Source organism: Schistocerca piceifrons, chromosome X (genome assembly GCF_021461385.2).
Source record: "Schistocerca piceifrons isolate TAMUIC-IGC-003096 chromosome X, iqSchPice1.1, whole genome shotgun sequence".
Taxonomy (NCBI): domain Eukaryota; kingdom Metazoa; phylum Arthropoda; class Insecta; order Orthoptera; family Acrididae; genus Schistocerca; species Schistocerca piceifrons.
The window spans coordinates 837,547,559-837,619,647 of record NC_060149.1 but is presented as its reverse complement, the minus strand read 5'-3'; positions in this window follow the sequence as shown (position 1 = coordinate 837,619,647).

The following is a 72,089-nucleotide window of genomic DNA, read 5'->3' as shown; positions in this document are numbered from 1 at the left end:
GCAAAAATACGTAACAAACTGTTGAGGATGCGATTATGTAGTTCCCATGAAGCTTCTGCTATTAGAATATCGTCCACATATAAGGTGATGTGACGTTTTAAGAACTCAGGTAATATCGAATTTAGCCCGCGAATGAATGCTGCTGAAGAAATGTTCAAACCAAAGGGAAGTTTCCGAAACTGATAACAAACGCCGAAACAAAGGAAAGCTGTGTATTTTATACATTCTGGATGAAGTTCGATCTGATAAAAGCTGGATCTGAGATCAATGGAAGACAACACTTTTACACCATTAAAATTTTGAAGAAGTTCTTCTAACGTTTGCGGCCTGTCTGTTTCAGGAATAATGATCGTATTGATTTGTCTCGAATCTAAGACAAGCCTGATCGATCCATTTTTCTTCTCAACAACATGTAATGGATTGTTGTATGAGCTTACTGCAGGCTCAATAATGCCCTCATTAAGCATAGATTGTATTTCTGTTCTAACACGGTCCCTATAATGCGCCGGAATTACGTATGGTCTAACACAAAATTTAGTATGCTCACGAACACGAAACTGGTATTGAAATCCCTTGATTGTTCCTGTTTTGTGAGTAAAAACTGTGGAATGTGCTTGTAAAATCTCAAAAAGGTCTTGCCTATCATTGTCATTACAATTCTCAATTGTTTGAATTTTATTCTGAATTAACTTATTAGTGTCAAATGCGCCGTCGATATCATCCCTGTCAGTACTTGCAGAGTGATTGTTAGTGTCTAGTTCCGTAGAAAAGTCCGAACTGTTGTCTAACAGAAGGTAAAGCCGATTAATTTCCTCGTCATGGTTTGAGAGCCAATCTTCAAATTTCAAAGCTATTGACTTACCTTCTTTCTCTAAACTTATTTCAGCATCGTGAAAGTTTAAGATTGCTTTGTATTCATTCAAAAAGTCTACTCCCAATATAATTTCCGTCGACAATAATGGAACAATAAGGAAGTTCGTAGAGAAGCTGTGGCTTTGACAAAAGAATTCTAGGTTGGTTTGTTGGCGTACATCTACACTTTTTCCAAAGATTGCACCTTGTAATTTAATCTTACGTAACGGAAGTGTGGGGCAATCGTTCGATTTGTTGCATTTGCTAAAGGCTGTTTCACTGATTACTGAAATGGGACTGCCAGAGTCAAGTACTGCCGTAAATTTTACGTCATTTACTGTAATGCAAATCACAGGATATGCAACGTTGTTATGTTTTACGTCGTGTTCTTGGAGTAAGATGTCCCTAATATCTTCCATTTTTACGTAATTACTAGCTACGGCAGCTGCGTCGTTAGTGTCATAAGAACGTTTTGTGGCTGCCAGCGGTGTGAGTCATTGCCTATTGTCTCTTTGTTGGCGCGCGTCGTTATTGGGGTTTGGAGACCTAACTTCTACAAATTCACCGTGACGAGAGGGCCCTGCTCTGTTTGAATCCCGCCAGTTCTGATGCAATTCAGGTCTGTCGTTACGATCATATCGCCTGTCGTCATGTCGGTAGATTCCATAGTTTCTTTCTTGTCGGTCACATGGTGGAGAATTTCTCCCTGAATCGTAACTGCGCGCTGGTCCGTTGCGTCTAAAGTTATTCTGTCTCCCTTGATAGTATTTATTTTGGTTCCCATATTGTCTGTTTCTCTTATTGTCTCTGTGATAGTCATTACCACGGAGAGGTGATCTTTCCCTGTAGTTATTACTACTCTGCCAACGGTTGTCATACGGGTGGTGTCTGTTTTGGTCACGATTTGTGTTGTGAGAATAGCCTTGTCGTGTAAAGTTATTACTTCTTTCATCGTGGAATTGTGACAGATGTGACCTGTAATTATTGTGCTCCTGTTTCCGCGTTCCCCGATTGTCAGTGTCAATTTCCAATTCTTGTAACAGACCCTGAAATGCTTCAATGTCATCTTTGCAACGTCCTGCCAAAATAATATGTCGTAAATGTTCAGGCAGTTTGATTAAGCAAATGCGGATGAGTTCTGAGGGGCTGTATGGGTTTGAAAGATACTGATTCTTATGCAACATGTCTTCAAAATATTTCATAAGACTGGAAAATTCAGATTGTTCGAAACGTTTCATCATTATGATGCTTTGTTTTACTCGGTCTTGTGTGGCCTGAGACCAATATGCTGAGAGGAAGGCATGGTAAAACTCTCCTTCACTGTGGCAATCGTGAATGACCGATCGCATTCTTACAGCTGGTTCATTCTCTAAGTAGCCACACATAAATTCTAATCTGTGTTCCAACGACCAGTTGGGAGGAAAACAATGAGAGAATTGATGGAGCCATGCTTGTGGATGAATGTCGTTGGCAGAATTCTTAAACGTTTTGAATTTACGTGTAGTAATGAACAGCTTATAGTCAAAATCATCGTGTCGGCGAGTAGCATCTCGGTCATAGTTACGTCGTTTCGGCGGTTCCATCTCAAAATTCGGCGTACCTTGCCAACTTCTTTCACAATTTCCGAAGTGCCCTGTGTTGTTATTTTGTGTCTGTTCCGTATTTCTATGTCCCTCTTCCCGTATTGGGGCGCGAGTGTCCTCTGAAATACGTAATTCTTGTACTACTTGTGCCAACTGATCTTGCACTTCCCGGATTTCTCTTTTGTACTGTGTATTGATTTGATTTTGATTTTGTTTGAATTTTCTAATTTGTTCATACTCTTCTGTGTCAGTGAAGGCTACAGGTGTTGTGTCATTCAGATCATCATCTACCTTTGTAGATAAGTTAGTGAACTGATCTGAAAGTTCGGCTACTTTATCCGATAGTGAAATCATTTCCTCTGTATGTTTTTCTGAACCAAGTTTCAGAGTGTCCATTTGTGTTGCAATCGTCTCTACTGTGACCTTTAAGTTTTCCTGAGTTTTTGCAAGTTGCGTAACCGAATCGGTAGATGCAACTGAGTCAATTTTAGCTTGCAAGGTGTTGTGATTTTCATGAAAAATAGTTTGCAGTTCTTTTATGGCTGCTTCATGATTCTGTAATGCATTTTCATGCCGCGAAAAAATAGGTTGGAAATGCTCACAAATTTGTGATTTTACGTCATTACAGACTTTTTGACATTTCGATTCAATGTTATGTAACTCACTAGTTAAATCTTCACGTGTTTGTTCAAGTGTGGTGTCTAACTTTTGAAGATTTTGTTCCATTGTGTCTAACTTTTTGAGATTTTGTTCCACTGTGTCTAACTTTTTTAGATTTTGTTCCACTGTGTCTAACTGTTGCTGTGTTTGTCTCTGATTTTGTTCCATTTGTTGCATTAATTGCAATAATAATGTATTAGTGTCTGGAATCTGTTTCTCTACGCTTTTCGGCAGTGCATTTGCACCGACAACATTCACATTTTGACAAGCAGAAAATGTGTCTTGACTTATTTGAGAAAACGGTGATGACCCAAAACCTGAGTCTGCAGTATTTGCAATATTGTGTTCTGTGATTCCCGATTCCTGAGGCGAGCTGTTGCCGACCAATCGATCGATAACGCTTCCCTGTTCACTACCTGTATCACTGTCTACACCATTGTTTGCTGCCCGCTCCATTTCCCTATGCGCAATTACCAAATTACTACTTTGAACATCAGTTAATTCATTACTCTGCGGCGCTAACACACTGCCTTCGTCTTCACTGTCATTTCTCAGTTTACTTTGGAGCCTAGTATTACGTTTTTCACACGCCATTATTGTCACAGTATTTCACACGACAACACAGAAAAACACAATTTGAAGAGCAAAATAAAATAACGTAGCAATGGAAATAATGTCTAGTTAATTGCAGCTGCGAAATACTTGGTGCAAATCTATATGCATGCCGCAACTGTTTTACTCTACAACAATGAAAAACTACAACTACAAAGGAAATTATCTCTATGATTACGCGCTATCAATAAACAGTAGCTACACCAATTACACAAACTACAAGAAAAATCAGAAGATTCCAGTGAGGTATCCTCGGCTAAGGGTCGACATATGAAACGTCCCCTTTGAACAATTTATACACGACTGTCCTTAACCTGACACACAATATTTAGTTAGCGCAACGCAATCTGACTTTCAAAATTCCCTACTAAAGAATGGCCCTGACAAACATTAAACTATACCTTTCACAAATCACTTACCTCACAAAAATCTTCGCTGCTCAAGCTACTGCAATACAGCGAGCGCCACTACTGCCAGCTAAATAAAAGATTCAAACTACTGAAGGCACTAACTACTGATAGGGGTAGTTAGCAAATGAAAGATATTAATAGAGAACAAACAATGTATTTACCTTAATATCATCACAAGCCATAATATATATATCAGTTCATGACAAATTACAAACCTCCGCCATCTCTCTCCCCACATCCACCACTGCTGGCGGCTCACCTCCAACTGCGCAACGCTACGCGCTGTTCACAGCCAGCTGCCCAACACTACAATGGCAGACAACAATGCAAACTAGCCACAGACTGCACACAGCACAGCCAGTGATTTTCATATTGAGCGCTACGTAACGTTGCCAATAAGAAAACATAAACAGCCTACTTACATAGAGAAAACATAAACAGCCTGAGAAAACATAAACAGCCTACTTACACAGTAATCTCCTCCTCCTCCTACTACCTTTCTTGAATATTGGTGTAACCTGTGCAACTTTCCAGTCTTGGGTACGGATCTTTCATCGAAGAGTGGTTGTACATCATTGTTAAGTACGGAGCTACTGCATCAGCTTACTCTGAAACGAACCTAACTAGTACACAGTCTTGACCGGCAGAGCTGCTATTATTAAGTGATTTAAGTTGCTTCCTACACCGGGGATATCTATTTCCATGTTATTCATGTTCGTAGCTGTTCTTGATTCTAATTCTGGAATATTTACTTCGTCTTCTTTGGTGAACGAATTTCGAAGGGCTGCATTTAGTAACTCTGCCTTCGCAGCACTCTTGTCGATAGTATTTCCATTGCTATAGCGCAGAGAAGGCATTGACTGTGTCTTACCGCTAGCATACTTTACATTCGACCAGAATCTCTTTGAATTTTCTGCAAGGTTTCCAGATAAAGTTTCGTTGTGGAAAGTGTGATAATCATCTCGCATTGATGCCGGCGCTAAATTTCGAGCTTCTGTAAAAGATCACTAATCTTGGCGATTTTCCGTTCGTTTAAACTGGCATGCTTTTTTCGTTGTTTCTGCAACAGTGTTCTGACCCGTTTAGTGTACCAGGCGGGATCAGCGCCTTCGTTTATTAATTTTTTTTTGTATGGATCTTTCACTTGTTGTCGATATTATTTCTTTGAATTCAAGCCACATCTGGTGTACACTTACTTTGTTAATTTGGTAGGAGAGGAGATTGTCTCTCAGGAAGGCGTGAAGTGAATTTTTATCCGCTTTTTTGAATAGGTGTATTTTTCGTTTATTTTTGAAGGGTTTTGGTACAATGTTCAGTCTCGCTACGACAGCCCTGCGTTCACTAATCCCTGTATCCGTTTTGATTCTCGTTATTAGTTCAGGATTATGTGTTGCTAAGAGGTCAAGTGCATTTTCACAACCGTTTACTATTCGCGTGGGCTCATCAACTAACTGCTCGAAACAATTTTCAGAGAATTTGTTCAGCACAATTTCGGATGGTGTTTTATGCGTATCTCCAGATTTAAACATGTATTTTCGCCAAAATATCGAGGGTAAATTCAAGTCACCACCAACTATAATTCCACGAGTCGGGTACGTGGTTGAAATTAAACGCAAGTGTTCTTTGAACCTTTCAGCAATTTTAATATCTGAGTTGGAAGGTCCGTAAAATTATGCCAAATATTACTTTATTCCGGTTGCCGAGAATGACCTCTGCCCATACTAACTCACACGAACTATCTGCTTCACTTCCGATAAAAGAGAAACTACTTCTAACAGCAACAAACACGCCACCGCCAACTGTCTTTAGCCTATTATTTCGAAATACAGTTAGGGTCTTCGCAAAAATTGCGGCTGAACTTATCTCCGGCTTTAGCCAGCTTTCAGTGTATATAAAGATTTGTGCATCAATACTTTCTATTAGCGCTTGGAGCTCTGGTACATTCGCAAAACAGCTACGACAATTTACAACTGTCATAGCGATGGTTCCTGCATCTACGTTCTTCTTATGTTCGACCTGCGCCATTTGAGACTGAAGTCCTTTTTGTATTTCCCCGAGATTATCTAACCTAAAAATTGAGAGGCAACCACATGCCTTGCTCATACTGTGGCATCAAGCAGTCAGGCCTGCAAGATGAGTGGTCTGCCAAGCGAGTGGATTCATTCTTATTTATCGAGTAATATGAACTCTCGTACTCTCAATTAAGTTACAAATTATCCTCCTGTATGAATAATACGCAACGGAAACGCACATCTGACTATCAGTAATTTACAGAACTCTGAATGTTCACTACGCACTGGCAATACCACATTTTCTTTTCGTCTTTTATTTAACGGCTTTTATCAACACGTGGCCACCGCACTGAATATGAATGGCGCTTACATTATAAATTCGGGACATCATGACAGCATACAATTCGAAGGAAAAGTCCACCAATCTTTTTCTTTTCACTATCTTATTTATTCCGATAAATTCTATAACCTAAACACACAAATTCTATAACCTACAACAATAACACATGAGAAATTCCGCCCAGTGGGCATGGCTTTACATTGGTGATTCTCTACCTTATGGTCTCGTAATTATTTAACGCTACAGTGCACTTTCTGGATAGGATGGTGGATCTTTTATTATATCTCACACTTCGACTCTCACAATCATCATCACGAAACTTTCCTCCAGATCGAGCGGTACAGAAGGAACAAGCATAACCCACTAATCTTTTGAAACTACCTTGCTACTCTCCCATGTAAACCACACATACCCAAATTACATGACATACACCACACTACAACATGCAATACAATACAATAAATAGTCACAACACTATCACTTTCAGCTTTCCCACTTCAATTAGCATTTATCCCAGTTTCACACGACACTGCCCCACTTCGTAATTCTACTTTCCTACTATGAACTCTGGAGATATAAGCACGTCTTCCTGTGCAATGCAAGCCATGTGGCGTTGCTGGATAGACGGCTGACTCACCTTGCTTCTCTCTCAGAGTATTATAGTTTGAATCAAGCGTCACACGGAAACATATCTCGCAAAGTAATATTAAGAACATATTCATCACACACACGAGTCCTCAACTGATACCATGGACGAGTACTTCTCTTTATCCTTTGTCTCATGCACAAATTGAGACTCACACAGTACTCACCACGTGGAAGTACTCGTCTCTAATTTCAAGTCCTGCACATGCCATTTCTTAAATATTTCAACTTATAGTACACACGCTAGTAATTCAGCTTAACTTAAGCACACGGAAGTATTTCAACTTATTGCTACACGTGGTTTCATTCTGACCGTTGGTCACTTCCGAAGATTACTACGATCCCATTAATATTACCTGCCTGACATTTAATTCTCCCCACAAAAGTTCCTGAAATAGAGAAACTATTATTTCAAACTACTCTTAAATATTCCACATGCATACCATGTCTCCACTCTTTTGTCTCTACGGAGCACAACTAAGACAGGTCTTAACAGCACAAGATCCAGCGGCAGAGTGCTGAAACGTGGCTGTTCTTCAGGTCCTCTCGCACCTCTGCTGAAGTGGGGGAGCACCTTGCTACCGTATTGGTCAGCCACATTTCAGGCGCTCAAAGCTCAGGTAAATTTCATCTCTTTGGTCCCACCAATGGTGGCCAAAGGATCGTCTCAAAGATGATCATATATTCACATTCACTATCTGCGGTTAGCAGACGACCATACATTCATTCATTTCACAGATCTCACCAAACTGGATGTAGGGATTTACTTTGTGGGAGTGCACATGTGATCAATTAAATAAATAAATTGTCATTCTTTCCCACACTGGTATCCGGCTTCACTGTATTAATTGAAATTGAGTTATTTTAGAAAAAAAGTGTCATTCTGACAAAAATAATGAAGTATGTTGTACCTATTTTCAATGTCGGGCGGTACTGTGCCCTTTCAAAATTATTGCCAGTATCCATTGTGAGGTTGGTACAGGTAGAAACCGCTTACGCCCTCTGAGCCCTTCCGGGTGGCTGTGTAAACCCCGGCGATGGTGCAAGTTAGTGTTTACTCTTTCCTAGGACGACGGTGAATAGGGATGCTCTGAGCAGTATCTCTAGTTGCTAAGTTGAAACGTGTAAGAGTTAGCTTTGCTTGAGTTTCCGGTAGTCACTCTGGTGTCTCGCATTTATAGTCATACCGCACTAATTTTTCCAGTCAGGGAACAGTATTGATTTCATTAGTATTCAATTTATTCGATGAGATCTTTTGTGCAACTGCAACTTGGCATGGACGAGGGGTGTCGCCACGTGATATACACAGTTTCAGTTAATTTGAGTTTCATTCTCACGGGCTTAGTGGCCCGTACTCTGCCGCACAACGTGCGTTTCTTTGTAAACCGTGAGACTCCCATTCGACGTATACACCTCTCGTGTTCGAATTGAAGCCTTAGTTTCATCGCGGAGTAGATGTGCTCTTGTTTGATAAATTTATTACAAAATTACTGAGTTGTACGGAAATTCAGAAGTGGGCTTTGTTCTCTGAAACTGAACGTTGAAGCCAGTCGCGCTCTGACCCAGAGAGCTTACATGTGGAGCAGCGAAATTGTCTTCTAAATTCTATCTTTCATTGTGTGGGTGATCAGTGTGAACGTGGTGTGTGTGATCTTGACAAATCGTAACCAGTACTTTAGCAGACTTTCCCCACACGTGTCGGTGCAGTTGTTGCGTTGTATAATGTACCATTTGTCGAGATTCACTCGCCAGCATTCCAAATAACTGTGTTTTAACGTCTGTGTGTGTATTACTTTTAATGAGGAAATAAATGTTAATTATTGTTAAATTCGTTGCTATTATATCTCACAGCACCATTCCGCTCCCTAGTCAGGATTCTTAAAATCATTCAGTTCGTACCTCCCTTTACTAATGTTTCAAGGAAATTTAGCATGATTACGGTATAGCAAATATATGGATTGGTATTTTATTAAATCGTAAGAGGATCTGTGAGGTGGCACCTTTTTATCAGTTTAATTAATTAATATTTAAATAAATTTGCCTCACTAACCAGAAACTTTTTGTTTGGTACTTGTTCGAGGCACGCGAACTTAGGTTCCACTTGCATACTCATTCTTGGGATTTGGGAAATCAGAAAGGAGATTTATTGCGAAGCACCTCTCACTTGTAAAAGACGGCAAGTATCTTTTAATACATAGGTAGTATTGGAGTGTGGCTTCAAACTCATGTAGTCCCACTGCTGGCACAATATTTTTGTGATAATCGAGTAATTACTATTTCATAAGTATCCTCCATACTGTATTCTTCGAAGTGTGCATTTCACGATCACATTAATGTGTGTTTATTATGAATATTCTCCCACACGATACAACATCATCTCCTCAGTTTATACTGTGTAAACCATTATTTGCGGTCTATGGTTTGTGCTAACCAATTTCTCGTGTCTTTCTATTTATGGCGATGTATTTCTTCCGATTAGGACTGCGACTGCGACGAAACTTTCCCTATGTATTCTTTCGGATTTCCGTTCACTACATCTTACTGCAGAACACATGAAATGCATGTGTGCCAGTTCTTGTAAACGAGTAACGTTCCATCTTTCACGACAGGTAATGAACCGTAAACAGGGGTAAAATTCAGTGGCCCCTTATCTAAAAATAGTCCTTCTAGGATCCTCTAGCGTTATTACAAGAAAAACCCTAGTGGTCTGAACACGCTCTTGTTTCAGCAATGCAAAGTAAAGGAACGTTTGAAATCCTTTCCTATGTTCTAAGCTGACACTGAAACTGAGACCGTAACTTCTATTTACGTCTGCACTATTACCCTACAACTCACTCTTCATTATTGAAGCTATTTTAAATCTGTCTTTGCAACTGTAAAAAGATTTTCGTCACTAAGCACGATTTGTTTTACTGACATTAAATATCAGCACTGATCTGTAATGAAAGATACCTAGTATCTGGCTTGTTATCTAGATCTAAATACAGTTAGTTGCAAACTTTATGGATTTTATGTCCAATTTTTTATGATATTAGGAAATTCCCTCTGTTTGCACGTCTTTGAGGTATTCCCTTGTTTGACACTGCTGTTTTCCTCCTAATTCCACATTGCTTTACAAAACTATACATTTCTTTATATGAAAAACAACACAGTGTAGCACGACTACCGTTTCTTTGTATTCTTCTGGTTAAACATGTCTCTGTGTATTTTGTGTGAGTAGTGCTGCCAACTTAACAGCTGGTTTCGATTTTCCCTTCATCTAAAAATACCCTCTTCCTCTGCGATCCCTCTGCGATATGTGTATAATGGCGTTTAATTATATTAATATGTATTTGCAAAAACTGTGACAAAATCTACAAAATCTACATCAGGATGAATGGCAGGACATTTCATATAGACAGGCGACAAAGTCATGGGATAGCGATATGCACATGTACAGATGGCGGTAGTAACGCGTACAGAAGATCTAAAAGGGCAGTGCATCGTCTGAGTTGTCATATGTACTCAGGTGATGCATGTGAAAGGTTTCCGAGGTGATAATTGCCGCACGACTGAAATTAAAAGACTTTGTTCTAGGATTGGTAGATGGAGCTCTAGCCACGTGGACCGTTCCACTTCGGAGATCGTTACGGAGTTACATATTCGGAGATCCATAGTGTCGAGCATGTGCCGAGAATACCACATTTCAGGCCTTACCTCTCACTACGGTTCGCGCGGGGTAGTCGCGAGGTCTTAGGCGCTTTGTCACGGATCACGCGGCTTCCCCCGTCGGAGGTTCGAGTCCTCCCTCGGGCATGGGTGTGTGTGTTGTCCTTAGTGTAATTTAGTTTAAGTTAGGTTAAGTAGTGTGTAAGCCTAGGGATCGATGACCTTAGCACTTTGGTCCCATAAAACTTACCACAAATTTCCATTTCTCACCACGGACAACGCAGTGGTCGACAACCTTAACTTAACGACCGAGAGCAGCCGCATTTGCATAGAATCGTCAGTGTTAACAGACAACCAATACTGAGTGAAATACTGGGACAGTGCGACGAAATCTGAGGTTAATGGGCTATGGCAGCAGACGACCGACGCGCATGCCTTTGCTAGCAGCACGACATCGCCTCTCCTGGGCTCGTAACCATATCGGTTCGACCCTAGACGACTGGAAAACAGTGGTCTGGTCAGATAAGTCCCGATTTCAGTTGGTCAGAACTGATGGTAGGGTTGGAGTGTGGTGCAGATCCCTCGAAGCCACGGACCCAAGCAGTCAACAAGGAACTGTGCAAGATGGTAGTGGCTCGATAATGTTGTGGGCTGTGTTTACATGGAGTTCACTGGATTCTCTAGGTGAAATGAACCGATCATATACAGGAAGTTGCTATGTTAGGCCACTTGGAGATCATTTACAGCCATTCATGGACTCCATGTTCCCAAATAATAATGGGTGACAGTGCGGCGTGTCAAAACATTCTGGACAATTCGAGTGAATGATCTGGACACCCAGATCGCCCGACATCAATCCATCGAACAGTTATGGGGCATAATCGAGATGTCAGTCCGCGCACAAAATCCTGCACCGGCAACACGCAATTATGGACGGTTGTAGAGGCAGCGAAGCTAAATATTTCTGCAGGGGCCCTCCAACGACTTGTTGAGTACTTGCCACGTCGAGCTGCTGCATTACAGCGGGTGAATGGAGGTCCGACACGATATTAGGAGGTCTCCCAGGATTTTTGTCACCTCAGTGTTAAGGGCACATTAGGGCATGGAAATACCGTGCAAGACACTAAACAATTGCAGACATCCTTAAACAGGAGTAGGCCTACCATACACTAAGCACAACAGAAACAAATATGAACATCATAAAAATCAGTAAAAACTGACATCTTCTCCCATTTCAAGAAAACCATATCACAAAGCACTCACACACAATAAAATGCTACTTAATAATAGTTGAAAAATCATGTAATTAAAGAAAAAAAAACTACTTTTCCTTTACCATCCACTACATTCATTTTATCTCTCCTCCCCCCCTCACTGCATTTCACCACTTGTTCCTGCATTTCATTACGCACTCACTCTCCTTTCCCTTACTATGTAGCCTCTGCTCACCCACGCTTGCCCCCTCTGTCCTCCCCACCCACCCCCTTCCTCCTGTCATCCACTCACCTAATCTCCCTTTAGATCTGTAATCCATCACTACTCTTTTATTGCACTTACACATTAAATAAATATATAGTAACATAATTAAACGACATAATAGACATGTGAGAGAGGAATCGCAAAAAAAGAGAACGTTTATATTTCAACGGATTACTAGAACTAGCGGCTACGTTGGCAACACTATTCATACAAAACACACAGACGTGTTCAACCAGAAGAAACCAAACAAACAGCGGTGTAACACAGTGTTGTTTTTCATTCTGAAGAAATGTATGGTTACGCAAAGCGTTGGGGGTTAGGTGGAAAAAAGCCGTGCCAAACTAGGGAATACCTCAAAAACGTGCAAGCAAAAGGCGTTTCCTGATATGGTCGAAAATCAGGAATTAATTTAACATCTTTTGTAACGAATTATATTTTGATCTATTAAAGAAGCGAAATTGTAAATAAATTTCATTACAGTTTACTGCCGATGGTATATTTCACTGAAACGAAACACGTTTGGTAACATAGATAAATATTTTACTGTATTTCTAAAGACAGATTTAAATGCCTTTACTAATCATAAAGCAACTATGAATAATGTGGCCACGCACATGAAGAATTCACATTTAATTCTTTGGAACAAGATTCATAGAACCGCTTTCACCCTACACTGAAGAGCCTAAGACACTGGTACACCTAACTAATATCGTGTAGGGCCCCCGCGAGCACGAAAAAGTGCCGTAACACGATGTGGCATGGACTCGAATAAAGTCTGAAGTAGTGCTGTAAGGAACAGACACCAAGTATGCTGCACGGCTGTCCATAAATCCGTAAGAGTACGAGAGGGTGCAGATCTCTTCTGAACAGCACGTTGCAAGGTATCCCAGATATGCTGGAGAGTTTGGCGGACAGTGGAAGTGTTTAAACTCAGAAGAGTGTTCCTAGATCCACTCTGTAGCAAAGGGTGTCGCATTATCCTGCTGCAATTGCCCAAGTCCGTCGGAATGAACAATGAACATGAATGGATGCAGGTGATCAGGCAGGATACTTACGTACGTTTTCAGGGGTCCCATGTCACTCCAACTGCACACGCCTCACACCATTACAGAGCCTCCACGAGCTTAAACAGTCCACTGCTGACATGCAGGGTCCATGCTTTCATGAGGTTGCCTCCACACCCGTACACGTCCATCCGCTAGATACAATCTGAAACGAGGCAGGCAACATGTTTCCAATCATCAACAGCCTAACGTCAGTGTTGACGAGCCCAGGCGAGGCGTAAAGCTTTGTGTCGTGCAGTCATCAAGGGTACATGAGTGGAACTTCGGCTCCGAAAGCCCACATCGATGATGTTTCGTTGAATGGTTCGCACGCTTACACTTGTTGATGTCTCACCATCAAAATCTGCAGCAATTTGCGGTAAGGTTGCACTTCTGTCACGTTGAAAGATTCTCTTCAATCGTCGTTGGTCCCGTTCTTGCAAGATATTTTTCCTGCCGCAGTGATGTCGGAGATTGAAGTTTTACCGGATTCCTAATATTCACGGTACACTCTTGAAATGGTCGTACATGCTGTATCCCATGGCTTATGCGCCAATATAACACCACGTTCAAACTCACTGAAACTTTCATAATCTGCCACTGTAGCACCAGTAATCGATCTACCAACTTCAAAATGGTTCAAATGGCTCTGAGCACTATGGGACTGAACTTCTAAGGTCATCAGTCCCCTAGAACTTAGAACTACTTAAACCTAACTAACCTAAGGACAGCACACACATCCATGCCCGAGGCAGGATTCGAACCTGCGACCGTAGCAGTCGCGCGGTTCCAGACTGTAGCGCCTTTAACCGCTTGGCCACTCCGGCCGGCTCTAACAACTTCACCAGACACTTGTTGTCTTATATAGGTGTTGCCAACCGCAGCGCCGTATTCTGCATCTTTACATATCTCAGTATTTGAATATACGTGCTTATACCAGTTTCTTTAGGGCGTCAGTGTATTTCTCGACCGTTTTGCTCTCGAACATCGCGTGGGAAAAATAAGCACCTAAGTCCTTCTATGAGAACACTGCTCTCTGTTATTTCATTTCGACGGAAATTTCGCACTATGTAAGTGTCGGTCAGTAAACTATTTTGCCACTCGGAGGTGAAAATCGGTGATAGAATTTTCGTGTCAATATCTCGATACCACGAAAAACAAGTACCACCCCCAACTTACATGTCAATGGTTCAAATGGCTCTGAGCACTATGGGACTTGACATCTGAGGTCATCAGTCCCCTAGAACTTAGAACTACTTAAACCTAACTAACCTAAGGACATCACACACATCCATGCCCGAGGCAGGATTCGAACCCGCGACCGCTCACATGTCATATCCTTGCCATTCTCTCCCATATTTCTGTAAAAGACAGCGATAATACAACGAGATATTTTGACTACAATGTGAAAAGACACCATCTTGAGTTTTAAGTTAATCTTCGCACTTCCGACAAGCTGGGCTTTGCTGCGGTTATATTTTTGTAGAACTGAGGATGACGTGTGTCAACGATCGAAACCGGCTACCCTAATTAAGCTTAAGTTAAGTAAGCACTGTCTTTCTTCATTGTAGCTCCAAGTGGTCACTGTTCCCTGACGCATAATGTCTTCAGTTATGTGATATTTTGATAGTTAAATGGTGAAGTGACATGTATGTCTGCTAGCTGATTACCTTACTGGCGGATCAGAAAAGTGTCTTTGTTTTCTACTGACGACATCGGCAGTTGTAATGTAAATAAGAGCAGTCAGGTTGACTGCTGGTTCCGGGAGAAGAAGCACCGTAATGTAGTGATGTGACGGATAAAAGCCAGGGCTCACAGCCTTACAGGCTGTCTTGATGAATCAGTTGACGAGTCACGTTTGAGCCTGAGCTTCCCACGGCAGACAGGAGTAATGGTGGGGGTGGAGAGTAGGACTTCACTCAAGTACTGGAATAGACTCAGTAGGTCGAGAAGATGCACCATCCTGCGTAATGCCTTGATCTTCGATGAAAGAATCCAGTTATTTGTCAGCTCTGCAACATGTTCCAGCAGTATTGCACTAATTTCGTAGTAAAATTACATACGTAAATGAAGAGAAGGGGCTGGATATCCCAACAGTAAATATTCTCGGCTAGTGTTTTACTGAGTACTACCAAAAGCAAAATGCACATGACTGCAAAAGTCTTAACTTTTGGTGCCTGATTCTTTGTAGACTATATCGAGGCAAAAGCACTCAGCTTGCTGCGCTGTTCCAGCAGAATGTTGTGACACTTTTGCTACGTAATCGAGTGAGTTGGCTCAGTGGCTAGCATTCATTGGGAGTTGGGTCAAAATCCCCGTTTGCCCATCCTGATTTAGATTTTTCACGGTTTCACTACATCATTTGAGTGTGATGTCAGGGTGTTCCTTAAGCAAGTCAAATTGGAACTCACTTTAAATCTATCAAGACCTCGACGGAGATGGGAAATTAAATTTTAGTGACCCTTTCTCTTTTTAATCTGTGTAAGTAATACATTTATTAAACTATATTAATAAATATTCCGCAGCAGTTTTCTGAATCTGAATATTACTATGAAAAAGTCGTTACTTGGTTAAGATCTACATATTTAGAAACAAAAAGACTCTGGGCATGAGATAGCTATGAAGATCAACTCCAAGCAAAATAAAAATTCATGGGGATTTGTTTACTAGTACTGTTGGGAGACAAAAATAGATCAGTGATTTGCAGAAGGCTACTTTACGCTTCAGAAAGAAGTTGTCTGGCAACGAAGCACTCGCAGTCGCAGAAGCAGTGTGCATTACGTCTGAATTTCTGACAGACGTACACAAGATATACGGCAGACGATAAACATATAAACAAAGTAAAAGACGAACAGCTAACTGTAAGTGTAATGAAATTCGAGCACCAGACCTTACGATCTGCACGTGCGGGCACGAAAATGGATGCACACTGTGACACATACCAAGCTCAGATACGGTGGTAATTAATTTACTGCAGAGTTAAGTTAGGAGGTAGGTCTGTTAAATGCACGAATGGAAATCTGTTTAGCTCCCTGCTACTGATTAAATGAATATAGTCGGAATACAGTAAGCACAACTGCGCAGTCACTGCTGTTTTCCACTGTTGCCATAAGGTCTGTGTCGCAAGCGGAAGGAGTAGCATGTAGGCCGCTTACACACACAACGAATGACTGAATTTTCTCATTTTGAGAAGACTGAAGGAGCGACCTGTTTTACTTTCTAAAAACATTCAACAGCCAAGATCGCGTAAATATTTATTTATTTAAAACAACCAGTTTCGAAAGACTTTTCTGTCAACCTCCTGTCTTAAAAAATCTTTTAGTTACAAAACGTGTTCATTTTAGGTTGGAACAGTCCTACCTTCTACGCCGTTAAAAGTGGATTTTCAATGTTAAAAATATGTCCAACTTATGTAAACAGATGTGCTACTGTGTACTGTGTTCTTGTGATGTAACAAGCATCTATGAGCGGTAGATATAGGTACCTGGCCATGCACCAGGTGCTGTACATTTTTAAATATTTTACTTATGACAAACCTTTTTTAAATGCGCTGATCTTTGCCCACATGACAACTTGGCGTGACGTCCAATAAAAATGGACACATTTCTTAATAAAAAGATTTTTTAAGACCCGAAAATGACAGCAAATGATTTGTTCAAAAATGGTTCCAATGGCTCTGAGCACTATGGGACTTAACTTCTGAGGTCATCAGTTCCCTAGAACTTAGAACTACTTAAACCTAACTAACCTAAGGACACCACACACATCCATGCCCGAGGCAGGATTCGAATCTGCGACCGTAGCGGTCCCGCGGTTCCTGACTGAAGCGCCTAGAACCGCTCAGCCACTCTGGCCGGCTTAAATGAGTTGTTTCAAATTTTAAAAAATATATCTATGCGATATTGGCTGTTGCACGTTTTTAACACACAAAGAAATAGAGAGGAAGAGAAGTGCGTAAGAGAAGCAACATATGTTTATTGGTACAGCCCATGAATTTCTCTACAACTTCAAAAAATAATTTTCTTTTCGCCAATGTGTAAAAACTGTTGCACGATACATCCTTTGCTCCCATTATTCTTCATACATGTTTTATTACTCTATTCTAAGATGCTGGATGCATGTATTAGTGGCACGAACACTCTTGTAAGAGTTTCCTAAGATAATTTTGTCCTCGCGACTTACCTAACTATGTCTGCGGTTCTTTAAGAACAGAAAGAAAACATGGGTGTCCGTTCCAGTAACGCGTGTCAAGCATTAAATTAGAAAGGAAGGGAGTGCAGACAGATACAGTCTCTTTGGATTCCTCATCGTCCCTGTTTCACAGCTGCACTCATCACAGTCGTCACATTCTTAAGGCCACCAGCTAAATAACGAAGTACAATTAGACGCGCTATGGGTGACGTCAGCGGAAACGACCCGAAACCGTGTCTCACTAATAACCATCTTTTGCAGAGTGGATTGCTGCGAGACGTGCAGGAAGAGGGTCGTTGAGGTTCTCGGAGGTACCGACAAGGATATGGAACCAAGCCGACTCTAATGACTTGGCCAGCTGCTCTAGGATTCTATGTTAAGGATCTATGACGTGAACAAACCGATCGAGCTGGTCCCACAGTTTCTCCATCGAGTTTTAATCCGGGGAGTTTGGTGGCCAGGGGAGTACGCTGAAATCATTCTGATGCTCTTGCAACAACGCACGAACACTGCAAGCTGTGTGACACGTTGCACTGTGTTGCTGCGATCGTACCGAGGAAAAACAGACTGCATGTAGGAGAGGACATGGTCCCCAACGATATGTGCATCCTTCTGTTGATCCAGTGTGCCTTCCAGAATGACGACACAATCCAGAGGATGCCATGAAAACATTCCCCAAACCCTAACACTCCCTTCTGGTTGCATGGTGTTTACTTTCAGACAATTCACGCCGTACACACCAACGGCCATCTGTCCGATGGCGCATAAAACGAGATTCATCTGAAAAAGCGACCTGTCCAGTTGCAGCATTGGCGTGCAAAATCCAGCCCTCGTCGCCGATGAACAACAGTCAGCATAGGTGTACGAAACAGGCGCCTGCTGAGGAGGCTCATATGCAGCAACACTCGCTGAATTGTCGTTAGGAGACACTGTTGGTAGCTCCTTAGTTCATTTGGGCGATCAGTTGTTCAACAGTTGTACGTTTATTCTCTTCCGCAGCTGTCGTTCATTGCTGTCATCTGTGGCCTGTGGTGGACCACAGTTACCTCGGTACCGGTTCTGGAAAGCGTCATTTTGCTATCCGTGGTACACATTAACCACCGCAGCATACGGCATGAGAGCAAACGTAGCCGTTTCGAGAATGCTTCCATCCTGGGCCAGAAAGCCAACAATCATGCACTTCTGAATGTCAGATACACTATGAGATCAAAAGTGTCCGGAAATAGCCAAAAACATACGTCTTTCATATTAGGTGCATTGTGCTGACATCCACTAACACGTACTCCATATCAGCGACCTCAGTAGTCATTAGACATCGTCAGAGTGCAGAATGGGGCGCCCCGCGGAACTCAGGGACTTCGAACGTGGTCAGATGATCGGGTGTTACTTGTGTCGTATGTCTGTACGCGAGATTTTCACACTCCTAAACATCCCTAGATCCACTGTTTCCGATGTGATAGTGAAGTGGAAAGGCGAAGGGACACGTACAGCACAATAGCGTACAGGCCGATCTCGTCTGTTGGCTGACAGAGACTGCCGACGGTTGAAGAGCGTCTTAACGTGTAATAGGCAGACATCTATACAGACCATCACACAGGAATTCCAGACTGCATCAGGATCCATTGCAAGTACTATGACAGTTAGGCGGTAGGTGAGAAAACTTGGCTATCATGGTCGAGCGGCTGCTCACAAGCCACATATCACGCCGGTAAATGCCAAACGCCGCCTCGCTTGGTGTAAGAAGCGTAAACATTGGAAGATTGAACAGCGGAAAAACGTTGTGTGGAATGACGAATCACGGTACACAATGCGGCGATTCCGTGGCAGGGTGTGGGTATGGCGAATGCCCGGTGATCGTCATCTCCCAGCGTGTGTAGTGCCAACAGTAAAATTCGGAGGCGGTGGTGTTATGGTGTGGTCGTGTTTTTCATAGAGGGGGCTTGCACCTCTTGTTGTTTTACGTGGCACTGTCACAGCACAGGCCTACATTGATGTTTTAAGCACCTTCTTGTTTCCCACTGTTGAACAGCAGTTCGGGGATGGCGATTGCATCTTTCAACGCGATCGAGCACATGTTCATATTGCATGGCCTGTGGCGGAGTGGTTACACCGTAGTAACACTAGTCTGCACGGAGTCCTGACCTGAATCCTATAGAACACCTTTGGGATGTTTTGGATCGCCGACATCGTGCCAGGCCTCACCGACCGACATCGATACCTCTCCTCAGTTCAGCCCTCCGTGAAGAATGGACTGCCATTCGCAAGAAACCTTCCAGCACCTGATTGAACGTATGCCTGCGAGACTGCAAGCTGTCATCAAAGCTAAGAGTGGGCCAACACCGTTTTGAATTCCAACATTACCGATGGAGGGCACCACGAACTTGTAAGTCATTTTCAGCCAGGTGTCCGGATACTTTTGATCACATAGTGTAAGTCGATCTGTTTCCGCATTGCGACAACAACTGCATTGTTTTCCATGTCCCCCCAACACGCTTGATATACCATCCACTGCACGTTAGGGACTGATGACCTTAGCAGTTAAGTCCCATAAGATTTCACACAGAACAAATCCACTGCTAGTGTTGCCACCTGTCCTCTGTAAGTCGTTATTGCACGTCGACTTCGAATATTGGCGATGGCCACATCAATGCGTGGTGTCCGCAGCGTGAGACTATTCCGTCACGAAAGTGTTAATGCTAACCGATACTTTCAGAAACTGTTAAATTCCTCATGGGTCAGATCACAGAAGATGAACGACTGTATGAATATTATCAGCGAGACGGAGCAACAGCACACAACCGCCTTGACGACTATGTAACACGTGTATGACTTGTCCGCTGAGGAGAGGCCAACAACGGAGTCATAGCAGTTTCCTAGCCACCTCGATCGTCTCGTCTCTCTCCCTCTGATTTTTACCTGTGAGGCAAATTGTTGATATTCCTCAGGGAGAGCTGCTACGCAACTCTCACTGTTTGATAAATCGAGCACAGCCCTGCGTCGAGGTCAACGTTGGCCATTTCCATTATCGTCTGCGATTTTCATTAACAAGGGTCAACCCGGCGTTATTTTTATTGTAAATATTTTCCAAGCTACTTTTATTTTGCCTCTCTGTACAATCACTGGGGAAATCGTATTTTTGAAAGATAAAATATGATTATTTAATCTCTTCTTCGACTTATAAACGGTATAATATTGTGTCACTGTTAACATTATGTTACACCACTTAAGAAACAGGACACACAATGGGCTGTTCGAGGAATTTATACAAGGTCACCTTATCACCTATATAGAGAGAAATAATTACAACGGCACACCCGCAGCTTTCGATCGTGGGCTCACTGCAGTTCTTGCTCTATGCTAATAGTCTATCATTTTATTTGAATTAGGTGATATAATTACTCTTTTCGCAAATAATAGGAGAAAATAATAAATAGTGTTTTTGTGAAAGTTATTAACAGGTTTAAAAAATAGGCTACCTGTAAAGAATGGAGAAGAAGCTTTTATCTTATATAACACCTCATCCCCAGTCAATGAACTGTGTCAGTAAGAAATTAAAAAAACAAAGTAGAAAGTTCCGAGTCCTTGGATGGGGATGTTAATGAAAACATAAACTAGAAAAACTATGCAGTAGACCAGCTCGAACGGTAATGTTCATTTACTTTTTTCATAAGTATAACTGACAACTTTACCGATGTACGAGTAGAAATCGGTAAGTTCACATATTTTTTGTATATTTCCATTCAATGATGTAATTGGGATAATATATTGGGGTTACTCACTACTTCAGCAAAACCTGTTCGTTGATCAGGTGAGAGTAATTAGAACTTTGAGTAGCGTTTTCACATATACACCGTCCTGGAATCAGTTAAAACAGTCTGGATTATTATCCACAGCCACATAGGACATTTATTCACTTACTAAATTTGTTGCCGATAATCTATTTGAGCTTGTCAGTAGTAGATACATTCAAAAAGTACAATACTAGATGAAAAGTAATCTACACTACCTTCCGTTGAACCAAACTCCGGCGCGGAAAGCAAGGAAATTCACACCTAAAAAACTCTTTAACAATCTACATATGGAGATCGGTTATCCGGCAGGCATCAATACTATTATCAAATACAGATTAAAATGATTCACCGTAATGTTTCCTACTTTACTGCAAGAAGTCTCGAAATGAAGTAAGTAGTGATTTCCAAGTCTCGAAATGAAGTAAGTAGTGATTACGATCCTGTAAATGATAAACATGTATCCACATAAACACAATTTTTTCAAGAAGTGTGTGCAAGTTTTGTTCAACTGATATTCCCTGAATCACAAATGGTATCGTGGATATTGTACACGAAGTACATTACTATCTGTCTACCTCAGTGACTAAATGAATATTCTTTTACGCTGACGAGCTACTTTAATGAATTTTTCCTGACTGTAGTATTAAAGCTTAGACAAAGGATATTTCATTTTTTAATTTTATATGCCAGTAGCATCAGTCATGGTCCTCTGAAGCTTTCTCACTCTTCGTCGTCATAGTGCTGTTAGTCTTAGATGTCCAAGGACGAAATGAGTGTCGGCCGCGGTGGCCGAGCAGTTCTAGGCACTTCAGTCCGGAACCGCGCGAGTGCTACGGTCGCAAGTTCGAATCCTGCCTCGGGCATGGATGTGTGTGATGTTCTTAGGTTAGTTAGGTTTAAGTAGTTCTAACTCCTAGGGGACTGATGTTCACATATGTTAAGTCCCATAGTGCTCAGAGCCATTTTTGAACGAAATGAGTCGTCATATAGAGAACTAGATACTGTTTTTAAACATGGCTGTCTGGTCTTTCATGCATGAAGAAAAGAAAGCTGTCAGTGCTATGGCAGAATCGTAAAACATAGAAATAAATGATCTACTAACTCAAATGACCGATAGGCGTACATACCGGTACATCAAGAGTTGAAACACGACTACTGGATTTCATGTCCGCCTGTTATGTGAAGAACTGTTCGTTTTTAAATTTTGTCTGTAAACATGACTACTTCAAGAGCTTCAAACTGAAATGATGAGTGATTGAAACATATTTTAATACCGAAGTAAATATTACCCTGCAGTGTGATCGAGAAACTAAAATGACATCACACGTAAAAGAAAAGGGAGGAAAAAATCCTACATCAGTGACACGCCAGCCGGCCGCGGTGGTCTTGCGGTTCTAGGCGCTGCAGTCAGGAACCGCGGGACTGCTACGGTCGCAGGTTCGAATCCTGCCTCGGACATGGATGTGTGTGATGTCCTTAGGTTAGTTAGGTTTAAGTAGTTCTAAGTTCTAGGGGACTGATGACCTAAGATGTTAAGTCCCATAGTGCTCAGAGCCATTTGAACCATTTTGACACGCCGTCGTTGACAGCACACTAATGGCATCTTGATTAGGATTTCGACTAATCACTGGCAGACTGTAGTAGTTCACGGGGTGAAATACGAATCCCTCACTCTGTGGCTAGTTATCTCAAGTATTTGCAGTTATCCTATAAATGAATGTGTGTTGTTGTATCAATTAGTTTGGAGGCACAATGTAACTCCCCAACTGGGTTTCAGTTCAAGTAACGAGAGGTGCAGGAAGCTAGTATTTAGTGTCAGTAGTGAACACACGGAAATTGCTCACATATAAAGACGTGTACGTATCGCAGTGGCTTATGGATGATACAGATTCGACGATCAGCTCCACTGACCTTCAAATAGGCAATTATAAAGGAATAGATCTGAAATTCCTTCGACTTTAAGTGACAGCTGAAGAAAATGTATCATAGTCATTCAATTTATCACAACGCTGCCGCTATCCTTCTCGAATTCTTCCAATAGTGACTGCAAGTTGTTTTTTTCGTAATTAAATGTGTCAGATCAAACTGCGAAACAGTAAACGGCACTTGTGTAAGACGGCAAACGATTTACCAGTAAGCAAAGCTCTGTTTCCTGTAGCTACAATAAAAAGTGAGACCTTACCATTTACACACCTCCGTCAAAAAAGGGCTTTCGGTTCTAGAGCCTCCCATGAAACCACGAAACAAGGCCCAGGTCGTTGTTGTAGACACACATCTTGTTTCATTCTCCCTATAAACTTCTCTACTCTCGTATGTCGTTCGGCTCTCGGACCACTTCATAGCCGATATTGTGCAGGCCGCTCTTAATGCCCACGAGACATAATTGTTAGATCTGATGACATATGCAAGCAGCCTCTGAAAATGGTTACAAGCACTTTCCATTCGCCTTGTCCATCACAGTTCCACTACAAGTCAGTCGTGGACTCCAGAAGCAGGACGATGTGGTAGGTGAACAAGGATTTCCAAGCATTTGCCTACGATGTATACACGAGCGAGGTCTGGTTACCAGAGTTTGACCGGTCTCTAAAGATTGTTACCTTTAAAATAGACTGCAAGCTACGTAAACAGAAGTGCAAAGGAGCTCTAAATCAAGTTTATAATACTGTTCTTTGGCAAGGGACTGCTGATAGTGTTGAAAATGGAACGATGTAAACAAGCTCTTATTAATAGCAGGCTGCATACCGATTAAATTCCCCCACTGCGCGCACATGCAACACGCTTTCCCCGCACATCAACGATCAACGCATCTGCAAAACACTTTCTCGTAACAGTATTCAAAATTTGCGACGTCTGGAACGCAATCGCTTTTTTTACGACGATTGGGGTTTAATTTACTGCTGTGAGTTACTACTGAGTTTGTCGGTAAAAAATTTTGTCTCAGCGTACCCTTTTCAATTTTCCTTCATCAAATTTTCACATTCGTGAATTGTATACTTGAATGCTGTATTCTCGATGATAGACAATTTATCCTGGACTGAAGAATGTCCTGCTTGCTAATGGTGGCACTAAGTAATTTCTTCTTGCGTCGATCCTCAATCAAATTCCAATACATGTGAAAACTGCAAATGCGAACGATTCCGCTGATATTTTATAAAGCCGTGCACACATTGTTTTAATCTTTCGTAGCAGCCTGTAAGCCTTCACGTTGCATATAATATGTCACATTATAGCTCCAATCTGATACTGATCGCTAACGTACTAACAGTATTTTAGTATAGTACCAGCAAACGTTTTGTAAGAAACCTCTTTCGTAGAGAAACTACAGCGTTCTGTTCTACCAAAGAAAGCAGCTCCCCAATCTCTTTACAAAACACTAAACTTATGTGAAGGTTGTGTTTTGCATTCTGGTGCTTTGTCACTTCCAAATATGTGCAAAGTTTAACACTCCAGTTGTGATACATTAATCATGCTGTAAAAGGTTACTACAGTTTTAGGTTTTCTTTATTGTAGATCTTTAAAACTCTTTACCTAGTGAATGGAGTGAGGAAACGTAAGATTACAAACAGAGAGGGCTTTTATGCGCCCACCCACACTATCTAATGACTTTTATGTCTGTTATCATTTCTTTCGCGTATGAAAATGATTTGTGTATGTGAGACATATGAGGGTGCAATTGCACGTTAAACAACATATTATCCCGCAAAGAGGGAGGCGAGAGGAAGGGAAATACATACCACCTCCAATACAATCCTAGCAACGAAACCACAGAGGAGTAAAAATCAACTTTCGGGTTGACAACAGCTTGCCTTAAGTACGGAGAAAGTTCCCAAATACTTCAGTAGGTTGACATCTCGCCAAAATCTGACGGGATATTTGTGGTTTTTTACGGCTAACACTCCAGCGACAACTGCTACATTTGTAATTACCGAATCCTCTCCGGGGGACGCTACCTTGTCGTAGCACTGACCGTGCAGATGGAGAGCCTTGCGTGATCGCGTGATACTGAGGTCAATACCGGGCATTTAATGGCAGGGTCTCCCATCCCGGACAGCTCTTAGCAGATAAACCAGACGAAGCGCGTCCCACAACTCCCCAGCCCTCCCACACCCATTCCCATAGCCCTTCCCCAATTCCGCAGGTATCGAACGCAAGATGTGATGCGATTCTTGCCAATGAGTGTGAGGTACATGGGAAGATTTGTCATGAACTGAGCCACAGGGATACCGGGCTACCTCCCTGAGTAATCAGCCTAGCATCACGTGAGGTTCCATAGTGTCGACCTGAAATATCCCCAATTCTCGTTGGACCAAAATGGAAAACACGAGAAACAAAATAAAAACCTTGGGAACTGATGAGACCTCAACCACCCAAGCATCGGGCTTGGAACCGCTGGAAGCAGTATCTGCAACTGAATCGGGTGGTAGACCAGTCCAAGAAATGGAAATCGTGGCTCCTTGTCTCGAGCTCAGTGGAGAAAACTTCTCAGAAATCAAACAGAAAATAAAGGCAAAGAATGGTTTCATAAATATAAATGGAGATAATTAAAAGAAGAACTCGAACCTACGAACTAAAAAAAAGGGAGGGGTGCTCTTTCAGAGTGAAGAGGCTATTCAGATCTCTTCCATCTCCAAGAGAGGAAACAAGATAACAATGGAGGAGCCTACTACTCCCACTTCTCAGGATAATCGGGTCCAGAAAAAGCCAAGGAAAGAGATAGGGAAACAGACGTGCAGGGCTGCAGCACCAGATTTTTAGGATTTCGGTTATTCAACAGAGATATCCACAGTTCAACATCATTCGCTGCAGGAGGACATAGAGCTAGTTCAGATAGCTCTTTTTGAGAAGATTGGTGACGGGAGTGCAAGTCAAGAACCTAGATTCAGTAGGGCCTGTCTGGACAAAGGTGTTCTAATCCTTGTGAGGAGATGCGAACAGTGGATTGGCTTAAGGAGATGGTGACCAAGATATCTCCGTGGAAGGAAGCAAAGCTGCTGATCAAGAGAGCAGCTGAACTCTTCAGGATCGCGAAGATACCAATTTCGGTACCGAATCTTCTGAAGGAAGCTATTCCAAAGACACTGTTCGAGAAAGCACAGGCACAGAACCAGACAGTGCCGACAGAGGATAATCAACTGGAGGGTTGTATCCGACAGCCAAACACTTTTGGTGTAAGTCAAAGAATAATTCCTGACACCAGTGCGAGAATGGATCCCGAAACTGTACGTAAGGTTCTCGAAGGTCACCGCCAGTACTAAAAGACAGCGGGAGAGAACATGGCGGCAATCTGGTCGCTGCAATGGTTGCAGATAAAACTGCATCAAAGCAAGGGCGCAACTGCCACCGTGAGTCGTCTTCTGGGAAGACTTAGAGGTGGATGTGCCCCTGATCCAGGAACCCTTATCGTATAAAGGGGGCCTATAAGGCGTCAGAGTAACTGGAGATACGTTGATTTACGATAGACATTGAAAAATCTCCAGCACATGAATTTATGTCACGAAGGTTCAAATGGCTCTAAGCACTATGGGACTTAACATCTAAGGTCATCAGTCCCCTAGACTTAGAACTACTTGAACCTAACTAACCTAAGGACATCACACACATCAATGCCCGAAGCAGGATTCGAACCTGCGATCGTAGCGGTCTCGCGGTTCCAGACTGAAGCGCCTAGAACCGCTCGGCCACATCGGCCGGCTGTCACGAGGGAAATTTCATTTATGCCGATGGCTAACTTTTGTTCCTGGGACTTAGTGACTATCAGGATGAAACAGGGTAAGGAAGGAAGCGCGAGGGAAATTATATTTGCCTCAGCTTACCTTCCTTATGAGAATAGTACTCCTTCTTTCCAGGAAATGAGGCGACTGGTAGACAACTGCTCACATCTGAATGAACAACTGTTGATTGTGATTGGAATGGCCACAGCGTGATGTGGGGAAGCAGTGAAACCAATAGTGGGGGTATGTTCCTACTCGGATATCTACTCAAGAATAACTTGGAAATGTTGACTAAGGAGAGGGATCCTACCTTCTCCACATTAAGGGGTAGTTATGTCTAACAACCGCATTTGGAGATGAAACCATTCTTATCTGATGATACGTACATTAATTTTGAGGTTCAGCTCAGCGCATGTGCATGAGTTCGATGGCACCTCCTCAAATGAACCTATTAGGTTCGTTCGAGATACGGTTGCTGCCGTTGGCAACACGCGAATGCGTTCGACGCAGAATTCTTCCAGTTTCTGTGGTTGATAACTAGATGAAAGCCGTCGAGTGGCGGCCAATGGACAGTTGCAACTAGTTTCGACCGATCAGATGAATTTCTTCTGACTGATTCCAAAGCGTTCAACAACGCTGCTCGAAAGAGATCAGCGCGCTCATGTGCAAAGCGTTTTGTGTTCAGCCTCGTAGCATTCTCGTTGATGAGATAGGTACTAGGTTGGAGCTAGCCTTTTAGAGGGACGGTAGGTTCTGACGATCGAAACCATCGGGAATCTGCGCTTGCGCAGTAGAGAGAGTTTGAAAACGGTTTCACTCAGTTGTGATACCTTTACTCGAATGACCGTAATCTGTGTTATCCAGCAGCCAGACTAGGGCATTACAGTCCCATGCGTAATCTGCCGTTAACACCACACAACAAACGGCTGCGTCTGGTGTGGTGACATAACCGGGAAGCATGGAGTGCTGATGAATAACGTGGCATTATGTTCAGCGATGAATAGCGGTTCTGCATTGCTCCGGATGTTCCTCTACATGATTACTCTGCAATTCACACTTAAGTTCCTGGCAGAAGGTTCATCGAAGCACTCAAAAAAGGCCCTTTGTCTCAGTGACTGACTCTCGAACTCCCTTACCATATCCCTCCCTCCCCTATTTCGCTATAATACAAAATGAGCTGCCTTTCTTTGAACTTTTTCGATGTCCTCCGTCAGTCTTATTTGGCAAGCATCTCACACCGCACAACAATACTCCAAAGCGGACAGACAAGCGTGGTGTAGGCAAACTGTTTTGTAGATCTGTTGCATCTTCAAAGTGTTCTGCCAATACAACGTAGTTTTTGGTTTGTGATCATTCCATCTTAAGTTATTCGTAATTGTAATTCACCCCTATGTAGTTGAATTGACGGCCTTTAGATTTGCGTGATTTATCGTGTAACCGAACTTTAAAGGAAAGTGGAGAAAATGGATATCGAAATGTAGCAGCAATATCTATATGATTTTTGCTAAATCAAGGACAATTCCGGTGTGGCCGTGCGGTTCTAGGAGCTTCAGTCTGGAACCGCGTGACCGCTACGGTCGCAGGTTCGAATCCTGCCTCGGGCATGGATGTGTGTGATGTCCTTAGGTTAGTTAGGTTTAAGTAGTTCTAAGTTCTAGGGGGCTGATGACCACAGATGTTAAGTCCCATAATGCTCAGAGCCATTTGGACCAAGGATGATTCAAGAAGGAGGTCTAGCTATGCATTTCAGAAAAACAGAATATCTGGACGTTCTGTAGAATACTACAGATCTTAAAACTTTACTGTCTGAGGATATAAGCAATATAATTTCCTTTGAAGTTTTGTGTCGGAAGACGAAAACAATAGTACACTCTTCAAAAGAAACGGTCAATACGAGGAAAATATATACAAATTGTCATGAAGGAGAGTGTTGGCGATTTAAAGGTAGCGAGAAACAATGGAAATGAACGTTTTCCACAGCGTATCAAGTATGAAAATCACAAAAATATTAAGAATGAAGAAATAAGGAGTAGTACAAGTATGAAAGAAAATATACTCGAAAATCAGAATAAAGGGAGCTACAGTGGTACGGCCGTTTAGTGATAATGGACGATGATTACTGGCCAAGTAAAGTTCAGATGTATGTTCCAAGACAAGAGAAGTACCACAGATATGTTGGAAAAGAGGATCAGCTCTTTCCATACCGGTCTAAGCTTTGGCGATATATGCATATATTGAAAATTTCACAATCAATTACTATATATTTTCTGTTCTCCTTGTGACATTACGTCTGTTTACTTTATAGCAGTAGCGCTGTTTATATTGAGATTGACTGAAATTCCTCTCCAGTTCACTCTCTGTCGTCTATAGACCATTCGATGCACAGTCAAGAACCTCAGTATTATTAGAACGATTTATGTTCACAGAGTGTAGATGCATTTAGATTCACTCTGTTAGAGGCACTGTATTTTAGCCTGTATTTATCATCAATTTTATGGGAGCGTAAGTTCAAATGGCTCTAAGCACTATGGGACTTAACATCTGAGGTCATCAGTTCCCTAGATTTAGAACTACTTAAACCTAACTAACCTAAGGATATCACACACATCCATGCCCGAGGCAGGACTCGAACCTGCGACCGTAGCAGCAGCGCGGTTCCGGACTGAGGCGCCTAGAACCTCTCGGCCACAGCGGCCGGTGGGAGCTTAAGTGGTGTTAAGCAAAAGAAACTACATATTCCAACTACTGCATGCGTCGTGATGCCAGAAAGTAACATAAATGTCCGAAAGTTTATAAATGTTATACTGATTTGAAAACTTACATGTGGAGAGTTAATGACGCACACCCGCGATAGCAGGTCACGTAGTCCTGGTTTAACTGGTAAAACACAGTGCAAATAAGAAACAATCTGTATTGAATGGAGGAACACAAGCAGCCGCGGACAACACGCAAGGGCCATTCCCACGGCTTACACAAGCGGTGACGCCGTCGGCAGAAAGAGACAACTGTAATCCGCTTAAGAGCGGCCGCAGGTAGCGTTCAGCTATGGCCTTCCCCGGTCGCTTCCCGTTTGTCTGAAGTTTGAAGTATCTGTCTCGAGAGACCCTAAGCCGAACCCTTTCTGTTGGCTTCGGAGTGAAATATTACGTACAGCGAAACCGGATTGCGTGTCTCTAACGTAAACTCAGCGCCCTGGAATACATGGAGGGACATCGTTCATCGTATCACCAGGAATTGAAAACTAGTTGATAGATCATATCAACAGAACTTTAACACGTTTTCTTTTTTACTCCAAAGATTAGCTTCGAAGAGGGTGAGATAGAGAAACGAATCTGTCCGTTTCGGTAAATGTAGTCTCTCATTCTACTCTGGTACTTTAATGGTATCTCAGGAAATCTGAATTACAGTAGTCTTATTACAAGACTATCGAATTACTGTTGATGAGAATCGCCAGTGGCTCACTAGTCCGTTGTAGGCAAGTCTGACAGAACGCTGATACCAGGTTCGCAGGAAAGAGAGCGAATCACACACTTCGAATGTCTCATTTTATCACTTACGCTGATGCTCAACATAAATACGAAGTGAGTAATCCGAAAAGTTTGTCATTTGTTCATAATGCTAAACGGCAGAGCCCTCTAATTGATTCTTGGAAGGAGACCGCTCACACGAGCAAATCTGTTCTCTTACTATGTGAAGCTGATGTCTGATGGAAATCTCAATAATTAAAAAAAAAAGAATTGTCCCCGTTTTGGATTTTGGTTAAAATTTCTGAGGTGCACACTCGACGTCTGTCACAGGATGCAGTTCATTTACTACGGAATCAGTATCATTCAGTGTAGAGAACAACAGAGTGCATGTGTTACAGATATCCACGAAATTCTAAATAAATGAAAATTATAAATACATAGAATATAAACATAAACCAAAATAGCAGTAACAAAGCCCTTTACTGAAATGATCAGTGTAAATTGCTCTAGACAAGTACTACGTAAAATTCATAATTCCATCAAATTTAGAAAGGAAAATCTCTGGCAGATATAAAATTGTGTGCCACTATTAGGTTATATCGACAAGAATGCAAGCCTAAATCGGGCTTGGCACTACTAAAGCGACAGTCAGAAAGTATGTACAGTGATACCACAATATTGAATAAGAGTTCGATTTTTTAAACAATTTTATGACTTTCAGTATTAGACTCGAGACTATTTTCGAGTTCTCGTTGATAAATACGGAAAAATTTTGCGATGCGCTCGGAGCTCTCCACAAAGATATTACCTATTGAGTTTGGACCTAGTGGGGTACGAGTCTGATCTCATGTAAACACATTCAACACCACAGTTTCAACAAAAGGAGCTTATGATCAAAACAGTAGTGAAATAATGAAATAGTTGTTCAATGAACTTCACAGTATATTTGATCTCTATACATGCATTGTAATCTGAATACAGCAACCAGAGGTAAGTATGGCACAAAAGTTTACTCACATTTAAGTCACAAGTTTCAGAATTTTAAAATCCGTCGTCAGATGGTTTTCACAAACTTTCATGGTAGGACCTCGTTTTATGAAGGTTGACAGATTGGTGCTATGGTGCATGTTGCTGAGAAACACATTCGTCCAGTATTTCTATTACACATTTATAAAATTTATGTGTTTTGCTCATGCGCTATGTAATTGTTGTACAGTTCACTAATAACTGATTTATTGAGCGTCATTCTGTTTTCACGGCACAACTCACTAAGTTCAGCATTCATAAAAGGTGGCCCAGCTTCTCATGGGCATTGAAAACAACGGCATGTGGAGATTCCATGGAAGATCTTAAGGAAATATAGCCCACCCACGATAGTGGTAGAGTACAAAACCGTCCTTTTCACCAAACAGTATTGGAGCATAAATAGTGAAGATCCAAAGAAGTGCACCGTGTTTCGTCGCAGGTTGAGTTAATAAGCGGGAAGTGTCACGGATACTCATAAAACGCCAGTGGCAGCCGCCGTAAGACAGGCGTTATCGATCTCCATGTGGTTTACTATTGAAATTCCGAGACCGTACCTTATTAGAAGAGTCAAACAATATATTGTTACCTGCTGTACGTATCTCAAAGAAAGACCATGAAGGTAAAAATTGGAGATTCGGGCTCACACGGACCGCCTTAAATATTAGTTGGCGCTTTAGGATGTGGCCTAACAAATCGTGCCTTCTTTTCGTCAAGTTACGCTGTTTCTTATCTGTACTGCTTATCGTTCACATTTCTCTCCATACAACGGTACACACCACAAGAAACTCTTCCAAAATAGACTTTTTAACACTTATTTGACACTATGAGATTTCTCTTTTTGAGAAGTGATTTTTTTCCTACTGACATTACGTATTTTATTTCGTCTCTACTTTGACAATCGTTAGCTAGTTTGATGCCCAAACAGCACAATTCATCTATTAGGTTCCTATTCCATAATCTAGTTCCCTCATAAACACCTAATTTAGTTCGACTGCGTTCAGGTATCTTTGTTTTAATTTTGTTGATGTTCATCTCATAACCTATTTTCAGAACACTATCCATTTCGTTCAGCTGCTTTATAAAGTCTTTTGATACTTCTAAGTGAACTGCAGTGTCATTAGCAAATCTCAAAGCTATTATTTCTTCTTCCTGAACTTTAACTAACTCTCCACATTTTACCTTCATCTCCTTTACTGCTTGCTCAGTGTACGGATGCAATAATCCTGTCACACTTCTTTCTCAGATTTCATGTCCCTCAACTCTTACTGTAGTCTGGTTTCTGTACCAGTTGTAGACCACCTTTCACTCGCTGTATTTTATTCCTGCCACCTTCAGTATTTCAGACGTTGCATTTCAGACGACAGTGTCAAAAGCTTTAGTTATAACTACAAATGCTATAAAAGAAGGTTTTCTTTTCTACAACCTATCTTCTACAATGGGCTCTTCGTAACTACTGCAGCGGACATCAATTTGAACTTGGGTACTGTATTCGAGCCGTGGTGTCCCTCACCAATTTATCACCTGCCCTCGCGACTCTTCTCACTTCCCTACACTACCAAATGGACGTCTCGTTCATGCCTCAGGATATGTCCTACCAATCGATCTCTTTTTTCAGTCGAGTCGTAGAATAACTTTCTTTTTCCCGCAGTTCGATTCAACAACTCTCATCAGTTATTCGATCTGTCCATCCAATGTTAAACATTCTTTTGTAACACCATATTTCTAAAGCTTATATTCTCTTCTTGCCTGAACTCTTCTTCGTTCACCCTTCTCTTTCATACAAAACTATACTCCAAATTCGAGGGTGTGCTGAAAAGAAATGCCTCCGAATTTTTTGTGTGAAACTTTTTAAAGCTTTTTAAATAAAAACACATTAGCATTCTATATCTTTATTCTTCATGTCTACGTATTTATTTCTCAACATAGTCTCCCTGGCAACGAACACGTTTCTCCCAACGAGAGACCAGTTTGTTGATACCGTCACTGTGAAAGTACAGCCTCATCTCTTCTTGCACCACTTCATCGCTATCTAACTGAAGTTCTCGAAGGGTTTCGTCAAGTTCTGGAGCCAGATGAAAATCGGATGGGGCTGTATGGAGGATGATCGGTGACAGTGAACCCAAGGCGTCGGATTGTGGCTGATGTCGAAGCACTAGTGTGTGGTCTGCCACAGTCATGCTGAAGGAGAGGTGTTCCATGTGTTTAGGGTTAGGAAATCGACTACAGCACGCTATTTTTCACGCACCGACACAGTTACGTAACCCACCACCATGTTACACGCCACAATTCGGAGCCCACTTCTGACAGAGGGTTGCAGTTCACGTCAGCGAAATGGGAAGGTCGACCGAGTAATATACATGACCTACCTACATATCATTCTTGCAGCAACCTGTCATCCTCTTCAATATAAAAACACGTTCTTTCGTTGAGTAATAAATAGACTGCTTAAATTGCACTAGGCCTATCTGCTGATAAAGTAGAAAAGGAATTGTTGAGAATTTAATCTGGAAGGAACATACTTTGGAAAATCTAAAACAGTTTAGATCCGAATTGTAGCGACTGGAAAAAAGCGCAGGTGACGCCTGTATATAAGAAGAGTAGAAGGACGGATCCTCAAAATTACAGACCAATACCCTTAACATCGGTTTGTTGCAGGGTTCTCGAACATATTCTCAGTTCGAATATAATGAATTTCCTTGAGACAGAGAAGTTGCTGTCCATGCATCAGCACGGCTATAGAAAGCATCGCTCCTGAGAAATGCAACTTGCCCTTTTTTCACATGATACCTTGCGAACCATGGATGAAGGGTATCAGACGGATCCCATATTCCTTGACATCCGGAAAGCGTTTGACTCGGTGCCCCACTGCAGACTCCTAACTAAGGTACGAGCGTATGGGATTGGTTCCTAAGTGTGTGAGTGGCTCGAAGACTTCTTAAGTAATAGAACCCAGTACGTTGTCCTCGATGGTGAGTGTTCATCGGAGGTGAGGGTATCATCTGGAGTGCCCCAGGGAAGTGTGGTAGGTCCGCTGTTGTTTTCTATCTACACAAATGATCTTTTGGATAGGGTGGATAGCAATGTGCGGCTGTTTGCCGATGATACTGTGGTGTACGGGATGGTGTCGTCGTTGAGTGACTGTAGGAGGATACAAGATGACTTGGACCGGATTTGTGACTGGTGTAAAGAATGGCAGCTAACTCTAAATATAGATAAATGTAAATTAATGCAGATGAATAGGAAAAAGAATCCCGTAATGTTTGAATACTCCATTAGTAGTGTAGCGGTTGACACAGTCACGTCGATTACATATTTGGGCGTAACAATGCAGAGCGATATGAAGTGGGACAAGCATGTAATGGCAGTTGTGCGGAAGGCGGGTAGTCGTCCTCGGTTCATTGGTAGAATTTTGGGAAGATGTGGTTCATCTGTAAAGGAGACCGCTTATAAAACACTAATACGACCTATTCTTGAGTACTGCTCGAGCGTTTGGGATCCCTATCAGGTCGGATTGAGGGAAGACATAGAAGCAATTCAGAGACGGGCTGCTAGATTTGTTACTGGTAGGTTTGATCATCACGCGAGTGTTACAGAAATGCTTCAGGAACTCGGGTGGGAGTCTCTAGGGGAAAGGAGACGCTCGTTTCGTGAATCGCTACTGAGGAAATTTAGAGGACCAGCATTTGAGGCTGACTGCAGTACAGTTTTACTACCGCCAACTTACATTTCGCGGAAAGACCACAAAGATAAAATTAGAGAGATTAGGGCTCGTACAGAGGCATATAAGCAGTCATTTTTCCCTCGTTCTGTGTGGGAGTGGAACAGGGAGAGAAGATGCTAATTGTGGTACGAGGTACCCTCCGCCACGCACCTTATGGTGGATTGCGGAGTATGTATGTAGATTTAAATGTAGATATAGTTACATTTGCACTTTGTATTATTGCATTTCCTGGGGAGAGATAAGTCAATAAGTTGAAGTATTTTGCGTATTTCGACTCTATATATCATATGGAAGAAAGGAAGTTATCGTTGCTCAAAAATGTGCTGCAAGTGTAATACGTCGTGACCCCTTACGATCGTCATGTAAACACCTGTTTTAGGAATAGGGCTTTCTAACTACTGTTTCACAGTATATTTATTCCCTCTTGAAGTATTTTGTAATGTAACTAATCCACGACAGTTCAAAAGTAACAATGCTATAAATAATTACTTCGGTAGAAGAAACAATGGCAGTCATTACTCCACATTAAAACTGTCTTCAGCCCAAAAAAGGGTACACAATGCAGCCCCCAAAATTTTTATCCATTACCAACGGTATAAAATCTCAGACTCCAAAGATAAATATGACAACAATTTGAAATTGTTTCTCCTTGAGAACTCCTTCTTTTTCGTAGAAAAACATTACACATTAATAGGTGGTATCCATAGTTCATGTTCCACACCATCATCCCCACACGTCATCACGGGAGTATGGTCCGAAGATGATTCATATCGGGTCGAAACCGGTCACCACTTATGAATAAAAGTGTGTTTTTTGCGATGAAAACTGTTCTGTATAATATTTTATAACATTTCTGATTATAATCCCAGTCGCAGTTAATTAATTAGTTAGGTAGTGGGATAGTAAAAAAAAAATGGAAGAAATCGCTACAACACCTTTTCGGCGTTACCTATTTGTAAAATGTCCTACTTCAAATTTCGAACAAGTCAGAATATGAAACATTTTAAATCTAAAATGTGTCATATTTTTTTTTAAATCGAAATGTACAATTTTTCTCACAGTTTTACTGGGCATATAATACACACATCAAAAAAATTATGCTTCATCTCGGTTCCGAGAGTTCCGGAACCTGTACATAAAATTGGTATAGAGATTAACATGAACATCATTTCCGTCATTTTTATTGCTCATGAAAACCACACGTTGCATGTTGTACCACCATAGAGCGAGACCTTCAGAGGTGGTGGTCCAGATTGCTGTACACACAGGTACCTCTAATACCCAGTAGCACGTCCTCTTGCATTGATGCATGCCTGTATTCGTCGTGGCATACTATCCACAAGTTCATCAAGGCACTGTTGGTCCAGATTATCCCACTCCTCAACGGCGATTCGGCGTAGATCCCTCAGAGTGGTTGGTGGGTTACGTCGTCCATAAACAGCCCTTTTCAATCTATCACAGGCATGTTCGACAGGGACATGCTGGCCATTATAGTCGAGCGACGTCGTTATCCTGAAGGAAGTCATTCACAATATGTGCACGAAGGGGGCGCGAATTGTCGTCCATGAAGACGAATGCCTCGCCAACGTGCTGCCGATATGCTTGCAATATCGGTCGGAGGATGGCATTCACGTATCGTACAGCAGTTAGGGCGCCTTCCATGTCCAGCAGCGGCGTACGTCGGCCCCATGTAATGCCACCCCAAAACAGCAGGGAACCTCCACCTTGCTACACTCGCTGGACAGTGTGTCTAAGGCGTTCAGCCTGGCCGGGTTTCCTCCAAACACGTCTCCGATGATTGTCTAGTTGAAGGCATATGCGACAATCATCGCTAAAGCGAACGTGATGCCAATCCTGAGCGGTCCATTCGGCACGTTATTGGGCCCATCTGTACCGCGCTGCATGATGTAGTGGCTGCAAAGATGGACATCGTCATGGACGTCGGAAGTGAAGCTGAGCATCATGCTGCCTATTGCGCACAGTTTGAGTCGTAACACAAAGTCCTGTGGCTGCACGAAAAGCATTATTCAACATGGTGGCGTTACTGTCAGGTTTCCACCGAGCCATAATCTGTAGGTAGTGGTCATCCACTCCAGTAGTAGCCCTTGGGCGGCCTGAGCGAGGTATGTCATCGACAGTTTCTGTCTCTCTGTATCTCCTCCATGTCCGAACAACAGCCGGCCGCGGTGGTCTAGCGGTTCTAGGCACTCAGTCCGGAACCGCGCGACTGCTACGGTCGCGGGTTCGAATCCTGCCTCGGTCATGGATGTGTGTGATGTCCTTAGGTTAGTTAGGTTTAAGTAGTTCTAAGTTCTAGGGGACTGATGACCACAGATGTTAAGTCCCATAGTGCTCAGAGCCATCCGAACAACATTGTTATTGTTTATCTGTGGGGTTTGACTATGTTTAAATTTGCACTGAAGCTGAATTTTACCCATTTCTGCCCACGACTGTCGGTGCTGGAGTAGAAATTTTCGTGATGGTCGGTCAGGAAATCTGAAATCTGTTTCTTGTCACTCTTTATAAGCGGAAATATCTTCCTGCCTTTCCATATGTTCTTTTAGAACCGTATTCAGTTACACTACGAGGGTTGGAACTTAAATAGTGGCAACTATTTATTCACAAACGATTCAAACATTTACATGTTTGCTTCTGTTACTGTCCGTCAAAGTAGTCATCGGCGTTGTGTAGAACCCGTTGCCAGCGATGTGGAAGACAGGCGTGATATACCGTTAGCAGAGCCTGTTCTGTTGATGGTGCGAATGGAGCGGTCTACTGCCTGTCGAATCTCTGGAACAGTTCTGAAGCGAATGCCACGAAGTGGTTCCTCCATGGTGGATGGTGTAGTACTTCCCAGTCCCATCGACCCAACAGAGCAGCCACAGCTTGCGCTGTATGCGCCCGCGCATTGTCGTGCAAAATGATGGGTGTGTTGCGCAGAAAGTTCGCCGCTTCTTTGTCAAAGCTGGTCGCAGGTGATGCTCCAAAAACAACAGTAACACTGTGCATTGACGCTCTGCCGTGGAGGAACGTAATGCGCTAGGATAACACTATCACAGTCATACACGAGAATCACCATAATTCGACCATACTGGGGCTCTGGAGCATCACCTGCGACCAGCTTTGCGAAAGAAGAGGCGAACTTTCTGCGCAACACACCCATCATTTTGCACGACAATGCGTGGGCGCATACAGCGCAAGCTGTGGCTGCTCTGTTCGGTCAATGGGACTCGGACGTACTGTACCATCCACCATACTCCCCGGACTTAAGTCCTTGTGACTGATTTGATTCCGAAGATGGAGGAACCACTTCGTGGCCTTCGCTTCAGAACTGTTCCAGAGATTCGACAGGCAGTAGACCGCACTATTCGCACCATCAACAGAACAGGCTCTGTTAACGGTATACTACGCCTTCCACATCGCTGGCAACGGGTTCTACACAACGCTGGTGACTACTCTGAAGGACAGTAACAGGTGCAAACATGTTAACTCTTTTGTATCGGTTGTGAATAAATAGTTGCCACTATTTAAGTTCCAACCCTCATAAATGGCCTTACCATCATTCATTTATGGTTCTAAGCTAAGTCGAAATGTTCGGGCCTGTTGGTTACCAGGAGATCATACAAGTTATTTTCACGTATCGACTCACTGATTAGCCGATCAAGGTAATTTTCGAATAAGGCATTTAGAACCATTTAAAATGATTCCCTGTCGCTACTAACAATCTCAATCACTCGACTCTACAGTTGATTAAGTTGAAATCTCCACCTTGTACAAGGAAATTTACGCGAAATATTCACTAAGTTTCTCCTCAAATGTTTCGACACTACTGCTTCTGAGGTAAGGGCTCCATGAAAGCATCCAGTGAATATGTCTGATCCACCTTTAAGACTGATACTTGCCCAAATTATGCCACATGGCACTTTTTACGGCTACAAATGCTCTTCCATAACCGGCATCCAAACTATCTTTGCCAATATATATTCCAATTGAAATTTAGAATTTCATCGCTGTTAACATCTGGTTTCAGCCAGGCGGGCATTGTTGTTTCCACTTTGGTCGTTCACTACTCCGTAACATTCTGCTCTCAGTCTCACATTTCCTCTTCCATCTTTATTTACTTCTCTTTCTTTCTATAATGCTGTCTTGTAGTTCTTTTCCCTCGTGTAGCCATTCCATACAGCGCGGACAGAAACAGTCTGAAAGAACGTGTAAGGATGCTGCAGTGTGGGTTGTGCTGAAAAATAATTGTTAAGAAGAAAAATTCCATACCTTGCGCCATTTCAGAATTAATTAGCATGGAAGTAAGTCAACTAGGCCGTCGCGGGTGCCAGTTACTGCCAGATACAATTAGTGTCAATCATAGTGTACATGAGAGCGCACGACAGTGCTCAGCTTTTGGCTCAGGTTCGATCCTTACTACTGCCCCACATGCAATTTTCGTACCACTGTCTTGCTCAGTTTTAGGAAACAGTTCGAAGTACATGTTTGGCGACACCGTTTCTGGCGGACAACTTGAATTTGCGAGCGCAACGGCCTGATTGGTTGACTTCAATGCTAGTTAACTCAGAAACGACGTAACGTATCGAATTTTTTTCGTAACGGTTATTTCTCAGCAACGACCTTCTCTGCAAAATCCTTATAAGCTTTCCAGACTGTTTCTGACCACCCCGTGTGTTGCTTCCTCCTTTCAGCTTCCTCTTTTTGCTTGCTATTGGCTCGTCACTTGAGCTCTTAATATTCATTCAGGAGTTTCACTTTTCTTCAGTGGTCTCCTTAATTTTCCTGTAGGCGGCATCTATCTTTCCCCTAGTCGAGCTTGCTTCTACAGCCTTGCATCTGTGCCTTGGTCTTTCCTGCTTAGTTATTATGCACTTTCTCTCAATCGTATTTTTTACATGTTTTTATTCCCTTGTATGTGCTTCTTTTTCTTCTTCTTCTTCCTCTTCTTCTTCTTCTTCTTCTTCTTCTTCTTCTTCTTCTAGGATGGATCACTTAGGACCACGCGTAATCAACATTTGTTGGCCTTCCTTTTTGCCCAGTATTCCTTCATAAGTAACGAATGGGCTAGCTTTCGTTGCGTAGACGACTTATGTCGGTTAGTTTTTCTCTCTTCTTCCTCAAAACCCAGTGTGTTTGTGATTTGATTTTGTTATTATGGGGTTTTGAGTTGTACGTGCTTCATTTGGCGCATTTTTATATTTTCTCCTGTCGGCAACTAAATTAATTATCCCCACTGTTATCCTAGGATATCTACTTCGTCACGTCTATCGTCTATTTAACCTTCTGCTGCTTTCACAATTTCACCATCTATTCGTATTTTATTGCATTCATTTCTACTGTCTGAGCCGATCGTTGTCTAATGCTCCCTCTGAAACTCTCGACTATCTCTGGTTCTTTCAATTTATCCAGATCCCATCTCCTTAATTTCCGACCTCATGTTCTTACAGACAGAAAACGGTTTGGACAGTGTTTGCATTCTCGGTAGCGAGAGAGCCGATATACGCAGCCTGAAAGATTTTATGCGCGGATCAAGTCAGATTAACAGAGCATTCAATACATTTTATGTGTACTTTTTTCTCCTTATCGGTGTGAAGAAACATGCAGAGAAGATAAATACTTGTTTTGCAAATCAAACTGCCTTTTCCTGCTGCTATTTATTTTATTTAATCCATACGCGTTTCGTCTTCTACTGTTTTAAGGCATCTTCAGTGGGGTCTATAATGATACAGTTTTGTTAGTTATAGATTATCAGTCAGTTGACTTCGCGATTTTTTGTAAAAAATGTAATTACTTACGATTTGCTGATCTGTGTTTCCTCACATCTGGTCTGGAGGTCGCACTACCACTTTTATCACTGTTCTATATTCACCTCTTCGTGTTTTCGCCATCCACATACTGTTCAGCATGTCTGTCACTCTTTTTTGTGGTGGACTATCATTCTTCTGTCACTCGATACAACTGTTTCGTCGTACACTTCTTTTCACAGCGTAAATATTGCGACTCCATTACGTGTTTCATCGTCTTTGGTATGTTTACCTATGTGTCGCCAACCTAACGAAGTATATTTCCGTTACTAACTTCTGTTTATACCGTCTGTGTACGTATGAGTGAGAGAGAGAGGGGAGGGGGGGATAGAGCAGATTTTTTTTTTGTTTTTTTTTTTTTGTTTTTGTTCGGGGGGGGGGGGGGGGGGCGGTTGTGCTAGCTGTTAGCGAGTGGCTGAAACTTTGGTGACAGCTGTTTTGACTTTCCGTTTCAGTATTCTGGGGAGGGGTCATGGATGAGTGAGTGTAAAGATGTTGGGTTCTATTATTATTACATTGAACACTGTTTCTATATTTATCCTTTTTGCGAACATTATTCTATTATATTATCTATTAGTGTAAATAATGAATTGTTTGGCATGTGCACATTATTTACACTAATAGATAGTATAATAGAATAATGTTCGCAAAAAGGATAAATATAAAAACAGTGTTCAATGTAATAATAATAGAACCCAACATCTTTACACTCACTCATCCATGACCCCTCCCCAGAATACTGAAACGGAAAGTCAAAACAGCTGTCACCAAAGTTTCAGCCACTCGCTAACAGCTAGCACAACCGCCACCCTCCCCCCTCCCCCCGCCCCACACAAACAAAAACAAAAATCGGCTCTATCCCCCCCCTCTCTCTCTCTCTCTCTCTCACTCATACGCACACAGACGGTATAAACAGAAGTTAGTAACGGAAATATACTTCGTTAGGTTGGCGACACATAGGTAAACATACCAAAGACGATGAAACACGTAATGGAGTCGCAATATTTACGCTGTGAAAAGAAGTGTACGACGAAATAGTTGTATCGAGTGACAGAAGAATGATAGTCCACCACAAAAAAGAGTGACAGACATGCTGAACAGTGTGTGGATGGCGAAAACACGAAGAGGTGAATATAGAACAGTGATGAAAGTGGTAGTGCGACCTCCAGACCAGATGTGAGGAAACGCAGATCAGCAAATCGTAAGTAATTACATTTTTTACAAAAAATCGCGAAGTGAACTGTTTGATAATGTATAACTAACAAAACTGTATCATTATAGATCCGACTGATGATGCCTTAAAACAGTAGAAGACGAAACGCGTATGGATTAAATAAAATAAACAGCAGCAGGAAAAGGCAGTTTGATTTGGAAAAGAAGTATTTTTATGCTTGCTGCGGAAGATGGCCACACAAACAAACGTGCTATGCGGCGATGAATCTATATTTTTGAGATGTATATGTGTGGAAGTTACTTATCAACTGGGTGACTGGTTATAGGGAGGGGAAGGAAGAAGAAGACGGGAGGCCAGAAGACGCAACGCGCCGGCTGCGGCGCTACAGCTGAGCGAGCAGCAGCAATTACGACCCTCGTTAATTCCGAACGTTCCGCCTGGTCACGCCCGCAAAACCACCCCGGCTGCCGACCCGCCACCTGGCGGCTGGCGCCGAACGGCTGCGGCCCGTACACCAGAACGGCGTTTCATTTATGCGTCCATCTCTGGCCGCTGCATAATGAAGCTAACCACTAACAAACAGATAAAGTCGTCTTGAGGTATATCTCACACTCCTTTATTCTTTGGCACTGTGTGCACACGTCCTCACTGATGTTGTTAATGGAACTAGGAACTACGGGTCATAATAGAGCTAACATGTATTCTACATTTGATTAACGTATTGGACGACATACACACTGACATAAACATATGTACGCAGAACGGATGGCTCATTATAATTTCGGAAAACTAATGCTGAGTTCGACATTGATGTTCTATGAGTGTACAAAAGAAACGGAAGCGCTCTCAATATTAACAACTTTATGTTCAATTTCAAATGTTTGAGAAATCCTATGGGACTTAATTGCTAAGGTCATCAGTCCCTAAGCTTACACACTACTTAACCTAAATAATCCTAAGGACAAACACACACACCCATGCCCGAGAGAGGACTCGAACCTCCGTCGGGACCAGCCGCACAGTCCATGACAGCAGCGCCTGAGACCGCTCGGCTAATCCCGCGCGGCTAACAACTTTATGCCGTGACGTGTACAGACAGTAAACGAAAATGCCTGTAAGGTTCGCAGAGAAACCGGACAAGTAGTGTTTAATAGTTGGCAAGTTTCCAACCGTCCAACATGTCATTATCCCCTTGTCAATGTTATTATGAATGTGAGCTGTATAACTATGTTTTGTGTTTATGCCTACGGGAAAGACGTGTGTAGATAGTGTCAGAAGTTCCATGCGGCTTTTCGCGCATGATGCTGTAGTATACAGAGAAGTTGCAGCATTACAAAATTGTAGCGAAATGCAGGAAGATCTGCAGCGGATAGGCACTTGGTGCAGGGAGTGGCAACTGACCCTTAACATAGACAAATGTAATGTATTGCAAATACATAGAAAGAAGGATCCTTTATTGTATGATTGTATGATAGCGGAACAAACACTTGTAGCAGTTACTTCTGTAAAATATCTGGGAGTATGCGTGCGGAATGATTTGAAGTGGAATGATCATATAAAATTAATTGTTGGTAAGGCGGGTGCCAGGTTGAGATTCATTGGGAGAGTCCTTAGAAAATGTAGTCCATCAACAAAGGAGGTGGCTTACAAAACACTCGTTCGACCTACACTTGAGTATTGCTCATCAGTGTGGGATCCGTACCAGATCGGGTTACCGAGCGAGGTGGCGCAGTGGTTAGCACACTGGACTCGCATTCGGGAGGACGACGGTTCAATCCCGTCTCCGGCCATCCTGATTTAGGTTTTCCGTGATTTCCCTAAATCGTTTCAGGCGAATGCCGAGATGGTTCCTTTGAAAGGGCACGGCCGATTTCCTTCCCAATCCTTCCCTAACCCGAGCTTGCGCTCCGTCTCTGATGGCCTCGTTGTCGACGGGACGTTAAACACTAACCACCACCACCACCACCACCACCACCACCACCACCAGATCGGGTTGACGGAGGAGATAGAGAAGATCCAAAGAAGAGCGGCGCGTTTCGTCACAGGGTTATTTGGTAAGCGTGATAGCGTTACGGAGATGTTTATCAAACTCAAGTGGCAGACTCTGCAAGAGGGCGCTCTGCATCGCTGTGTAGCTTGCTGTCCAGGTTTCGATAGGCTGCGTTTCTGGATGAGGAGTGTTATGGGACCATTGATTTTCACAATATATATAAATGACCTAGTAGATAGTGTCGGAAGTTCCATGCGGCTTTCCGCGGATGATGCTGTAGTATACAGAGAAGTTGCAGCATTAGAAAATTGTAGCGAAATGCAGGAAGATCTGCAGCGGATAGGCATTTGGTGCAGGGAGTGGCAACTGAGCCTTAACATAGACAAATGTAATATATTGTGAATACATAGAAAGAAGGATCCTTTATTGTATTATTATCTGATAGCGGAACAAACACTGATAGCAGTTACTTTTGTAAAATATCTGGGAGTATGCGTGCGGAACGATTTGAAGTGGAATGATCATATAAAATTAATTGTTGGTAAGGCGGGCGCCAGGTTGAGATTCATTGGGAGAGTCCTTAGAAAATGTAGTCCATCAACAAAGGAGGTGGCTTACAAAACACTCGTTCGACCTACACTTGAGTATTGCTCATCAGTGTGGGATCCGGACCAGGTCGGGTTGACAGAGGAGATAGAGAAGATCCAAAGAAGAGGGGCGCGTTTCGTCACAGGGTTATTTGGTAAGCGTGATATCATTACGGAGGTGTTTAGCGAACTCAAGTGGCAGACTCTGCAAGAGGGGCGCTCTGCATCGCTGTGTAGCTTGCTGTCCAGGTTTCGATAGGCTGCGTTTCTGGATGAGGTATCGAATATATTGCTTCCCCCTACTTATACCTCCCGAGGAGATCATGAATGTAAAATCAGAGAGATTCGAGAGCGCACGGAGGCTTTCCGGCAGTCGTTCTTCCCGCGAATCATACGCGACTGGAACAGGAAAGGGAGGTAATGACAGTGGCACGTAAAGTGCCCTCTGCCACACACCGTTGGGTGGCTTGCGGAGTATAAATGTAGATGTAGATGTGTGTGTGTGTGTGTGTGTGTGTGTGTGTGTGTGTGTGTGTGTGTGTATGTGTGTGTTTATGGACTGAAAGGAGTCGGATTGTGCTATAGCCTGTATGTATGTGTCGGACATCTCATCACGGAGCCGGCCGGAGTGGCCGTGCGGTTCTAGGCGCTACACTCTGGAACCGCGCAGCCGCTACGGTCGCAGGTTCGAATCCTGCATCGGGCTTGGATGTGTGTGATGTCCTTAGATTAGTTAGGTTTAAGTAGTTCTAAGTTCTAGGGGACTGATGACCTTAGAAGTTAAGTCCCATAGTGCTCAGCGCAATTTTTTTTCTCATCACGGGACGGAGTCGATTACTCCACCATCTCGGGAACTCGCAGCAACGGGCCCTCTCTACTTTCTCATTATTCACTACGAAAGAAACTGACATTTGTATATGAAACAGAAAACGAGTGAATCAAGTGGCTCTGAGCACTATGGGACTCAACTGCTGAGGTCATTAGTCCCCTAGAACTTAGAACTAGTTAAACCTAACTAACCTAAGGACATCACAAACATCCATGCCCGAGGCAGGATTCGAACCTGCGACCGTAGCGGTCTTGCGTTTCCAGACTGCAGCGTCTTTAACCGCACGGCCACTTCGGCCGGCTACGAGTGAATCGTATGTAATACTGTCATCCCTGTATGCCTATCGGCAGCCATTTAAATATCGAAGGAAACTTATTTTGATAACAAGTGGCATTCGCAAGCAATTTGTCCGTAACTTTAATTTTGTGTCCATGTAAAACTGCCTCGTCCATTCCCAGCTATATGTGAGCACGCAGACAGAGTGTTGTCACGCCACCTCTGCACTGTCTGTTATGTCCCAATTTTCCAATCTACCTGTGTAAGCTGTTTATCACACAAATTCTCAGTTGGTCTCCAAGTTCAACCCAGTTTGCTCCGTTTCTAAAATTGCGGATTATTGGATTGTAATATGTATCTCTAAAATTTGATGCCGATGCTTTAAGTGGCGGAAAACTCTGTCCGATGACATGACGTACGAGCAGTAACGAGAAGTATGCGACTGTAATGTAGAAACGATTCTCACTCACCTCCATCAGCTTGGAAATGGTACATTATGTACCATTGGCGAATTATGATTAAGAGCGACAGATGCTAGCTTGACAAGAGAGAGAGTTTTGTGAAGAAGTGACCACATTCAATAAAACATGGGTTATTTTCTGGTGTTTCTAGAAATGCTTGACAACACATTCTGCAGCAATTGTTACTGAAACATCTGGCCGTTTTGAGCGGCATTGAAAATCATTGACACAGAGTTATCACCTGCATTTTTCAGTTTCAACAATGCACCTAAGGCAGAACACAAAACTTCATGAGTCTGTTTGAATAGCCCTTCAGAACATCGTGAACAAATTAGTTGCTCCGCAATTTCTTGTGAGCGTGAGTTAAACTACTTAAAATTTCCATCTCTTTATGTATTCTGTTAGTAATGAAAGGATACAAGTGAACTTTTTGACACCTAGTACGTAATACTCTGATGTTTAAAATATGAAACAAGAAATTTAAAAAAATTGTACGAGAGCTTACACCAATTCACAGCCTTACATACATCCCTTACCTCCAACAACTTAGCTTCGGAAGATGTATGGAAATTGAAATGGCAATGCATCAAAAGAGTAAATGCAAAATTCAAGTAAATCTTTAACGCTCATGACTGGAATAACACAGACAAAAGGAGTAGTAGTCTGCCTAAATCAGCTGATTTAATGCAGATGGGAATATAATTATTGACTTTACTGACAGTTGCAAATTACAAGTGACCGTACGTAAATATTAACACAATATTTCATTGTGGTAGTAAACTCTGAGTATCTCATTCGCACCCAGAGATTTTTGGAATTCCCATTATTGAACATTAATTGGCAGCTCATTTTTAAATACTGCTTGTGTGCTGAGATAAGGAAGTTACGATGATGTCGGTCATAAACAAACTGATAGCTTTGTTAGCTCTAAAACCTCTAAAAGGAATCTCGTGGTAAGGTGAGAAATAGACATGACAAGTGACTGGACAGCAGAGTGACCTCTTGCAGACAACTTTATCTTCTCTCCTATAGGACGGAAAGAGGGCAGCAGATGTAGCGGCTGGATAGTACAATATTAATGCGCCTTGCACTCTTACATGAAAATTGTGGGAAAAAGTGGAAGATACACGCGAGCGCCGAGCGCTGCCAAGTTTGCTTTTCCCTAGTCCGCCGACCCCAGACCACGGGCCTCTGAGTCAACATAGAACTGGCCGAAATTTACATTGTCATCAGCTTCGGCTACTGCTAACTCGTGCTCTTTATTCTTCCTTCGGTGGACGCAATCGTTTTACTGGTTCTTCTATTCCAAAACGGTACTTTTCTCGACAGTTCTGTACCGGAATGTACGTCAGTTAAAGTATTCAGTTATTGGCTGGAGTATTGTGTGCCTCATACAGTGCGTTACCTCTTCCGACAGTTCAGTGTCCCTATTTACCAATAAGTTTTTGACTTATCAGACCTTTCTGCCTAACAACCTTTAAAAGTTCCACGAAGCACTATGTTTACCAGTGTACGACCGTGCGTACAAACAACTTCGAAGTTAGAAGACTACCATATTGGCTTCATACCATGATGAAAAATTTGCATCCTATGATTAGTCCAGGTGATGTTACAAATACAACGTAATTTTTAAATTATAAGTCGGAGAGGGTATGAAAAGTAGGTAAAATGAAAATTCGAACACAACAGTTATGAAGTTTTTTTCTGTATCGTACCTTAAACACTGATCAACAGCAAGGAAATTATATAAATAAGAACTTAACTGTACCAAATAGACAAACCTCTGTTCATTTCTCTTTGTATAACTTACGAGCGGGTGAATGTGCGCGGTCAAGTTATATGTGTCTTTGTATGAATTTAGTGTAGTGGACTGTCAGAAGCATTTTAGGAGCACACCATGTGAGTCTTTGATAGATGTGACAGACGCAGTGTTTTGGACTAAAAAAGTGATTCTTTTTAACATCTTGTTTACAACAAAACGAATGTTCGCCAATGTTGGTTAAAAGTAATAGGCAAAATAAGTAATTGTTTGATGAAGAAACCGTCCCAGTATTTGCATGACGCGATTTAAGGTAAACAAAGAAACAAGAATGTGTATCGCTAGTTCAGCGAAATGCGAATAAATGTCCATGGCGTCTTGTCTTCAAAAATCTTTATCACTGATCCTGTTGAAATGGTACAACTACAGCTCGAAAGTCGGTTTTATAACTGTAGAATGTAACATGATTTCATAATTAGTGCGTTGCACCTCCTAAAGCAAATAATGGCCGAAATCTGTAAAGAAATTTCAAAAATTAATTACAATTTAGTAAAAAATTAAGAACTTAAAACCGCTATATATCAGCTAGTAAGGTGCTACGTTATTGTCATGCAAAAATCGTGTGTTCCTCGTTTGCAGCCTCCAACTGAAGCAAAATATTTCCTTAAAAAGAGACAGGTCGATTCTAATTTATTTCGTGACTCCTCGGAAATGGATATAATGAGAAAACACTGCAACTAAGATCTTTCAGCTTACGATTCTACGATTTCAAAACACGTAATGGTGAATACTTATTTTACTAGTATGTGTTTGACTCACAAAGAGTCGTTCAGGTAATAAGTGGTCAAACGAGACAGCTTGCAGGGACAAAGAACAAACTTTCAAAGCACAAAGACGTCAATAAATATATGATGTTCTTATTCTGTATAAAATTGCAGTTATGGTTGACATTAGAACCATAATAGCAAAACTGAACACATGTCACTCCGTATTTGGGCACAGTTTTTAGCAAGCAGGAAAATCCAGACAGATGTGAGGAGTCTGGCAGTACCTGAAGGTTTACTAGAACGTAACACAACGATGAGCGTATGTTGAAATCATTTTACAACTGTTTTCTTGATGTTAGCGAAAACCTGCGATTAATTAAAAAAGTTGATGAGATTGATTCAATAATACACACACAGCAATTGCCTCAAGAGTTTTGAGTAGCTGTACCTGGGTTGTATCCTATTTTCAGAAAATACAGAATGCGGAGTTCGAAATAAAGAAAACGTTTAACAACACAGGTGCAAACGTACTTAATTTCGAAAACGTATTGCACAGAGCTCACATCCAAAGCAAGCGGAAATCACAAAATTTTGTACGTAGCTTCTGTACATGTATTGCGAGAGGTTGCTTTGAACAAGTCGTTGTTGACCTGTACCCTACATCTCCCGCTGAAGTTCGCTCTAAATTTCAGCTCCTGTAAAAGATCGCCAATGTTGACGATTTTGCGTTTTTTTAATTTGGCATGTCTTTTTCATTGTTTCTGGAACCGTGTTGTGAGCTGTTTTGTGTACTAAGGGGGGTCCGCTCCATCGTTTGTTAATTTATTTGGTATAAATCTCTCAGTTGCTGTCGATACTATTACTTTGAATTCAAGCCACATCTAACCTACACTTACATTGTAAATTTGGAAAGAGTGGAGATTGTCTCACAGGAAGGCATCAAGCGAATTATTATCTTCTTTTTTGAATAAATATATTTTTAGTTTATTTTTGGTGGGTTTGGGAGTTACGGTATTTGGTCTCGCCACGACAACCTTGAGTCCACTAACCTCTGTATCCGCTTTGATGCTCGTTATTAGCTCAGGATTATTTGTTGCCAAGGGGTCAAGTGTGTTTTCACAACCGTTTACTATTCGAGTGGGCTCATGAACTAATTGCTCAAGATAATTTCCCGAGAATACTTTTAGCACAATTTCGGATGATGTTTTATGCATACCTCCGGATTTAAACAAGTATTTTCGCCAGCATATCGGGGGTAAATTCAAGTCACCACCAGTTATAATTATGTGAGTCGGATACGTTTTTGAAATTACACTCAAGTTTTCTTCGAACCTTTCAGCAATTTTATCGTCTCAGTTGAGAGGTCGGTAAAATTATCCAATTATTATTTCATTCCAGATGTCAAGAATGACCTGTATCTGTACTAACTCATGGAAGCTATGTACTTCAATTTCGCTACAAAATAAACTACTTCTAATAGCAACAAACACGCCAGCGCCAATTGTATTTAGTGTGTCCTTTCTGATCACTGCCACGTCCTTAGCAAAACTTTCGGCTGACCTTATCTCTGGCTATAGCCAGCCCTCAGTGTCTGTAGCCTTTTGAGCATCAGTGCTTTCTATTAACGCTTGGAACTCTGGTACTTTGCAAGCACAGCTACGACAATTTACAGCTGTTATATCTATGGTTCCTAGATCTACGTTCTTCCTGTGTTTGACCTGTACTCTTTGCGACTGAAGTCCTTTTTGTGTTCCCCGAAGCCCTCTAACTGCCCTGTCCACGCCACACGGCTCCCACTACACATGTAGCCGCGTCCTGCGTGTAATAGATTCCTGAGCTATTTGTTGGAACCAAATGTGACGCGAAAGGCAAAGGTCCCGAGGTCGAGTCTCGGTCTGGCACACAGTTTTAATTTGTCAGGAAGTTTCATATCAGCGCACACTCCACTGCAGAGAGAAAATCTCATTCTGGAAACATCCCTCAGGCTTTTGCTGAGAGATGTCTCCCCAATATCCTTTCTTCCAGGAGTGCTAGTACTGCAAGGTTCGCAGAAGAGCTTCTGTGAAGTTTGGAAGGTAGGAGACGAGGTACTGGGAGAGTTGAAGCTGTGAGGACGGGTCGTGAGTCGTGCTTGGGTAGCTCAGATGGTAAAGCACTCGCCCGCGAAAGTCAAAGGTCCCGAGGTCGAGTCTCGGTCCGGCACACAGTTTTAAGGTGCCAGCGCACACTCCGTTGCAGAGTGAAAATCTCATTCTGATAAATGAAGATGCTATTCAAGACTGTAGGTGGTGCTGTTGCATTTTGGCCACGAATGGCACACGTGCAGCACCCTCAATACGTACGCTGCTAGTGCCAGCTGTTGTCAGAACAATGTTGTGTGCTGCTGTGAGAGTGATATGTCGGAGCTAAGTGAATTCGTATTTGGGCAAATTGCTGCTGCTCATACGGTGGGTGCTTCCTTAACCAAGGCAGCCATAGTTTTTGGTGTTTCATGAGGCTCAGTATCAAATGGTTCTAATGGCTCTGAGCACTATGGGACTTAACTTCTGAGGTCACCAGTCCCCTAGAACTTAGAACTACTTAAACCTAACTAACCTAAGGACATCACAAACATCCATGCCCGAGGCAGGATTCGAACCTGCGACCGTAGCGGTCGCGCGGTTCCGGACTGAAGCGCCTAGAACCGCTCGGCCCCCCCCCCCCCCCCCCCCCCCCCGGCGGGCAGGCTTTGTACCGAAGACTTAGACCATATACAGGGAAAATTGGAACATCATCATCCGTCACAGAGCGGACGAAAGAGTGTCTTGAGCTATCGTGGCAGACGCTCATTGGAGAGGATTGTGATGAAACGTGTAATGACAACAGCTGCAAAGGTCACTGCAGAATTGAACGCCCCTCTCACGAAACCTGTCATCACGAAAACAGCGCGAAGGGAGCTTCAGAACCAGTGAATTGCTTGGCGAGCTGGAATTCCAAAACCATTCACCAGTGATGCAGATGCCCGTAACACAAAAACCTGGTGCCGAAGCCATAAAAACCTGGACTTCAGAGGAATGGACGAATGTCCTTTGGTCGGATGAATCTTGTTTCACACTTCTCGACGAGTCTATACCCAAAAAGTGAAACTTGACGGGGTGATGGTTTGGGCAGCCATATTCCGTTGCACGTTCGCATTACTGCCAAGGACTATGTGACCATTTAGGCTGATCAGGTCCATCACATGAGACAATATTTTTTTCCCGAATAGTGATGCTGTAGTCCAAAAGACACAGCTCGTATTCACACAGCTCGCATAGTCCAGGCTGTTTTTGTGAACACGAGGTTGAGTTATCGCATCTGCCCGTGGCTACTATAACCACCAGACCTTAATGATATTGTGCAATTGTGGTTTACTTTGAGGGCAAGTGTGAGTGATAGCTATCCCCCTCCAACATCGTTAGCTGAATTTACCACAATTTTGTGGAAATAATGGTATAAGACTCCCCTGGAAACCTTATTAGATCTGTATTTATCCAGTCCGAGACGACTGTGACGTTTTTTGAGTGCCAACGGCTTTTCTACTCTGCGTAAGGCAAGGTAATGTGTTGTGTTTTTCGTGTTTCAATATTTTTGTTTAACCGCTGCATGTTTTATATCGGCATTAGAATAAAAATATTTTCACGATAACTGTGCATATAAAGAACTACGTACACCCGAGCGCGTGACCTGTAAGTGCGCTCTTTGCTGTTCGTGTCTTTCGAGCGCATACAATTTAATTAGGAGCACAAGTGTTTACACCGCTCTGCGAACGCGTGATGTCTGCGACCTGCTGAACGAGTTGCCAAACAAACGTTCGTAGGACGACCTGCAGCTGTTACTGCACGTCACGTCAAGCACAGAAGATGGCATACGAGCAGGAAATTCTCCGAGCGGCGTGCAGACATATCAGTCGGGACGACGAGAGAGTAGCGCCGGTCCGATTACCTGTGGATTAAGAATCATGTGCAAACAACGTTCCGTTGTGCTCTTAACACGTAGACTTCTCCGTAGAAGCCGTCCTACAGGGAGAAGCGGGTGGTGGGGCACGGGTTGCGGGCCGAGGACTAAAGCATTTACCAACCCAGACGGTCTGCGCTCGCTAGCAGGATGTCTCATCCTGACCTCGATTTTGGTTGAAATGGCTCATAGCACTATGGGACTTAACATCGCAGGTCATCAGTCCCCTAGAACTTAGAACTACTTAAACCTAACTAACCTAAGGACATCACACACATCCATGCCCGAGGTAGGATTGGAACCTCGATTTTCGTTTGGGCGCACCCACCAGGTGTACAGACACCACAAATACCAAACCAGAGCTTCTTTGTCACACTACGTCTGCTACGAAGCTGTCACGCACATGAAGCGAACCACAGACGATCCACGTCGATATTTGTTCAGTCTAAGGCGCTGCAGTCATGGACTGGGCGGCTGGTCCCGGCGGAGGTTCGATTCATTCCTCGGGCATGGGCGTGTGTGTTTGTCCTTAGAATAATTTAGGTTACGCGGTGTGTAAGCTTAGGGACTGATGACCTTAGCAGTTAAGTCCCATAAGATTTCACACACATTTTAACATTCGATCTTCGTTGGATTTTGTCTGTTATATTAATACTACACAGTAAAGACCTCAGGCTAACGAACAACACTCACGAATCATTCAGGTACGGTTTTTAGCTACCACTTTCATACATCTATAAAAAACAACACATATTCCATAAACTGATATCTTGCGGAACACAGCTCGCTCTATTCATCCATGAGATCCAGGTTCCTGTAGACAACGATGCCCAGGTTGATGCCGTATTCCTTGACTTCAACACTGGACTCGCATTCGGGAGGACGACGGTTCAATCCCGCGTCCGGCCATCCTGATTTAGGTTTTCCGTGATTTCCCTAAATCGCTCCAGGCAAATGTCGGGATGGTTCCTTTGAAAGGGCACGGCCGACTTCCTTCCCCGTCCTTCCCTAATCCAATGAGACCGATGACCTCGCTGTCTGGTCTTCCCCAAACAACCCAACCCCAACCTTGACTTCAGGAAGACATTTTACCATTTTACTCGGTTCCACATTTAGTGAACAAAAAATATCACACCAGATTTTTGACTTGATCAAGACTTCCTCGCACGTATACCTCAACACACTGACAGAACGAAATTGACAAATGTGAAAATAACTTCAGGGCTACCCCCAGGAAGCGTGATGGACCGTTACTATTTATAATATATATAAATGATCTATTGGATAACGTCGGAAACCCTCGGGGGCTCATCCCAGATGATACGGTTGTCTGGAAGAAGTTAACGAAGTGAAGTGAACTGCCGAAAGACCTACAGAGGCTGGGAGTTGATCCTTAACGTAACTGAATGTATCGGAGTGTGCACAAATAGGCGAAGAATTCCACCACCGTTTTACTACACCATTCGTGGCAATCACTGGAAACAGTAACTACCGTCAGATACCTATGAGTAACCATCCGGAACGCCCTAAAGTCGAAAACAAACTGTAGGGAAAGTAGATGCTGGGCTGCGATTCATTGGAAGTATCTTACAAAAGACGTGGTTTACAAAACACTTGTTCAACAGATTCTTGAGTACGTCTCATCGGTTTGCGACCTTTGAGATGTTGGAATAACTGAAGAGACACAGAAGATCCAATGAAGAGCGGCACGCTTAGACAAACGCGAGAGCATCACAATTCCAATGGCAGACGCTACAACAGAGGCGTTGTGCATCAAACAGAAGTTGCTGCATGAAAATTCGAGAGAGTACGTTCCAGGAATAGCTGGGCAGCATGTTACTTCTGTACACATATGTCTCACGAAGTGATCACGACGAGAAAATCGTAGAAATTAGTACTAATACGGAGGTTTACCGACAATTATTCTGCCCACGAGCCATTCACAAATGGAGCAGGAAAGGGGAAGAAGGTAGCGGTACCTGCCATACACGCAAGGTGGATTGTGGAGTATAAACGTATATATACACTATGTGATTAAAAGTATCCGGACACCTGGCTGAAAATGACTTACAAGTTTGTGGCACCCTCGATCGGTAATGCTGGAATTCAATATTTTGTTGGCCCACCCTTAGCCTTGATGACAGCTTCCAGCCTCGCAGGCGTACGTTATGTCAGGTGCTGGAAGGTTTCTTTGGGAATGGCAGCCCATTCTTCACGGAGTGCTTCACTGAAGAGAGGTATCGATGACGGTCGGTGAGGCTTGGCACGAAGTTGGCTTTCCAGAACATCCCAAAGGTGTTCTATAGAATTCATGTCAGGACTCTGTGCAGGCCAGTCCATTACAGGGATGTTATTGTCGTCTAACCACTCCGCCACAGGCCGTGCATTATGAACAGGTGCTCGATCGCGTTGAAAGTCGCCATCCCCGAATAGCTCTTCAACAATGGGAAGCATGAAGGCGCTTAAAACATCAATGTAGGCCTGTGCTGTGATAGTGCCACGCAAAACAACAAGAGGGGCAAGACCTCTCCATGAAAAACACGACCACACCATTACACCATGGCCTCCGAATTTTACTATTGGCACTACACACGCTGGGAGATGACGCCGACCGGGTATCCCCCATATCCCACACCCTGCCATCGGATCGCCACATTGTGTGATTCGTCACTCCGCACAACGTTTTTCCAGTGTGCAATCATCCAATGTTTACGCTTCTTACACCAAGCAAGGCGTCATTTGGCATTTACCGCCGTGATGTGTGGCTTATGAGCAGCCGCTCGACCATGAAATCCCATTTTCTCACCTTCCGGCTAACTGTCATAGTACTTGCAGTGAATCCTGAGGCAGCTTGAAATTCCTGTGTGATGGTCAGGATGGATGTCTGCGTATTACTCATGACGACCCTTTTTAACTGTCAACGGTTTCTGTCAGTCAACAGACGAGGTCGGCCTTTACACTACTGTGCTGTACGTGTCCCTTCGCGTGTACACTTCATTGTCACATCGGAAACAGTGGACCTAGGGATGTTTAGGAGTGTGGAAATCTCGCGTACAGACGTATGACACATGTGACACCAGATCACCTGACCACGTTCGAAGTCCGTGAGTTCCGTAGAGCGCCCCACTCTGCTCTTTCATGATGTCTAATGACTACTGAGGTCGTTGAAATGGCCTACCTGGCAGTAGGTGGCAGCACAATGCACCTAATATGAAAAACGTATGTTTTTGGGTGTTTCCGCATATTTTTGATCACATAGTGTGGATGTACAGTTTTCCAGTAAATATTTGTGTTTCATCCATCCCTCCAACAACTAGTTCTATGTGTTGATTCCATCTCAAATCGCGCACACAAGCACTCCTAGATGTTTAACGGTTACCAGCGGCTACTCGGTGCTTATGTGTTCAGCCAATAGTGTTCCCTTCCGACTATTTAAATGCAGATACGCTTCAGAATCATTCCCGAGATCAAGCTTTTATTCTCTGCTGATTTTTCTGCACTTCATTACAATTTTTTTGCGTTACCAACATCGTGTATGCAACAGCGCCATGTGTGAACTGCCTTATGGAGTTTCCGATGCTACCTATCAAGTCATTTATAAATGTTATGAATAGTTTCGGTCCTGTAACAGTTCCCCGTTGCACGCCCGGACCTATTTCCCAGTCTAACCATTTTTCCCTATTGAGAACGACGAATTGATTTCTAATTACAAGGAGTCCTCAGTGAAGTGAGAACCTGGCCCGGTGTTCGTCAAGCTCGAGTTTCGTTCACTAGGTGACAATTCGTAACTGCACAGAGTGCCTCCGGAAGGCAAGAAACACGTTATCAATCAGGGGGTCGCTTGTGCCTTTTGAATGTATTAAACGAATAGGACGATGCTTCATGTTATGCGGTTATTCCACCTCACATCCTACTCATCAGGTAAGCAATGATAAACTGACAAAAAAATTCACGACCCTTGTTGGCGCTCTGTCTCTATCGGGAGCACGTGCAGCACACAAATACCAAAAACAGAGTAACGTCTTCAGGAAACATTTATGCAGTGACCAGAGTCCAAATCCGAAGTGAGATGCTCTAAGATCTACAGCTACATCTACATTTATACTCCGCAAGCCACCCAACGGCGTGTGGCGGAGGGCACTTTACGTGCCACTGTCATTACCTCCCTTTCCTGTTTCAGTCGCGTCTGGTTCGCGGGAAGAACGACTGCCGGAAAGCCTCCGTGCGCGCTCGAATCTCTCTAATTTTACATTAGTGATCTCCTCGGGAGGTATAAGTAGGGGGAAGCAATATATTCGATACCTCATCCAGAAACGCAGCCTATCGAAACCTGGACAGCAAGCTACACAGCGATGCAGAGCGCCCCTCTTGCAGAGTCTGCCACTTGAGTTCGCTAAACACCTCCGTAATGCTATCACGCTTACCAAATAACCCTGTGACGAAACGCGCCCCTCTTCTTTGGATCTTCTCTATCTCCTCTGTCAACCCGACCTGGTCCGGATCCCACACTGATGAGCAATACTCAAGTGTAGGTCGAACGAGTGTTTTGTAAGCCACCTCCTTTGTTGATGGACTACATTTTCTAAGGACTCTCCCAATGAATCTCAACCTGGCGCCCGCCTTACCAACAATTAATTTTATATGATCATTCCACTTCAAATCGTTCCGCACGCATACTCCCAGATATTTTACAAAAGTAACTGCTATCAGTGTTTGTTTCGCTATCAGATAATAATACAATAAAGGATCCTTCTTTCTATGTATTCACAATATATTACATTTGTCTATGTTAAGGCTCAGTTGCCACTCCCTGCACCAAGTGCCTATCCGCTGCAGATCTTCCTGCATTTCGCTACAATTTTCTAATGCTGCAACTTCTCTGTATACTACAGCATCATCCGCGGAAAGCCGCATGGAACTTCCGACACTATCTACTAGGTCATTTATGTATATTGTGAAAATCAATGGTCCCATAACACTCCCCTGTGGCACGCCAGAGGTCTGCCAGACAACAATCTGCTATTAACACAGCCTCTTTCTCGAATCAAAATGTTTCTCAGGCACATTCTTTTAAAATTTGGGAACAGTTCAGTAGTTACAAAATCACTTAGATTCTTCTTAAAACACTTCTAACATTGTTCAGAAACTTGTTCTCTCTTTCTTTATGAGCTTGCAACAAATTCGACAGAATCTTTCAAAAAACTTTCGGTTAGTTAAGCTGTATATTGAAACTGCACCGCAATCTATCTTCTGATCTGCCACAGGTTTCAATTTTTCCATATACCTTTCATCGCCAGTCATCAAATACTATACACTGCACTTCTTCTGTGTTTCTGTGTATGAAGCAAGTTTTAGAATTGTCGTCAGGTACCTCCTATTTGTGGTCACATTTCAGTTCAGTCAGACGCTTCTTAAGTGCTGAAAATATTGGAGGAGATTCGTTACAATCCTTCACGAGCTTAGTATGATTTTTAGTAGGTGAAAAACCTTTATAACGATATGACGCACGGCATTCCAGAGAAGAACGCACATTAATACTGATTATACATAAAACTGAATGAACAAAATTGATTCGTAGATCGAGTTGAGAATTGACTTACATTAATGTGGGAGATGCGACAACATTAAAAAAACCCTTACATGTGTGTCAGACCGAGAACGTTTCGCATTGAACTCGTATTATAGGCTATTTTAGTGGCTAACAAACGAGTCCCATCAACGTTTTAATTCCTGTTTATTACCTAAGGATTTAGGGTACGTCTTCCATCAAAACGTTTTCTGTGCCAGGACCTGCTGAAAACTCTTAAAGCTTTTTACCATTCTACATCTTTATTCTTATCATCTACATATTTGCAGCCCTCTGAGGGCTCCGAATTGTAGCTTGTAACATGGCAGTGTCTAACATTACTATGTCAGTGCGTGAGAAACAGCGTCTTGTAATCGAGTTTCGACTTCGAATAGTTCGTCTACACATGGAGCAACCTCACCTGCAGCATAATCTCATTCACAGCGAGAGTTGCGATTTTTGCAACAATCCGACGCCATGCGTTCATTGTGATCGATCATTCTGCGTACAGTTCCGACTTGGCCACATCCGATTTTCATCTTTATAGTCATGCATTGGTGCACGCGGAGATGATCCTGTGGTTCTGTTTACAAAGTGAAACGCTCTACAATGGCGATGTCAACAAACTGTTCTCTCGTTGGGAGAAATCTGTCTGCCGTCAAGGTGACTATGTTTTGAAGTAAATATGTAGACATGAAGAATAAAGACATCGAATTTTAACAACGTTTGTTTTATTTATAGGGCTCCGGGCAGTTTGAAATCTTGAAAGATTCAATTTTTTTATTGTTCTTAATCTACGGAATTTACCCTTTCCAGTGATGTATAATACGTATATATTATTGAATTATATCTGGTTTATTCATTCATTTAAACATAACACCATACTGACATAACCATGTAGATTTAACAGTTCTCAGACTGAAATTTGATTTTTTTTTTCACCCGCCACCCACCTCAAAGAAGTTGACGAAGGAAAGCCATAAGGAGAAAATGTAACTATCAATAAACTGGAGTGCATAGGTCATGTACAAGGCATTCAGGCGAAAGAAACTGGAAGATGCCACAGGATTAGAAGATAGTAAAAGAGTTACAGAATCACTCGTAGATAAAATCAAAAAATATTATGGCATGGCCATTAGCAAAAATGTCAGGAGCGTAGAATACGTTAGAAAATCCGTATGGGCAGTTAGTTTCGTTTCACCTCTCTTCCACAGACGATAAACCCATTCATGGCCTGTGCCCTCCAGGAAGTGGTTCATGGTGCAAGTACAACAGAGCACAGCAAAATGGAGAGAAATCTATTTACAGACCGGCTATACATAGTCGAGGTCTTGAAAAAAACTTTCAAACATTTGTCAGGCCTGAGACCACTGAAGAAATGTTTTCGTGGCCGCACTCGGAATCCTAACGGGTCAGTCAGCAACATAATCTGGGCCAGAATTCTCAAGGCAGTGTTTTTGTCAATTACCACACTGAATTTTGGGGTCTTTGATGCAATGCCAACGTTCAATAAACGAAACGTTGCAAGGTGTGAAGCCGAGGAACGACTGCTACAAACTGTTGGTCGTTTCACTGTGAAAGAAATGTTAAATTTAGGTAAAGAAAAAGTTTGGGCATCGGAGAGAGCTGTTACAGACCTTGAAACAAAGGCAAGACAGTGCATACGAGCACGACAAAGGGAATTTCAAGATGAAATGGAAGAAGATGGAGACAATCCTTCATATGGACTGGGATGCACTGAAAACTTTAATTGCTGTTCTCGTCAGTTGTGTTTTTTAAAAGTAAAGTGTAATTTTTCTCAGTTTATAATTGCCCGAATTTGTTCAAAATTACAGAGTATACTTACTGGAGTATTCTGCATATGTTCGCACATCTTTTTTCTTTCATGAATCTCAAAGAAGTTACTTAGACCGAAAAGTGAAGACTGTTTCTTTGTTTATTTTTATGTCCACTTGTTACAAAAATAATTATTATCTCAAAGCTAATCAATAATTTTTGAAATCCCCCCTATTAAAGTGATTGGAAATGTGTAACATACAAGTAATATTTTTTTAAAATTTTTATTCCCAATAGTTTATGAGGAATGATACCTTTTATAAGAATAAATCTGACATTGTTTAAAGTAGAGATTTTGTAGTCTGTCCGGATACAGTTAAATATCTATAAGAGTTCTCACATAAGAAATTTGGAGGCATTACTTTTCAGCACGCCCTCGCACAAGTATGTTGAACACTTCAATTTATATTAACAAAACTGATGTTTCTTGTATAGTTTATAAGGGGCAGTCAAATGTAGTCTGTCCGGATACAGTTAAATATCTATAAGAGTTCTCACATAAGAAATTTGGAGGCATTACTTTTCAGCACGCCCTCGTACAAGTATGTTGAACACTTCAATTTATATTAACAAAACTGATGTTTCTTGTATAGTTTATAAGGGGCAGTCAAATGAAAACGAGACAGACGAAAAGAAAAGTAAGCAAACTGTTTATTATTTAAAAAATTTATCACCGTAACTGTTAATACTTTTATCCCACTGTGAGACAAGGTGATCAATGCCTTCATGGAAAATGTTTGTGATGCCTACGAAAGCAAGACTGCACCCAGCGGCACACCTCTTTATCCGAAGCAGATGGACGGCCCACATGCTGCCAAGTTTGTTTCAACTACGCTGCTCCCTTTGTAATTTCTATATTTTTGGAACCCTGAGGAAAGACATTCACGACTGACGATTTTCTTCGCAAGAAGAGGGTACTACAATCATGGTTCCATTGGCAAACGCCTACATTTTTCCATGAGAGCATCGACCGTCTTGTCTCACAGTGGGATAAATCCATTAACAGCTTTGGCGATTACTTTTAAAATAATAAACAATTTTCTATTTTTTCCCATTTGTCTCGTTTTCATTCGCCTACCACTTAAGTAAATGTACACTCATGCACTACAAATAACTGATCACTTACTATCTGACAAAAAAATGAGGCGTCAAATACCCTCTCAATTTACACGATAAGGACAGAAATATTTAGTATTACGAACTTAGCGGTAAGAGAGTTGAGTTTTAATAAAGGCAGTGTGGAATTCAGCAGCTGGACCATTCTCAGCTTAGCCGCGCCAGAGTCATCTGGTGTAAAAGTAAAGCCATTCGTTACTTCCTGAGGACAGCCATACGTTCCTCTTGTGGAGGTGGATAGTTAACGGGTACGGCCGTTCTCATGTAAGTGTCTCCTCTTTTACGGCTCGAGAAAAACGTGAGAAGACGTACCTCTCATGAGGTTTAATGTAGCGAGCCTTGAAGACGAAAGCGTCAGGACAGGAACTAATGTCGGGGCCAACGATGCACAGTTACAACGAGTTTTAAGCGCACACGAGGATGCGTTCACAACGTATTCTGTATCCTGTTCATACATGGAATACTAAGTGAAGTGCGACGAAAGGCTGGTATTAGATCTGCTCAGAGCAGCATAGTTTTTTTTCTTCGGCACTTTGTAAATAGCAGACAGTATACAGTGACAGATTTGGCGGATATAACTTTTATTTCTCTTTACTTATCCATTATTAATCTACGGAGAATACGTCCTGAATGACATTTCGCTCTGCATCGGAGTGTGCGCTAATCTGAAACGTGCGGGGAGGTTAAAACTGTGTGTCGAACCAAGACTCGAAGCCAGGACCTTTGTTTTTCGCGGGCAAGTGCTCTACCGACTTTTTTTTCTTAACCCGGGATCTCCTGCTTACTTTTTTTAAAAAGGAAATGGCATTGCACGGTCGTAATTTCTTAATTTTTTTCATTCTTACCTTTTCTCGATCGCTGTGGGTTCGGGGGGGGGGGGGCAGAGTGGTGGGCAGGGGTCGATATCACAGGCCTGGTCACGTCACGGTGTCCCCCGCACACCCCCGCCCCCACTGCCGGGACAGCTTGCGACAGAAGGAAATGTAAACACAAGATTTTTTATTTTCATTTTTTGGATCTGTTTATTATTAAGGCGAAAAGCTGAGTAACTCGATGATGAAATGGAAATGTTAAGAAACAAACCATGAAAGCCTCTCCAGGGAAGAGAAAGACTGCAGTGCTTAGAGATCCCTGCCGCGTCACACATCCGGCGTTGGATCTGTCGGCACAGAGGGTCACGGAAAGCACTGCCTGAGTAACTCGAAAATTACTGTTGATACTTACGGGCTGTGAACAATTTTGGTATGCCTTTCTTGCAAGTAATTCCAGAAGCCCAAGACGTCTTTGGTGTCATTCGAAAATAGGTAATGAACTGCGTGTAGTTTGATCCATGTGACTGCATTGGCTTTTGCACGAGAGTAGTATGTATCGTCCGGGAAAAGAAGGTCTTGTGGATCAATATGTGCAGGGGTCACTCGGAGAAAGTAGGCAAGAATTTTTGGAACCAGGTGCCAGATGCCGCCCATCTCTCCACAGATAAGACGATGTGCATCCGTGTCCGGTACTCCTCAGGCAGTGCAGTTGGGTGAGTCTGCCTTGTTGATCCGATGAAGTCTTGATTGTATCACCTATTTGCAGTTGACTGTTACATACCACGTGAACTGAACATCAGTGTCCTTAACGTTTTCCACACGACCTTCCATCACACGTGTGGCTTCGACTCTATGAAGTTCGGGGGTCGACTCCTTTGGAGGGCACGATAAACGTTCCACATCGTCATACGACGCAACGCCAGTTCAACGGGGCGAACTTAGCGAAATTCGACGTAAAATGACGCATATGGTGTTAATTGGGGGGGGGGGGGCGGGGAGGAGGAGGGGGGGAGGGAACGTTTCGTGACTGAGGGTGCGAGAGAAGGTGGCTTACACGACTCCAGGAAGGGGCTCGTCAGACTTTGTGGGCAAGTCCTCAACAGCTTGAGTTGCGTTTTCAGGAAAAGGGGCTCAGTCTTGTCATGGTCATGAACGAGCCCGAGCCCCCCTCGATTATACGGGAGGGTGAGGGATCCGTAATTGATGCTGAATAGCCCGCCAGTGGTTATGCAAGGTCCGAAGGCTGCTAATAAACGTTGTGCAATTGTGGGCAGCATAGGTAAGACCTGGGCCCGGTACAGGAGACGTGAAGCCAGGTATGTGTTGACAACGTGTGGCACTGAATGAAGGCCGGCCGACATGGCCGAGTGGTTCTAGGCGCTACAGTCTGGAACCGCGCGACCGCTACGGTCGCAGTTTCGAATCCTGCCTCGGGCATGGATGTGTGTGATGTCCTTAGGTTAGTTAGGTTTAAGTAGTTCTATGTTCTAGGGGACTAATGACCTCAGACGTTAAGTCCCATTGTGCTCAGAGCTATTTGAACCCAACTGAATGATGTCCATGGCTCGGAACCGTTGCTAGACGATGAGAGACTGACGTGCTGCAAAAGGTACGGATAGTTTAGGGCCACTGCGTATCGCAGGTCGCTACTGAATTCGACGTCTAGGCACTTCACTGGGTCACAAAGTAGGAGGTGGGCGACACATGCCTGATAAAATCCTGTCCCCACATCCATAGTGACCGATTTTTCGACGTCAAGGGCGCTACCTGATGCCATAATGTACATATATGATCAGTCCATTGCATTAGAGACATCGTCACCATTTTGGAGCACAACCAGCAGACCGTCAGTGTGGGCTGTACATCAAAAGCTAACTTCATATAAAACCAAGCCCATAATCTTCTGACGAAGGGCGCATAACACAGGTTCAAGCGCCAGTGCATAAAGGATTGTTGCTAATGGGCATCCCTGCCACACTGGACACGCAATGGGAATAGGTCCCATGAGGCAGCTGTTGATCGAGACTTTGGAGGTCGACCTTCGTAGGAGGCGTATGACCACGGTAATAAAGGGCTGTGGATATCCCATTTTTAGGAGAATGTTCGTCAAGTAAGTGTGGTCGACTCGGTCGAAGGCGTGACTAAAGTCCAGGAATGCCAGAGCTGATAAATTGTCCATCGTCACAAGGGCTGTCACATTGCTATACCTATACTAACGTGCTTGGATATTATTTGATCATTCTAACGACGGGTGTTCATATGAGATGACGCTAGACAGTGTCTGACGAATTCGTGCCACGAAGAGGGGAGTGAATCTTTTCGATTCCCTATTTAGAAGCGTTAAGGGGTGATAGTCTTGAGTGTTCTCCATCTTTCGGTTTAGTTATAGGGATGATCATCCATTCAACGAAGGTAGCAGGAATTGACGTCTTCGGGCAAAGCAGGTCTTGACAGATAGATCATCAATTTTTGGTGCAAGTAAATAATGGATCTTTTGATAAAACCCCGAAGGTAGTCTGCCCAGACCCAGTAATCTATAAGTCTCGCCTTTGTTGATGGCGTCAAGTACTTTCTCCTCAGTGTCGTACGTCATCAAAACGTCAGCCATGGAGGTAATGACAGTGGCACGTAAAGTGCCCTCCGCCATACACCGTTGGGTGGCTTGCAGAGTATAAATGTAGATGTAGATGTAGATACCATACATCTGCTGTGTGACTTCCATCATTGTCAGTCAGTCAGGGTCTTCAGCCGAATGGAACGTGGTTTAGTGTTCGTAGAGGGCTGTACTGATATCGCGCTTTGTAGAAAATTGCCCACCGTCGTTCGCATCAACGATAGTGATTAGTGCTCGTTGGTGTCCTTGGCGTTCTATGCTAACATGATACATGGGTGGCCTGTCCACCATAAACCTATCAGATGTCCGTGCACGAATGACTGGACCCTCTAACTGTCAGCTCGCGTGTGGCACGATCTGTCCTTTGTCGCTGTTTACCGCTGTCTGTCTCTCTGGTGAGGGTGACATCGAAGTGTAGTCACGTAAGACGTTGTAATAAAAGTCGAGTGACCGCCGGTTCCATGCGGCAGCATCACGAGTACACGCAGTCAAGGCAATGATCGATTTGGCACAAGCAGTCAACCATTCTAGCGCTCTGATTTGCTCCTATGTGGCAAACACGAGTGCCAGCCAGCCTCGATGTCGATTTTGCAGTTGTAGTAAGTCTGATGAGCAGCTTTAAGCTACCAGGGCTTCAGCTTCCCCACAACTGCTGATGGTGAAGGATGACAACGCTTATGTAGGCAATATGGTCCGTAAAGGCTGTTGGGCACAGCTCTGCATCGCGAAACACGGGTGTAATGAGATGAAACACGTATATACTATAAGTGCAGGTGGATGAATGACACGTGTAATTGGTGCACCTGGTACGATCCCGCTTTAGATGTCTCAGATATCCAACAGTCTAAGATCCTGAACAAGAGCCACTAGTTCGACACATGGAGAATGTCGCAGGAGCTGGTCCTTTGACGCTAGAACGCTGTTAATGTCGCCGCCAAGACCGATCTCGTCATTTTTTAGCTGAAAAAGAGAAGCCTCTTCTACCGTAAACAGTCACGCACGGACTTGGTAGCATGTGAAGCCAGACGGAGAGTAGACTAATAAGTCAAACCCCTAGCCCTGTGAGCGCCACACCTCTGGCGTTGGGCAGATAGAACATATCATCAACTGTAGTCCCTCCCCGAGGAGTATCGCGACGCCGCTGCCGGTGGTTGAAGCGTGGGACGTAAATGCGTTATAGCCCTGTATGTCGGGGATGGCTGCTGTGCTGACCTCTTTGGAGGTAGGCTACATCGACGTCATCTGGGTGTATCATGTCTTGTAACAACTTTAACTTATGACAGGTGCATATGTTGTTGATAGTGGTGGTCGAAATTCCATATGCCTGATTTCCATCTCCTCAGTGAAAGGTTACCATCAGCCACTATGGTGCAAAAGCAGCCCGTAAGCTGTGGCGCTACAGCTGCTTCCTACTACTGCGGTCGTTGTCCCTATGTAGCATGGGGCGTGCTCTCATGCTTTTCGTCATCAGCTATCGACATATCGACCCCTTCGGTATCGTTCGCCCATGAAGTATGGACGGAAGATGGTTGTGGGGAGGTTTCGAGCGTGACGTCATATTGCAAAGTCGAGGGTAAGACTTTCAGGGTGTCGCCTGCAGAAGTCAGCAATTGGGGTGGAGATGTCAGGTGTAGTGGCCTCTACGGCCACTGAGGGTTGTGTATTCTCGGCTTGCACACAGCTCTTGGCTGCCGCAAGAGGTCCATCTTCCATGTCTGATTTTCCCAAGAGACAACCATCGGAGGATATATGACGTCGCTCATTATGCTTAAGTGGCGCGTGTTGCTTAAGAACATGTGACTCAGAAACGGATTGTGGATGGTGGGTTGCAATCCCATCTCCCTCCGAAAGGAAAGCAGAGCTCGGAACAGTCTTCGCATCTACATCCATGGCATCAAAAGCCGGGGTCGGCAGTGACTCCTAACGAATGGCGTTTGGCTGTTGCTTTGCCTCCAGCACGTCATTGTTCAAATCTGTCGCCCGCATCTCGTGGTCGTGCGGTAGCGTTCTCACTTCCCACGCCCGGGTTCCCGGGTTCGATTCCCGGCGGGGTCAGGGATTATCTCTGCCTCGTGATGGCTGGGTGTTATGTGCTGTCCTTAGGTTAGTTAGGTTTAAGTAGTTCTAAGTTCTAGGGGACTGATGACCATAGATGTTAAGTCCCATAGTGCTCAGAGCCATGTGTGAACCAAATCTGTCCTTGGCGTCGTGTCAGAATGTGCCTTCGTCAGGCGAAGATACTGGCCGCACTTCTGCAGTATTGGTGAGGGGAGAGTAGTGGCAACATGATCCTGCGACTGATCGCCCAATGGGGGCTGCATAAGTCGTTATTGAAGACATACTGATCTGAATTGGCCTTCCTGACTGTTGTGTTGGCTGAAGAGCCAACACCGTTTTACGAGGGGAGGCCGAAATGCACGCGTTTTAGCTCACGCAGGCTGGCGTGAGGAGGAAAGGACAATATTGACGCGAGGTCTGAAACATGACAAGGAATTAGAATTCAGAAAGCGGACGTAATTAGTTTGATACTTAACTTTAATCCATTAATGAAGAACGTCGCTCTTGACGGTACATGATTCACAATATTATCTGTTCAGAATTCATTCATATTACTGAATATGGCGCCTTGCTAGGTCGTAGCAAATGACGTAGCTGAAGACTATGCTAAACTGTCGTCTCTGCAAATGAGAGCGTCTGTAGTCAGTGAACCATCGCTAGCAAAGTCGGCTGTACAACTGGGGTGAGTGCTAGGGAGTCTCTCTAGACCTGCCGTGTGGCGGCGCTCGGTCTGCAATCACTGATAGTGGCGACACGCGGGTCCGACGTATACTAACGGACCGCGGCCGATTTAAAGGCTACCACCTAGCAAGAGTGGTGTCTGGCGGTCACACCACACTGACCACATCTGGATCACGTGTTTGACGTCTGCCATATGTTATTGTTGTTCGGCAGCCACCAACGTTGATGTACGACGGCATGTATTTAGATATCTCCACCTTAATTTCCTGACTCCATTAAGGACCAAATATGTTGTTAAAATAATCCATTTTTCGGCTACATGGCGGAACACTGTCCTGCATGGTGGTAAGGAAACAATGACAACGTCAGATGGCATTTCAAAGGGAAACTTGAAGATGCACAGAGATTGTAATCTAAGCCCCATGTGATTGACGGTGACTGCTCCTATGTGTCCGTCGGCGTGTTTGAACTTGAGGCCGCTGGCAAATCTTGACACTAAGTCACGACGGTGGCGTCTCTCGCCCTTTTGACGTATACGACACCACCGGCGATAGAAAGGTGGATGTCCACTACGTCCTTGGAGTCGAGGTGAGCTTCGTTGCGAACGAAGCGTTCAATTTCAAAAGCCCTCGGTCGTATATAGTCCGATCGAAAACGGAACTTGATCGGGCATTTTCGATACATGTGAGCCACGGTGCGTTTATCAACCGTCGTAGTACTAAGTGGCGGCGAAAATGTAAACAGACTGATCGCAATCGGGAAACTGTGGACGGGATGCAAACAAGACGTCCGCGCCACTAACCTGCCAAAAGCATACTGACTGAGCTATCCAGACACGGCACACGCTCTCTTTCCGGATCCCATCTGTCCCTCGCAACTTAATATCCGGCTGTACCTCTCTCTGCCATCCAAACTTCACAGACATCCTAATGCATACCTTGTGAGACTGGCACCCCTGGAAGAAAGGGTATTGAGGAGAAATGGCTTAGTCATAGCCTAAGGCATTGCTTACAGAGTGAATTTTCAGTCTGCAGTGGAAAAAATCGTGGTGGATGAGAACTATATACTGGATTGGCAAAGGCGAAGGCTCGAGGTTCAAGTCCTGTTCTAGCACACAATTTTAATCTGCCAGAAAGTTTCCTATAAAACTAAAAAAGTTGTAAAGTATCAGAGGGAGTCCATTGTTAAAATGTTGTACTTGTGTTTGGGGACACATTGTTTCAGACCGGATCAGCTAAGCCAAATTGAGGTATTCCGCGGTTTCCTTAACTTACCATGAGATAGTGTTGAGATAGATCCCTCGAAAAGCACACAAGTGATTCGTCCTCTGATCATTGTCACCACTGAGATAATACTTCACCTTCGACTCGTGCGTAACAGTAACGAGGGAGTTTATGTTAAGAGTTTAGAAACTTAAAAGCACAGAAACAGTACTCAGATTACTCACATAATAAGTCGACGTGCCACTTGAACACAGAAAGCACTGATTTTTCTGTGAAACGGTCTTTTCTAGTATCTCTAAACCTAGCGTTACTCCAGCAACAGCAGTTTCTCACTTCACCGAGATATGCACGCCATGTCAGAACAAGCATTCTGTATTTGATAGGACCAATTCTGAAAGACTTAAAAGGAAAATCTGGTAGGCGAAGTTTTATTGCAGTTTTTTTCACGCTGACAGTCTAGCTTCGACAGGAAATGTAGAATTGGGAGCAGTGCTGTGAATTTACTGATCTACCATTCAAGACGCAGCCGTTTTGAATTATCGATAGAACACCAAAGGGTTGAGGATTGCAGGAATATCACCTTGTGTACACTAGCCTTTTGAATGGAAAGGAGAAATTGCTTTACAGGTCCAATTTTGAGAGTAATATTTTTCTTCAGACGTACGAACTTTTCCAGGGGGAAGCACCCATAATTGTAGGTAAGCAGTTGCTAGATAGAAATGATTTCTTCAACAAAACAGAGGCAGTTTTACATTCTACAGGAAATATAACACTATAGTAAGACGTCCATCTCTGTAGCTCAGTGTCGCAGTCTGCCCGTGGCAGACCCTGTGCACGGACCGGCCAGCAACATCGCTCTGGGTAAACTAAGCGCCTTACTGTTGTAGTCAGCAGGTACTCAACTGAAGGAGTTGATGCAGAATGTTATAATGTCGCAACAAACAGAAAAACATTCCTTGACATTCATGTTTGACCATAAATTTAGATAACCAAATTATTCCTATACTGAATCTTGGCCCGAGAAATCGATTACAGCGTCTTTGAAGATGTTGTAGGCAGTCATGTTTTTCTTGCGAACTGTGTAGTGTACATAAAGCTGATCAGTACTATCACAAAGTTCAAACATCAATTTGAAGCGACTGTTGAGCAAATCAATGCAGTGATTTCCCCACATGACAAGTTGAAAAACAATGTCGCTGAAAAGTGGTCGTCTGCCCACAGACTTCCAGTTCTCATTGGTGACAGACAGCTCAAAGAAGATCTGCAGAAACATATCCCATCGTGCCTACACATATGTGGTTACCGTGCATCGTCATGTATGACAATGAGCCACTATCCTGCGCTAGTTGCATTCCAACCAGCCACGACCGCGCACAGTGCATTCAACGCAGAGTTGCCCAGCTTCCAGCTAACGGAGGTGTAAGATCCACCATGACGACACTGTGCCGTTAACCTATGCAGCAACAGCAAGTGATAACTACTTCGGCACTGGGACTCCAGATGAGACTGAAAACGAACCGTCCTTGGATAAGAATGTACTCATACCAATAATGTGTGATTCCAGAGAGATAACTCTGCCTAAGGAATGTGAGAAGCAGGACACGAAAACAAGCGTAGCTACGCAAGAGCAACAGTACGCAGAAAAGAAGAAAGAATCCAGTACTGTCTCTAAACGAAGACCACAACCGAAACCAAGAACCGTACTCTGCCATAAGGAAATATGAAAATATGAAAGAAAGTCCGTTTCCTGAGAAGGACAAGCGGTGCGTAGCCCATCAAGGCATCGATCAGATGCCTGACCTCCTACGAGAGGAAACTAAAAGAGTCGGAAACAAACAGATCGAGCAAACATCTGATAATGACAACATGAAAACGACCGCGGAAACGAAGTTCAGTTCGAAGTAAGTTCTTTCATTTTACGTCCAGCTAGGAAAGAATTTAAATAAAGGGAAATTTTCAGTCCTACCCTACTTAAAGACGATAATTCTTTCTAAAAGAGTGTGGCAACAAAGAAACTACCCAAAGCAAGGTCTTCAAAGGTGCAGGCAGACGAAACGAAAGAAATCAACGAGGACGCAGAAATAGTATAGATCCCTGTATGTGAAGCATTAGTAGGCCAATACCCGTGATGAGGAGAGAGAACAACACTGCCAGAGAACAGTAACCAAAAATGGAGGCACGAAACCGCCTTCACAGTGACAAATATTCAAAAATGTTCGAATGCGCGTGAGTTCTTAAGGGAACAAACTGCACAGGTCATCAGTCCCTAGACTTACACAGTACTTAAACTGACTTAACTAACCTATGCTAAGAACAACACACACACCCATGCCCGAGGGAGGACTCGAACCTCCGGCGGGAGGGGTCGCACAATCAGTGACAGGACGCCTCTAACCTCGGAGCCACTCGGTGCTGCTGCCTCGGGCATGGATGTGTGTGATGTCCTTAGGTTAGTTAGGTTTAAGTAGTTCTAAGTTCTAGGCGACTGATGACCTCAGAAGTTAAGTCCCATAGTGCTCAGAGCCATTTGAACCACTAGCGGAACTCTGACGACACAATAGTACGTCACGGACTTCCTGCATTCACATGAGTTACCTCCCACGTTACAGTATAGTGACGCCATTTTTCAAAGAATTAGTGCAGGTCCACAATGGTATGTGTACCTATGAAGTATCTGTATGATGTTGAGGAATCCCACCAAGATCCGCTGATGTGTTCCTGAGAGAACATATGCAGCGCCATCTCAGACGTCAACTCTGCCCCAATGGCAATATCCAGGACGTCAAGGACTAGTTACAACAGCTGTGGGAGACGTTGCCCAGGATAAGATGCAATGGATTTATGAAATCCACCCCAGATGAAGCAGTGCGTGTATCTAGGTCAGACAGGGTATAACGGCGTACTGATAAGTCGTATCGTACTGCTAAGTTCTTTCTAAATTTGACTCGATTTTGTAATTACCGAATTAGCATCGCATACCCTCTTTATCCACTAAGCTACATTTCGTTTTCTCCTCCCCTTCCGTGTGCTTCACCTTTTTCTCAGCCTACGATCAGCTAAAATCTCCAGAAAAGACAAGGAACAAGGTGAAAGACATGTGTGGTGGATCAATGGGAAGTCCAAGCCAGGTAGTGATCTTGTCTCAAAGTCACCACCCTCCCTTCTGGACTTCTGGAACAACTGTGTGTGGTATTCAAGGTCACTATGTAACCTGAACATCACACGCGTAAACACCCCCCCCCCCCCCCCCTCCATTCGAAAGTAACTCACCAGTTGTGAAAGTTCAAAACAGATAATGCCGTAAGAAAACGTCACCCACACCTCTCGGGTAATTGTGTGGCTAAAAAAAGGCAGGAAAATAAAGGTT